This window comes from Papaver somniferum, chromosome 7, assembly GCF_003573695.1.
Source record: "Papaver somniferum cultivar HN1 chromosome 7, ASM357369v1, whole genome shotgun sequence".
NCBI classification, from domain to species: domain Eukaryota; kingdom Viridiplantae; phylum Streptophyta; class Magnoliopsida; order Ranunculales; family Papaveraceae; genus Papaver; species Papaver somniferum.
In genome coordinates this window covers 85,089,175-85,161,263 of record NC_039364.1, presented here as the reverse complement: position 1 = coordinate 85,161,263, position 72,089 = coordinate 85,089,175, and the positions used below count along the sequence as shown (strand labels likewise).

Genomic DNA, 72,089 nt, shown 5'->3' with positions numbered 1-72,089 from the left:
ATTGGAGTTTGTTTAGTTAGATTACCGAACGAAATATTGGGTGTGGTTGTTAGACCCCCGCTTTTTCAAGACCAATGGACCCGGACATGAGGAAGTTGTCGATGCTCTTTTATAATAACACGAGATCCCACTACTTGTATATAACTAACTTCAAATAATCCTTCCTTGTCAGTCGAAGGAAATATAGTCTACGGTAAAAGGTCTTGTTCTACCTTCTTCTTCAATTGAGACACATAAAATACATGATAGATTTTAGAAGAATAAGGTAAATCGTAGTTTGTATGTTATTCCATTTATCCTCTCTAACACCTGGTAAGGACCAAAAAAATTCGCGGTGAGCTTCAAATTTTTCCATAAATAGACAGATGGTTGTCGATATGGTTGTGAACTTAAATTAATATACTGAAACCCTCTCCATGAATGATATCTCTAGTCTCATTGTGTCCGCTTACTGCTTGATATGATGATGAGCCTCCAACAGATTGTGCTTCAAAACCTCTGTCATAACTCCTCTTTATTGAATATAGTCTTTAGCAACAGAATTGCTGATAATTTTTGAAGTGTGTAACCCAAATTATGGGGCGCATAACCATATAATGCATGAAAAGGTATTATCTTTAAAATAGTATGATATGTGGTGCGCAACCACTACTCTGCTAGGGATGACTATGAAATCTATTTCACAGCACAGTGGCTACACATACAACGCAAGTACGACCCCAAACAAGCATTAACATGTGATGTCTGACCATCAGTTTGCGGATGGTAAGACTACTTAAATGGAAAAAAAATTCTTATGGTTTTGAATAATTCACAATTCAAATTCTCACAGTTTTGAATAATTCACGATTCAATCCACTATAGAATAATATATATACATGTCAAAAACAATGGTAGCTAGGACACCATGTAGCTTAAGAATGGTGTTAATGAAAATTTTTGCTACAAAGTGAGCTGTATAGGGGTTGTTTAAGACGGAGAACTGTTTATACTTGGTAAAACAATTTATAACAATAAAACTAAATCACCTTTTTACCCTTTGATCTAGGTAAACCAGTAATAAAATCGATACTCACATGTTTCCAAGCTTGATCAGGAATGAGGAGTGGTTGGAGTATCCCTGATGGTGATGTATGTCACACATTGTATTGCTAACAAATGTCACAATTCCTAATAAAGTCCTTTAGATACCTTTTTATACCATGGCAATAAAAGTAAGACTTGGCTCGTTGATAACTTGCTTGTTGTTTGTACCCTATTAAAATAGTGTACGTGCGTGCCGCACAAGCTATTAAATAGCGTCAACCCGTGGGTTTATTGAGGAAACCCACAAGGCTTATTGAGGAAGCCCAGACCAGACTTATTGAGGAAGTCCGGAGGTTTATTGAGGAAACCAACCCGTGGGTTTATTGAGGAAACCAACCCGTGGGTTTATTGAGGAAACCCACAGGGCTTATTGAGGAATCCCAGACCGGACTTATTGAGGAAGTCCGGAGGTTTATTGAGGAAACCAACCCGTGGGTTTATTGAGGAAACCCACAGGGCTTATTGAAGAACCCCAGATCGGACTTATTGAGGAACTCCGGAGCTTTATTGAGGAAACCAACTCGTGGGTTTATTGAGGAAACCCACAGGGCTTATTGAGGAAGCCCAGATCGGACTTATTGAGGCAGCCCGGAGGTTTATTGAGGAAACCAACCCGTGGGTTTATTGAGGAAACCCACAGGGCTTATTGAGGAATCCCAAACCGGACTTATTGAGGAAGTCCAGAGGTTTATTGAGGAAACAAACCTGTGGGTTTATTGAGGAAACCCACGGGGCTTATTGAGGAATCCCGGACCGGACTTATTGAGGAAGTCCGGAGGTTTATTGAGGAAACCAACCCGTGGATTTATTGAGGAAACCCACAGGGCTTATTGAGGAAGCTCAGACCGGACTTATTGAGGAAGTCCGGTGGTTTATTGAGGAAACCAACCCGTGGGTTTATTGAGGAAATCCACAGGGCTTATTAAGGAAGCCCAGACCGGACTTATTGATGAAGTCCGGAGGTTTATTGAGGAAACCAACTCGTGGGTTTATTGAGGAAAACCACAGGTCTTATTGAGGAAGCCCAATACGGTTTATTGTGGAAACCAGTGGGTTTATTGAGGAAACCCACATGGCTTATATAGAAGTCCAAAAGATTTATTTGGAAATCATTTTGGGATAGACACAAATCTTGGGAAAGATTTATTTGGAAATCATTTTGAGATAGACACAAATCTTGGGAGATAGATAAAAATCTTCCAAGATAGATACAAATCTTATGAAGATATACAAAGATCTTTCAAGATAAACTCAAATCATGTGAAGATATACAAGAATCTCTCAAGATAGACATGGATCTTCAAGGATAGACACAAATAAGGATAAGTACAAATCCAGGTGGTTATTTTGGATAACTACAAATCCAGGGTTATTATGGAACCAGATTAGGGTTTTTTGCTTATAAATAGAAGCCAAAATCCAACTCCAAAGGGAGGGAATTCTGGGTTAGCTAACCATACCACAACTATTGTAATCTCATATCAATACAATATTTCTCCCTACGGGGATTCATTCGTGGACATAGGCATCAATGGCCGAACTACGTTAAATTCTTTGTGTCTATTATCTTTTATGTGTTTTTAGCCCTAATTTCACATCAAATCATCATCACAATCGTGTTTTGTGCCTAGAATTTATTTTGGGTACGAACATTGGCGCCGACTAAGGGGACGTGAGCAGCAATCGTGTTCCTCCATTGAGAATTGTTTTTCAAGCGTTTTTGAAAATTAGGGTTTTAGAAATGTTGTGAAGAAAAGTTGCAGAAAGTCTCCAAAACATTACGAAGAAACAGTTGCAGAAAGTCTCAAAAACGTTATGAATAAAAGGTTGCAGAAAATCTCAGAAAAGTCGCGATCTAAAATTGAAGAAAGTCTCGGAAACGTCGTGATCCAGAGTTGAGTAAACGGCAACAAAGGTGCAACGTCGTGATCCAGAGTTGAGTAAACGGCAACAAAGATGCCTGCGCAAGATCGAAATAGCTGGGCAATTTATGTGCCTAGTTAGGAACAGGAGCTACCTGCATTCGAATTAGGTAATTCTCTGAAATCAAAGTCTAGTTATTATTAACTTAATTCAGACATTAGAGTTTCATGAGAAGGATGGAAAAGTGATTAGAAGGTTTTTCACTTAAAGTGGAAAACAAATAAATATGAAAAAATAAAGTGACAGTTGGGCACCAACTCCAAAATCCGATCGAACAGTGCCAACAAGGAGCACATCTGCAAAAGAAAACATTAACAGTGCAACGAAGAGCACATTTACCAAAGCATGAAAGTGGGACATCAAGATCCTAAAGAAGCCTACAGAGAATGGAGAAATAATTTCTAAAATATTAACTACTTGTCACGATCCTTTGGTTCTTCATCTCCAGAAGGGTCGTATGGTTCCTCATCACTGCAAGAATCATTGGCATGCCCTCCATACCCATGAGCTCGAGCGCGTCTGAGACGAGTACGAATACGATCACGCTGTCCGTGCATGACCTCCAGAGCTTCATCAACCTCAACATTTTTAATCTCGAGAGCACCAAGATGATCTTTAAGCCTTGCGTTGTCATATTGATAATTCTACAATGCAAGCTCCTGGATCCTTTCCCGGTTGGCTATGGACTCTGAACAAAGTTGTTCAGTTCGTTGAAGGAGGGAAAACCCCTGAAAATAACAAGGAGTCGTAGGATTGATTGTCAGCAGGCGACATATGCCCGATTTGACGATTCCACGAGCAACATCAACATCGGGATCACTCACGGCAGAGTCCCTATAATGATAACAGAGCTGCTTGGCTTATATACATTATAGGAAGAAAGGAGCCATCGGTGCTAGGGAGACGAGGAAGGGGTGACGGCATGCGGGGTGAAGTTGCTAGAGTATATTGAGGTGAACGAAGGATTTCTTCAAATTTATCATCACTTCTAACGACAGTAAGAGGAACTTTCATCTCAGGTGATGCTTTTGCAATGGAAGAATTGAAAACGTTCGTAGTTGTTGCACTTAAAATATTAGAGAAGGCCTCCCACCCATGCGCATTCCAGGAATACGTCGCAAAGGACCAACGTTGTTGGAAGCACCTGTAAGATATTATTCAAATCAAAGCAAAAATATGATATCGTCTGCGTGCGCCGTAAACAGGACACAATTGCAAGTTAAGTATTCTGACAAGTAAAGGCTAGATTTCTTTCTAAAAGAATGAATATATGGATATATCTAGTAAAGGGATATATATGTATATGCTAGGAACCAGGGAATTACTAAAGCTATGGTTTTTGTGTTGTCTGACAACTTCCAATGAGGAGAAGATGGAAACAACTAATTAATCAAGATGAGGATTAAAGAGAATCCATTAGGCTCGTGAAAGTTTTCTTACCCTGGAAAGAAAAATAATATAGATTAAGAGTTTGATAAGATGTAGAACTTGGAGTCTCAGAGGGTGCCAACTTCTTATTTTCATAAGGAGCCGAATTCCTAGTTTCATAAGGATTCGAATTCTTACCCAGCATTGCGGTTGTCGCTGACTGAACACGGTAGGACCTCATAGCCGCGATGAAAGTGAGACATATCATCAAAATGCTGGCATCAAACCAAGCTAGTCATTTATGGAGGATAAGACATAAGACCCACATTGGGTTCATGAAAAAGCGTGTCTTTTGTATAGGCAGTATCGTAAGAGATTAGCACATGGGCTTATGACTGGAAGTGTTATAATGACTAACACGTGGGACATTAGTCAAGATGGTTCAATGCATGTTTGATACTACGGATTATTAAGCCAAGCTTGAGAGACATCCATACGACAGGCTGGCCAAGGCCACGAAAGGTTGTTAAACAGTCCGGGGGCGAAATAGAACGAGCCGCGATGATTAATTTTTTATTTATTTATTTTCTTTCTTGAGGGCATCCAGCAAGAGAAATCATGATGGACCCGAAAACTGAGCCCAAAACCATCTAGAAAGTGAGGATTGGATATACTGGATCCATTTCCCGCCTAACATAGGGACGTCTTTACAATTTGGACATCTCTACAGATAATAAGGGCGGCTAAAGTGTGGCCAAGCAAGCATTCAAAACCAACTTGTTTAAAGAAGTCAAACAATAGAAGACATCTTTTTCAGTAGCATGGCAAGTAATGGGGGCGGCTAAAGTTGAAGGAACAATGGCCTGGGGAGGTAAGTCTTCACCGAAGTAGCTGGGCAATTAACGTTCCTGGTTAGCTACTGGTGGTACATGCATTCGAACAACTGGAAAACAGATAAATAAAATGCTATTCTATGAAAGAGAAACAACAAAGTGGCTGGTCACCAACTCCATGTCAAAACAAGAAAGTGCTAACAGAGAGCACATCTACACGTCAAGCCTCACATGCCGGTACGTGCGTAAATTTATATAAGAAATTTTTTAGTACATTATTGGTACTTCAAACGTGTTTCCAGTGTGCTAGGTACTTGCAGTATGAGGGTACATGGAAATTTTAAGTATAATTGTTATACTTAGAAATGTTGACATAAATCCGGGCGCATTCTGAAAAGTTAGCAAAGCTAAATTCGCGGCAAGATGATCAGAAAAGTAACGGGATCATCGTAGGCACACTGCGACGGACAGTCGGGATTATACTCTTCTTAATTATTCAACAAGTTGAGAATTAAGAGGGGGCGATGTTTGTACCCTATTAAAATAGTGTACGTGCGTGCCGCACAAGCTATTTAATAGCGTCAACCCGTGGGTTTATTGAGGAAACCCACAAGGCTTATTGAGGAAGCCCAAAAGACTTATTTGGAAGTCATTTTGGGATAGACACAAATCTTTAGAGATAGATAAGAATCTTCCAAGATAGATACAAATCTTATGAAGATATACAAAAATCTTTCAAGATAAACTCAAATTATGTGAAGATATACAAGAATCTCTCAAGATAGACATGGATCTTCAAGGATAGGCACAAATAAGGATAAGTAAAAATCCAGGTGGTTATTTTGGATAACTACAAATCGAGGGTTATTATGGAACCAAATTGGGTTTTTTGCTTATAAATAGAAGCCAAAATCCAACTCAAAGGGGAGGGAATTCTGGGTTAGCTAACCATACCACAACTATTGTAATCTCATATCAGTACAATATTTCTCCCTACGGGGATTCATCCGTGGACGTAGGCATCAATGGCCGAACCACGTTAAATTCTTTGTGTCTATTTATCTTTTATGTGTTTTTAGGCCTAATTTCACATCAAATCATCATCACAATCGTGTTTTGTGCCTAGAATTTATTTTGGGTACGAACACTTGCATTCCATAACAGCCACCAACAAACGAAGAATTAATGTATCGTTATAAGAATCGTCTGCCTAACATCAACAGACTTTCCTATGTAAATCTTGCCATGAAACTTGAGAATATCACTGTTCGAGTTATCACTTGAAACTAGAAATTTGGAAATCCAGTTATGTGCCAACGCATCTCCTTCATAACTAGCTTGAACTTTTGTCGACCAAGTCGGTTTTGTTGCTGATAATGTGGAACATGAAACTCTGGGAAAGGCATCAACAACAAGTGACTTTCAGATCCTTTCTTGTAGTGCAGTGTGTTGTGATAACCCACTAATTTCGTCAGCCATTTTTATTGGGGTATGCAATCTATGTTCCATAAAACATTTAATACTGAAGTTCGTAAAGTTCTTAGAATAGCTTCCAAGCAAGTAAGATCTCCATTTAATGACAACCATCACTATTGCCTGTAATTCTTTCTCGTATGTGGATAAGGACTTAAACCACAAACCCATCACCTTACTAAAGAAAGCAATGGGACTAGCTTCTTACATTAAAATTGCTCTTACTCCACCCTCACTAGCATCAATTTCTACTTTGAATTCGTTTGGGAAGTTAGACTTAAGAAAATGGGCATTTATTGAAAATATTTTTACATGAAAGAGTTTATTATCGACAAATATATTCACTTGTGATGAATGGCAAAATTGTTAGTATATATGTTCTTTTTACGGAAATAAATATATTTTTTCTTTGGAATTGTCACCGAAAGTATGGATGACAACAAAAACTTGTCGTCATTTCTTCTGTGGCCAATGATTTGTTCAGCGAGAATTTTTCTAGTCATGAATTTTACTTATACTAACGATGGTAAATACCTGTCGCAAAAATAATAATTTGCAACCACTATTTTGTTTTCTCGTTAAATGTATATAAGGTGACCGTATGCAACATGCGTTAAATTTTTTTAACTGCTACGAGACGAGACTTTGTCGCCATAGTGTTTTGGCATCTAAAATACTTCGCCACAATATAACTTCAGGCGAGAAATAAAATGTTAATGCTAGCGTGATTTTTTTGCCACAAACAAGACTAGTCGCTGGAAAGAATACTTATAGTGATCAAATTTTGGAGACAACAAAAGTTTTCCAATGACAAAATAACTTGTTTTAGGATTACTTATATGTTAGAGACAAAAAATAGTTATCAGTGAAAAATAGATTTACAATGACAAAAATTTTAGCCTTTAAAAAGATAAAAGATGCGTGATAAATAAAATTTTATGAATCTAATTGTATTTTCACCTCCAAAGATCATATATATATATATATATATTAAAGAATATGTCGGGGATCTATAAACGGATCAACCTTTAAATATTTACAGATTGTATGATAACTTATACACATGAATTTCCAAAGAATTTATATATTTATAAACCACATGAACTAAAAAACAAAATCTTAAAAATAATTTAATCAAACTATTAATAACCAAAAGTCGTAAATTACTTATTTGGTTAGAGCATTAGAATGAATATGTAAAATAACAATGAATATTTGGTTTTAAGTGAAATAGTCGTAACGAATTATTATTCTATATCCGAGTCATCTTCCACTGACACAATCTCCTCAGGCTCATCCACTACTATATCATTGTTAAACAATGTATCGTCTGCAATTTTGAGCTATCATTCTAAAACCCAAACATTTTGCAATCTCTGACCCAATTGGGAAAACAAGAAAGTATTATATTTTCCGGATTTAACCTGGAATCTAAAGAGGAATAGATATCATTGCATCAGAATACTACCAGAATTCCAATGTGCCGAGACTACCAATGCCAATGCTAGCAGAATTCCATCAGACTCTCTACGTCTATGGTATACAAAGCATTACTATGTGTCTCATTAGACACTTTATGCTTCATTCACCAAAGTAACGAGTCTTATGAGGCATGCTGAAATAATCACCGAGAAACATGCTAAACTCATCAATATGTTAAGAATAACAGTGTAACTAGGTCAACAATTGACCAAATAAATATACATCTATACAATAGACTTCATCATGATCTAGACGTCAATTGTAACACCCCGAGTTCAGGACCAGGGTCAAACCCACATGGAGATCCAAACTCGAAGCGTTACGGGTCAGAAAGAGGCTAGAAAGTTTTTATTTATTTTTATAATTATTTCACTAAGCATAAATAATTATTTTTATACATGATTATAATTAATTATAATAATACATTAACAACATTCTCAACAAAATATTAAAATCAAATTACATATCAAATGATAATAAAAACAACTCGGTCAACAATCTCATAGGAAATAAGAGTCTAAAATCTATTAGCCTCAAAAAGGTGTATTTATACACATATGTCAAAAGTTAATTATTACCCTTTTTAATGTCATTAATAAAAATAAATTATCTTTTTAAGTCCATGCATATATTCAAGTCTCCGATAAGAAGTTTCTAGTACACAACACGAAGGAATGGAAGGACTTCTCAATTTCCATTCTATGTAAATTAATTAATATATTAAAATAGTAATCATTATTATTTATTTATTTCACAAGCATTATCTCTATTAAATGTTCAAAAACAACATTATTAGAGCTTCTCCAATGGTGAATGTAAATATTTTACATGTGACATCACTTCTAAGACATCCTTTGAGTATAAAATCCTAATATTAGGAAAATAAAGTTTTATCTCCAACCCATAAAGTTTTCTATTATTTGTTTACTTATTTGTAGGCATACAATTAGTTCAAATCCTTTCCATTTTTATTTTTCAATGATTTTTATTAACAAAATTGTGACTAGGATGGGAAGACATCCTTTAAGTGAATGTGTAAGGAAGTTCCTTTATATACCTCTGAAAATACTAACGGTACCCCCATTAGTTAGTTATGGAAGTTAAAATTGGGTTAATATGAAAATTATAAAATTATTTGAAAATTTTGATATCAATACCCCTCCTAAAATAAAAGAAAGAGAAACAAAATCTTGTCATGTTCTTAAGCATTAAACTCTAAATCATGATATTAATCTTCTTCCTCTTTGTCATGTTCTTCAATTGTTGGTACGAAAAAAAAGAAATCAAATTCATGCTAAGATCCGGGAAACGTTCATTTAACAATCACAAAGAAGCAACATTTCACTCTGTCATTTCTTCAAACACCATTATTACCTTAAAATTCCAAATGAACAAAGAAACCTTGGACAGAAAATCCAGCTAACAAAAGGAACCCAAAATTTGATCTGCACCCTAGATTCATAAAATAATAATAAAAAAATATACCCTAATACGGTTATCATGACTCAAACTAGTTCTATTCAAACTAAAAAGAACCATCGACTCCAACTAATAGATAGGTTTGTTGATATCTAGAGGTCAACAGTAGATGATGGAACTTTGATATAACCAACACCAGTGATTGAACATAGTGCATTCGAAGTAAAACATCGTATGGTAACAATGTTGTTCTTCCTAAGATATTATTAAAAGAACATAGCATTTCCTTCCTGATCTTCCAATTTAAGGGGTATAAGAATTTCTGATGAGTTAGATAGATAAATGGTGGGGGTACATAGATAAAGGAGTATCAATAGTAGTTTTAGGGGGCATATAAAGGAACTCCCATGTCTAAAACTAGAGGCTCATCTAGAGGATGTCTAACTTTTTTTTACCACATCATCTTCACATCAATGGGTTGGAGATGATTTTTTATAAATATGGTCGTGGATCCTACGTGGATTAAGACTTTTTCCTTCACACATATTCCATTGGAGAGGCTCTCAGACTCCATGCATTTTCTTGACAAGTGCATGCATTAATATTAAAAGAAATAAGTACATACTTTAAATGTCATTCATGTTTGTTTTAAATTTCCTTACGTTAAAAATTGAAACGTTTCTTTTTCTTCTTTTTATTTCCTAAAACAAATCCAAAACCCTTTCTAATAAATTCATTTCATACTATAATTAGTCATCATGTGCCTATTAGAAAGGGTCTTGGATTTGTTTTAGGAAATAAAAAAAAGAAAAAGAACATACTAATTGTTGAATTATTGGAAATTTTTGATACGAATACCCCCATCTAAGAAATTGGTTAAATTAGTGAGTTATTCGTTTTATCATTGTCTTCGTAGATCGGTAGAGAAGAACATACTGGAAAAGCCTAATTATTTTGACCTTCAAAGATTCCTTCAACCCCGAAAACAACAACAAATACCCCCAGCATTCCACCGCAATTCTTTCATTCTTTATTACCATGTCCCATAAATATATTATTATTCTAATGACAAATATATTTTGACTATTTAATACATTTTTATTCGGGGAATTTTTTTTCTAGCCCAAATTTATTTTTTTAATATTAAAAACCCGTCATTAAAAATCTATATATAAGGAACCCATAATTATCTACAATAGGACTTATATTACAAAATTAACCTCTTACCCTACCAAAATTAATTCTATTTATTCAAAAAAAAATGGTTACGAAAAAAATGGTGATAATCCCTAGATTAACTCATTTGACTAAAACAACTCCCGTATTTAGGTTAATCTCAAAATTAACTCCTTTAACCTTCCTGTAATAACTCTCCTTTGACTTCCCTACAATAACTCCTTTAACTAACTCGTCTAACTCTCAAAATTTTCACTTTCTTATTTACCATGACTAACTACCAAATGAAAATTTTAACTTTCACTAATAAATGAAAATTTCAATTTTTACTCATAACAACATGAGGTGAAAATTATATCTTTCACCAATAAGTGAAAATTCAATTTTCACTCATAATAACGTGAGGTGAAAATTATTGTAAAATAGAGAAAGAGAGAAGGAGACACAAAGTAGAGGGGAAGAAGAATAGATAAATTCTATTCATCAGTATGAAATACAAAGGTTTAAGACTTTATTTATAGATTTTACATACTTGGTTCCCAAGTAATAGGGTTCCACTAAAGTGGGCATCTATATTATAAACTGTCGTTTATAACACTCCCCTATATGACCATTGTTTCTAAGCTAATTGCATCGTTAAAACCTTTGTCAGGAAAATCCAAAAGGGACAAAACCTGATCGAAGGGAAAAGAGTACAATTGTGAGAAAACTTAGAACAGAGTTGGATATGTATATGTTGCCTCGTTAAAACCTTGGAAAGGAAAAACCCAGTGGGATAAAACCTTGACGAAGGAAAAAGAGTACAACGTGATAGTCCAATTAAATACCTTTTATTACGATGCTCCCCTGATAAGTACTTCAGTTAGATCTTGGCTTGCAGATCTTCGAGTCGAGACTTCCCAATTTTGATCATCGAGTTTCTTGAATGTAGAAGATTGTTGTTCATTAGTGAAGAAAATTGCTCGTTCGTGAAGTCTTCTTTTGTGTTAGTCTTCTAATAGTAGTGTTCTCGAGTCTTCATGCTTCTTTAAATAGTTTGAGGACTTTTGTCTTGGATTGTTAGCTTCTCGGAGATGATTTGCAGAAGTAGTTGATGTAGTCTCTTCAACAAAGTGCCAAGATATGAATATCTTATCATACGTGAACAAAAATCGTATTTGTGAGAAGGAAATCCAATTTTTTAGGAGATGATTAAGTTGATTTGGTTTAATCAAATGTGGGCATCCACTAAACAACCAAAATTGATACAACTCCCCCTTGGATGACCATCATGTTGAATTAAATTGTCTCACTAAAACCTTGCCAATAAAACCCAATTGGACAAAATCTGGAAAAAGACCTCGGATGCCCTAAATCCCTTTTGTTGAAGATGAACTCAAAGCTATGCCGTGTTGAATCTCCGATGTTCTCGAATCTAGAATAACAAGCCATGAAACAACCAACAAAGATTGAACAAATCACCATCAAAATGAAGAAATAATCGCTCTCAACGCGAAGAAAAATCGCCCAAAAAGCGAAGACAAAATCACCCAAATGGTGAAGAAATGTGTCAAAAGACACCATAAATTAAAAAACAACATCTTATTTTATTAGAAAATCTATTAAAACTAAAGAAAAACAATAATCCTTGCTCATATCTAGTCCAAAAGGACCAAATCTGAGCAAGATGAAGCTGAAGATTTTTTTTTTTTTTTTGAGAGAGAGAGAGAGAAAGAGGATAATGCAGCACATGAGGGATGATTTGTTTGCATTTATTTACTTAGACAATTTGAGTTTTGGTCATGTTATTTTGTTAAAAGAACAGTTAATAATTCAGCACATGTAGCTGCAAAGTTCTCTATAGAGTTACGAGCAGTGCTGTCCCGCGCAGCTGCGCGGGACGGCTTAATAAGCAAACAGTTTGTAGGCCGTTGGATCATTTCACAAGTCATTGGATTATGACTAATTTAGTTTCCCAGTCAAAATACAGCTGTCAAATCTTCGTTATTAAAACCAGGCCTTTAGAGCATCTCCAATGTTAGAGGTCAAGGTCATCCTATGTGGAGATGTTATTTATACCTTTTGTTTGTGGGTCATTCACTACATGACAAAAAAAAAAAAAAATAACACTCTCTACCTAATTTTCATCTCCAATCTACAAGGTACTATCTTACACTTATTAATTAAATTAAGAGACAAAAGATGATGTGGACTTAAGACCTAGGGTCATGAAGAAAGTCTTATTTCCACCTTGTCCTTTACCCCCAATAAGCCATGTCATCTTTTTCTATGACCCCCACCCTTGCATTGGAGATAAAACTTTGGTGCAAAAAGTCTTAAATCTTAGGTGTCATACTAATTTAAGACCTTTACCCCTTGCATTGGAGATGCTCTTAAAATATATAATCATTTTGTGTTGTATCCTCTTCTTACTTCTTAGTTAAGAATCATGTGATCTTCTATTAAGTTCTATAAACCCCAACTTTTCTGTTCTCAAACATTTCATCAACTGTATACAATTAACATTGGTCTTTACCATATTGCACCCCCACTTCAATACAAATGATGAAGAAACTCACTGGGAAAACTAGTTGGTGTTGTTATATGGGGTTGGTTAAATCAGCGTTACAGACAAGATTACAATCCTTGTCTCTAAGATTTCTAGTGGTTCATTCTCTAAACAAAATTTACGGACATTTATAAACCGTTCAATGTGCTATTCCATAGTTGTTACGCAAATCCCTCTATTCTCAATTTCCAGATTAATTGCTAACAAATGTTCATAATCCCAGCACATGAAATTAGTGAATATTTTGGATTCAAATAAACTAGAAGGCTAGAATCTACTGGTAATTATGTCTGTCAAATTAAAATTAAACTTGTGGCGGCTCCTCGTTTTGTTCTGGCAAGTCATACCCTTGACGACGTTAGTTGGGTATATGCCAACCAAATCGATTATTAGCATACGACAGAAGCTAGAATTTTTCTTAGTGAAATCTTCACCAGACTAACGGCGTTATGATCATGTTATGACTTACACAAAGCTTGGTTTTGTTGGCACAAAGAGCAAGGGAAAAAGGTTCTTGATGACGGAATTCAGGCTTGCGCTGAAATCATAAATAGACATAAGGGCAAGCTGCTAATAAAGGCAAGCCATTCTAAGTGTTAAACTTGATTCTGTGTTCGTATAAACAAGTCTCTGTCGCAGCAAAAAACTAACTGGCTTATAGGAGCAAAAGTCCCAGAACTTAGCTGCACATATACAAAGAATCCAAAATACCGAATATGAAGACAGTTTCGGAATTTTCTTTTCTTAAGTTCACAAAACCAAATATGATTTAGACACATCTGTCTTACGAAACCAACCAAGATATACGCAACTGCATAACTTGGATGCTCCAAAATCTAAACAAGACATGAACTGCATAATTTTGTTTTTAGTTCTTCTTTATAATTCTAACAACATACATTTTCCTTTTGTCCTCGGCAACAAATATGGGTTTGGATGGAAGCATATCAATAATACCAGCATCGACATTCTTCAAGAACTTAGGCTCCTCTCTCAAAGGAACCTTAAATATATTCGAACACGTGAATCCAGTAGCCGAAAAAAATGGACTGGCCTATAATCCTCTTTATTTTATAGTAGGACTAAAAGCATAATAATAATCTGATAAGAAAATCAAAATTAATCGAATGAAACCACTGGATGTAAGAAGGTTTCCTTGAACTATACCTTCCTTTGCAAATGATTCTTCCTAATTATTATGAGCATTCCACTCACTAAAATCAAAATTATTTAGTAAACTACGATCAAACTCGTTTTAGCAAATTTTGTCGAGGAGTCAATTCTACAAATCCATAAAACATAAGAGATCAGAAGAAGGTGGGTTTTTAATCAAAGAAAGAAGGTGAGTTTTCTCATAAGAAATGTTTGCTCTTAGCAGTATAATTAATAATAGTAGATATTGATGAAACTGTGCAGAGATGGTTCTTAGTTTAATTTATAAATTAAAAGGATTTGTCTCTAATAACGAAAATTTGACAGCTGTATATTTAATTGGGAAACTAAATTAACTTTAATCCAATGGTTCGTGAAATGATCCAACGCCCTACAAACTGTTTGCTTATTAAGCTGTCCCGGTGCAGCTGCGTGGGACAGCACTACTCATAGAGTTACCTGTCAAAACAGATTGGAACAACTCATATCCTACGGGTATTGAGGACTGTATTCAAGCAGATAAAACTGCTATTTAATCATCAATGCAACCCACTTTCGTATTAAAAAAATGATTTTGTGATATTTATTTACTATAATTATTGTGTGTTGTTATATTTTTCTCATAAATTTTGTTATATTAATTTGTAACGTCTGTATTATTAGAAAAATGAATATTATAATGAAACGTTTTTTAGCTTCATAAAAATGAATCAATGTTAATTAATATACAATTTGAACTAATTAATTGATTAATGTTAATTAATAATATACATGGTAATTAAAAAATGTAATAATAATATAGTTAATTGATAATATACATGTTAATGATATATAAAAAATAGAAAAATAATTACAAGGAAATACTAAATAAAGCTTTTGGATGTTAATTAAAAATGAAAATAAATAAATTAATTAATTAATGGTAACTAATGTATAATATTTATAATTACCTTCCACTCATAAATAAGAGTAATAAAATATTTTCATGCATTCATGCAAAGTCAAATATAGAGATAAATATTTAGTTTCCACAAATACATTCATGCACATGCAAATAAAATAAAAATAAAAATAATTAAAATATATTCATGCATTCATGCAAGTCAATTTAGTTTCCACAAATACATTCATGCACATGCAAATACAATTAAAATAAAAATAATTAAAATATATTCATGCATTCATGCAATGTCAATATAGAGATAAATTTTAGTTTCCACAAATACTTTCATGTACATATACAATTAGAATAATAATTATAATTATTTCGTATAAATATCACACTTATTTAAAAATTGTGTCATTTAATTGTTTGTTTTATTTCCTATGAAACCAAAACATTAAACTGCACTATTGCCTTTTTAAATGGGCATGTAACTCTCAATGGGCCTTGAACACGTTATGACCTTAACGAGTTAACACTACTAACTGCATCATCGTAATTTGGCCGTTAACTGGGTTATGGTTTTCATTTAGTAATGTCTTTTCCAGTTGGACCCAACTCGACTCAAAAATGACATTTTGGACTCAGAAGTACTTGAGCATCATTATTGTGCATTTGAGGTGGAAATCATTTCTTTGAAAAAGAAAAAGGAATTTATTCCTTCATACAACTTTATGTCAATGACAACGCACTGTCTAAAAGGTAGAGCTACATATTCCCTTGTGTTTCCAAATACATGCATCCCAATTTTTGTGGAAGAACTCACAAAAAGTGATATGAGTCAGATTTTTTTTTCCCCTCTTCCATTTTTTCTACTTTATCAAAACTAATGAACCAGTATATGTTAAAGTATCAACAAGAGATTCACTATATTTAGTAAGCTATTCAACCTAAAGTAAATGTTTGACATTCAAAATGAGATTCTCTCGGCCTATTGTGATAAAGAAATTTCTCAAATTAAGCTAAATGTAGCAAAATAGAAAATGGAAAGAACCCCGAAGTAATGAGGGTTAGATGTACTAACTCATGTGAAGCATGTGAAAATGGACATATATATATTATGAGACAAAGATGTATTTTTGTACCCGGTAGTAATGACACCAAAGTACAGGTATCAACCGAACATTGGATTAAGCTAAGATGTAATTCTAGCTTGCATAAAAATGAAAGAGTTGGGAATGAATCTTTTTACTGGTATTGATACAAGCAATGTAATGCAGGTACCATAGTAACAATAGATTCCATAGGAATACTTTAGTCGTCAACTTTATTGGCAAGAAGAACTTTGCCTAGCTATTTGATTTCAGTTGAACTAGACCCATTTTTAGCACTTATTAAAAGTACATAATTATATATCACGAGACGAAAAATTCTTTAAAGCACTTGAGATATATCTGGATGAAAAATATATTATCCCCCTGAAACATAACATATATTCACTCTAAATTACTTGAGTTGAATCCCATTTTTGTTACGTAATAAGGCCACACCACTTATTATATCTCTCAAGACTTACTGATAGTGGTTTTTCTCCCACTATTTCCTTATAATGTAACTACGAGAATTGGATCATCGAGCGAAGCACTGTTCAAAATTTTGTTTTCAAGATAGAACAAATATGTCACATAATCTCTACATGTACCGAGAGATAATCACACCTTGTTAAATTCCAAACAAACCCATGTAAATGGATATCATGTGGAACCTCATAGTGGTGAGAATGTAATTTCATCTTTTATAGTATCTAATATATTTGGAAGGAAATATATTTTAGAGAAACTAATGAGTCAACTAGTAAATTGTAAATCACTATAGTATTTGGATTTGAATCCATATTGATTCCGACGATGAAATGTTGGGAATTGACTCATGCAGGCTTTGACATAACCATAAAGGAACTTTGGTTGTGACATGATGTTTCATTTTGAAAGGACTCATACGTACATCACTGTGTTTGAGTGGATGAGACAACGGGAAAAATATTAACAGTTTGCGAAGTAATGGCATATCTCTCAATAAAATAAGTGTTTTTTAAAGTACTAGATGCACAACCCCCCCTTCCCATTATACTTTTAAGTAAGAAAGCATGTCACTCATTTTACAAGTCTTCAGTAAAACAGGATCGAGACCATCCTAAGATGCAAATGGTAAACAATTCAAACAAAACGAGGTGATATTTAGAAAAATATCCATGCAAAATGCGGACCATTAAAGTGACTTATGGCTCTCGTGGATTTCTGACATTTTGGACTAGTTATAGTTCCCAAGTAATGTTGCATTTGAAAAACTACTAGCACATATTATACATGTAAGGACTCACCACCCCTTGTAAATGCTAGAGAATATATATCAAAAGGAATTGATGGTTATTGCATGTTTAATAGGATCAATGTAGAGAATCCTATACCCCATGGTCTCGCAAAGGCTATCATCAAAGGTTACAGATGGTGCCTAAGGTATGGTTATGCGTACAAACCTACCTTTAACTGCTTGGGAAATATGCAATATTACACGCATCTTCACTTATTCGTTTTAGACCCACAATTGGTCAACCATTCTTTGCATACCAGTTGGTAACTGGATATAAGCCTGACATTTTGTGTTCTTACGCATTTTTGGTTGCACTATATATGTGCCATTACGAGTCCACATCGTACTATGATGGTCCACGAAAACGATTAAGTAGTTATGTTGGATATTTACTCTTAACAATTATCCGCGTTTTAAAACCTTTGGCAGGAGATGTCATACCGCTAGATTTGCGAGTTATCACTTTAATGAGACAGGAATCGTCGTGGTGTGTTCCCACTGTATCTCATATTGATTCTTGTACTCCACAAATGTAAATGTGAAGTGTCAAAGAATAATCGATTTTCAGAATGTACATTGATGTCGCTAAAGTGATGAGATCACACATACCAGCTACAAACCTAACTGCAAGGTGTTGATGGTGGATTTTCAACAAAGGAAAAAACCGTAAAATCATGATACTGCATGTTTCTGAGTTGGCTTCAGGCATGTGACGATTCATATTTTACGAATCCATGATGAATATGTTTCCTGAAAGGCCTCCACTAGCTGAGCGTTCGGTGCCACGTGGTAGGCCCCGGAAAGTCCTAAAAATTATCCCCGGCAGCGGCGCCAAAAACTTGGCAGGTCAGGAAATGTGTATAAAAATGAAGCGATGAAACGGGCCTACAGTAATACCGCAAGTGCACGGTCGTCAGTTGTAGCTCGTGCAAGTACGGGTCGATCCACAGAGATCGGGTGTGTTTCGGAAGTGTTTTAGCTAATTGGTTCCTAGATTTGCTTTGGGCTTAGAAGCCTTTTGGCTTAGATTGGGCTTTGAGTTCTAATGGGTTTGAATGCCCTTTGAATGAATTGGGCTTAGTGGTTTGTTAAACATAAAATGAACTGAGCTTGGGCTCAGTTATATTTAAAGTGCAAATGGGCTTTGGTTCTAGAAACTGGATTGAGCTTTGGGCTCAACAGTTCAACTATGACTTGGGCTTAACATTTCACTAGGCTTTGGCCTTGGTCTTACAGTTGGGCTCAAATTGTTCTCTGGGTTTTTGGAAGTGAACTGTGAGTTGGGCTCAGATGGTTGGGCTTAGTAAATGGAGAGCAAAGCAAGCAGCAGGAGCAAGAGCTGCAGCAGTTTGGCAGCAGCAGCTGCAGAAAGGCAGCAGCAACAGAAGAATTGGCTTGGCTGCAGGAGAAGAAGGGGCAGCAGCAGCACTTTGGCAGAGCAGCAGGCAAAGAAGTGGCAAAACAGCACAAGGCCAAGAAGAGGGAAAAACAGTGCAGCAGCACAAGTACTGCAGCAGCAGTTGCAGCAATAGAAGAAATGCAGCAGGGAAAGCAAGTAAGCAGTGAAAATGCAAAACAGAAAATGCAGGTAAACCAAACAAGTGGAAGGAAACAAGACTAACAGTTGAAAATGGATTTATGGATGGGAACTAGGGGTTGAATTCACTCTAATTTTTACTGTGTATTTTCCTATAGGAAGTTAAACACAACTATGGTATTATTTCCAAAGCACTAATTGTCTTTCTACAGCACAACTAGTCAAGGGATTATGACTTCAGCTTGAGTTGCAGCTTATCAGCAGCTCATGAACCTAACTACAAAGCATACTTGGCATACATTGTGAAAGTGAGGTGATGATGAGCTAAGTTCAGTATTGTCCTAAACTTGTTTAGCCTTCTAGAACAATGTGATCAATGTACTACACAATAAGACAATAGAGCTTCATCTAGTCCCTAGCAAGGTGATTTAGAACATGACAAATATTATACTAAACATAGCATTCACAGTGACACAACAATGAGTCTAACTAACAACAGGAGCATCACACATTAACATTAACAGTGCATTAACAAGAACACATTTAACAGTAACAAGAGAGTCTAACATGAACACACACAAACAAACATTTAACAATGGCAAACTAACATGACAACAAATGCAACTAAGGGTGAAAATGCAACTAACAGTTGAAACTGAAATTTAACAGGACAATTAACAGTGCAAGAACAATTGAAATTAGGCTAACCCAAATTGGGTGGAAACTTGGCTAGTCCAAGAACAGTTTTTACATCTCACATCACTTCCCTTTTATAGCTTACAAAATATCCAAATTTTCAGAAACCCTAAATTGGAAACCCTAATTTTTAAATTGGAAATTAAACTCACTCTCTGATGCAAATAGCCTCGACCCATGCTTGTACTTCTCCTCCTCTGCTAATCCTTTACTCGAACGCTGCTCCAATTTCCTTCTTCTCTCCACTGTGAAACCCTAGCTATGTTTGTCTTCTTGGTAGCATCAAAAATTAATGCTAAGAACAAGACAGACACGACTAGGGAAGAGGTAGGTGATGGTGGTGGCGTCCTTGTGGTCGTGGTGGAGATGGAGACGGCGGAGCAGACATGGCAGGGTCTGCCATGGTCGGGGGAAGAGAAGAAATTTGGGGGAAATGAGTTTTGGGGAAGAAGAAGGTGGGTGTTTGTTTTGGGTCGATGGGTTTGATGCTTAGGGTGTTGAGCGGGTTCATCAAACTTTGATGTTTGGCGAGCTGAGATGTTGGATCATTGGATCTGAGTGGAATCGAACGGATAGATGGAAGGATGTGTGAAGCGACCGTCGGATTCTGAGGTGCAACGAAGTTAACGGCACCAGATGGAGTTAGGTACTGTAGTGTAAGGCGGAATCATCGGGAGTTGATGCACAGGCATAGGACGACCGTTGGATTCAACTACCATCTAATCTGAAGGCTTGGAATTTCAGCGCTGTGGTGCTTGGCAGAGACTTCCGATTTTGATGATCTATGAAGGAGCGACCGTCGGATGCTCCTGAGAACTGATCTGATGGCTGAGAACGGAGGCGCTTTTGTGTGTAGAAAATGAGGTTGTGCGCACCATTCTTCGCGGCTTCCTTGCGTAATTTCTCCCGGCTTTTCACTACTTTTCTGCTCTTTTCGCTCCGCGACTCATCCGAACTTTATTTATTACCTAAAAATGCAAAATTAATTAATAAAAATATTTATTCTTGAAAACAATGAAAATACAGAATATGGGATAAAATGTAGAATTAATGCGCAAAAGATGAGTTAAATGCCAACAAAAAGGGATAAATATATACAATATTTGGCACTCATCAAATACCCCCAAACCTGAATTTTACTTGTCCTCAAGTAAAACAAAACTAAGGAAATCCTAACTATACCACTGTCGCTGGTCTCTCGAATGCATTTAGCGTATGCACTAAGCCTTTTAAACCACTAAGTGTCCCTAGTGGACGAGTTGAAGTCTCGTGAAGGTTTACCAGAGGTGTGCCTACAAAACCTAAGGACAAAATAAGCTCATATTCCATCAAACGTGACATGTGCAAAACAGTTTAAGCTCACAGCAAAATGGAGATGTCAATCTAGCTATCGAAGGCACAATCCTAGCACTGATAACAAATAAGGACATGTGATAAGAGTGTAAAGTGTATCTACACATGTGTAAAGAAAGATCTGAAGTTATGACTACTAATCACCAAGAGATAGTTTCTCAGGCTAAGAACTGAGGTCGAAATCTAGCTAGCTGTCCGGACTTTACGAGAATTGTGAATGAGTTGGAGGTATTTCACAATTACTCGCGTTGTACATCAATGGCATACACCCTCCTTGCTTATTACAAAAAACAACAAAAACTCTTTACATGACTCTTATTTACATTGACTATTCTCTTTTATTTTTGGAACAAGAGATGATGGAATTGATAAATACTTGATTTTTTTTTTTTTTTTTTTTTTTTTTTTTTTTTGATTTTTTTTTTCTGAATATATACATCGTTTTTTTTTTTTTTTTTTTTTTTTTTTTTTTTTTTTTTTTTTTTTTTTTTTGAACAAGGAAACACTTTTGATACATAACAAGAAGAAACAAAATTACATGACACTTTGCAAGAGGTAGCCCTTTTTGATGCACCCAGTTAAATTCGATGGTTGTCTTTCTTAATGTAACCTCCACCTTCTATCCCAACCAACCAAAGAACAAGCTAGTCAAGTTTCGTTCAGTATTCTAAAGTGATTGGCAATCGTAACTTCCTATCCAACACCTTGAAGATCGAGGCCATACATGTATTGGTAGATCGTGCGCGTGCAAATTTCTTATCACTATGTGAATTGTGCTAGAATCAGGGTGCCTAAATATCTAGACTAAGACTCCTAATAATACATATTTGCACAAGAGTCAACATTTCAAGGTAAATGAGCTCCATTTTTTATGATTTTTCATTTCATTTTTTAATTTTTTTTGAATTTTTGAATTTTTTCAAAAAGAGGAGTTTGTTTTCAATTATAGCAAATTATCATGGCATCTACTCTATACCCCCAAACCTAAACTAAACATTGTCCTCAATGTTTCAAAATATGGAAAGAATTAAAATGCAACATATGGAAAGGGACATGCTGAGTAGAGTAAAAGGAGAGAGAATACCCGATTTCGGCGAAAGCAGAATTAAAACTCCGTTATTCAAGGCAAAAATCCAACATATTTCAGCCGAGATCATATTGGATTAGAAAATATATACAAAAGGAACAAAATGGTTTTTAAAATTTATCTACTGGATTATATACAAAAATATTCACCATACACTAACAATCTAAAGAGTTGAGGATCAACCCAAAAGACGAAGTGTAGACATTTCAACAGCTTCACACAATAATAATAGGAAAGAAACGCAAGTGAAACTGTGAAACAAAATGAGCTACCCCCAAACCTGGATTTTACAGAAGATATAGTTTTGAAAACAAAATCGCGCAGTTTCGGGGGTTCATCATGCAAAAGGTCTAGCTCGAAATGAACTGTGCTAGGGACGGGCACATGCTAATTCCAACTGTGGTTCCTCAAATGTATTATATTTGGAAGCAAAATAGTCCAAGAGGACTTGGGAAGCACACAGTTCCAAACCTAGGTTAGGAATTTCAGAAAAATTGGTTTTACAATATTGGTACAAACCAAATCTAGGTTGGGTGGAAGGCCATCAGATTGTGACTTAGGTAGAAGAATAGGCATATCATTATCAATCAAATCAAAATCTTCTAACTCATCTACACATGTCACATCATGCTCACAATCATCATCACATTGGCAGTTCACACTTAGAATCATCAACATCATCAACAATTATTCTCATGCATCGGCAAATCAGGAGAAATATCACAATGTGACCTAGGTAGAGAATCAGACACATCAAATATATTTTCATGCATATTAGTGTCTACAGAAGATTCAACTATTCCTATGTCATGCTCATCTTCACAGAATAATTGTACGAATCCCATGTCAATATCAAAATCATATGAATTACCATGAGTATCAGAAAAAACAACATTCATGAAGGTCGAGGGCGAGAAGCCATATGTTATTGAACCAACAGGTTCCACAATATTTTCATGTTCTTCTAACACATCATCATAATCATCATAATCATCATCATGGTAGCATGCATATTGGTCCTCATTAAACAGTGGTGGTGTCGTTAGTCAATTCATGTTCCTCTAAATTAGGTTCATATTCAACATCATTTACATGAATGGGACTAGACACTTCATTAGGGACAACATACATTTCCTCATGAATTTCCTCCTTTTGTAGGTGAAGCAAAATCTGATCTAAATATGCCTGAATTCGTGATGTAGATCTATCGAAGTTTTGCTCACTAAGTCTAAAGCTTCTGTGGTGGAGTCTAAATTCATGGGAGTACAAAATTCTTCATGTTCAAATTGTGGTGAATGGTACATGTATGCATGGTCATTAGGGTCTACAAAATATTGATCGCAACCCTCAAAGGATTGATTATGGTCCCAATGACTACCATTCTCACAATTCATGGGCATTTCATACATTGGATTTTTCTTGATTGCCTAAAATTATGCAAAATATGACAATGCTCAACAGGGTGGTCTAAACTACCACATGCGGGACATGCATAGATTTCAGGTTGCCTAAGAAAATTAGATGTGACAGATTCCTCATGTGATTGCATTTCTAAAGCTGCGATTCGAGCTTCTAATTGATCCACAAGAGATGATTGTGTGAGTGAGGCATTAGCAAAATGTTCATTTTCACGTTGTGGCAAACGATGCATGTGTGAATAGTCATTAGGGTTCATGTATTGAGGCTCGGGACTTTGAAAATGTCCATAATAATTCCTATGACTATTGACATCATGGTCTATGGGAGGTGCATAACGTGAAGTTTGTCCACACGCAAGTTCTCTAAGGGATTTGTTGTATTCCCCAACTGTAGAAAAAGATCTATACATGATTGGGCTCAAAGCTCAAAATTTGGTTTTTAAGGGATTGGACTTTTTGGAAAAATTTTGGTTTTGGTGGGATATATTTGAAAATTTGGTTTAAAATGGGAGTAAAAATAAAAATTTGGTTTAAGATGGGAGCAAGTAAAAATTTGGTTTTAAAATTGGGACAAAGTAGAAATTTTTTTTTTTTTTTTTTTTTTTTTTTTTAAAGAAAAATAAAATTAAAAAAATAAAATTTGGTTTTTGAATGGGAGCAAGCCCACTGTGCAAGCCTCTAATGAAATGGAAGGAAGGCTGCGGCCCACAATCGGTTATCAGCTGGGTTTAAACCCAGAGTCCAAAATACAAGTCCAATGGAAAAATTTAAACAAGCCCACACAAAATAAATACAAGCCCACAAATTAAACAACAAGCCCACACATAAATTATTACAAACCCAAAATAGAAAAATAAAAAGCCCAAAAAATTGGGTTAATTATTACAAGCCCACAATTAAAAAAATTGGAAGCCCACAGGTTGGGTTCTCTCAATTGAATGGGTTTAGGCTTACCTTTTTAGCACAGCCCAGCTGCTCTGATATTGTTGCAAAAACCCAGTTGGGTTTTGGTTCTTTTCCTTAGTGGCGTCCCAGCAGAGGAAGAACAGGTTCAGAACAGCAGGTCCAACAGCAAATGAAGTGAAGCAGATGCAGATGCAAATGCTATGCAGTGAAATGCAAAATAGCTAAAAAACACAGATAAAACACAGCACCAATCCCCGGCAGCGGCGCCAAAAACTTGGTAGGCCCCGGAAAGTCCTAAAAATTATCCCCGGCAGCGGCGCCAAAAACTTGGCAGGTCAGGAAATGTGTATAAAAATGAAGCGATGAAACGGGCCTACAGTAATACCGCAAGTGCACGGTCGTCAGTTGTAGCTCGTGCAAGTACGGGTCGATCCACAGAGATCGGGTGTGTTTCGGAAGTGTTTTAGCTAATTGGTTCCTAGATTTGCTTTGGGCTTAGAAGCCTTTTGGCTTAGATTGGGCTTTGAGTTCTAATGGGTTTGAATGCCCTTTGAATGAATTGGGCTTAGTGGTTTGTTAAACATAAAATGAACTGAGCTTGGGCTCAGTTATATTTAAAGTGCAAATGGGCTTTGGTTCTAGAAACTGGATTGAGCTTTGGGCTCAACAGTTCAACTATGACTTGGGCTTAACATTTCACTAGGCTTTGGCCTTGGTCTTACAGTTGGGCTCAAATTGTTCTCTGGGTTTTTGGAAGTGAACTGTGAGTTGGGCTCAGATGGTTGGGCTTAGTAAATGGAGAGCAAAGCAAGCAGCAGGAGCAAGAGCTGCAGCAGTTTGGCAGCAGCAGCTGCAGAAAGGCAGCAGCAACAGAAGAATTGGCTTGGCTGCAGGAGAAGAAGGGGCAGCAGCAGCACTTTGGCAGAGCAGCAGGCAAAGAAGTGGCAAAACAGCACAAGGCCAAGAAGAGGGAAAAACAGTGCAGCAGCACAAGTACTGCAGCAGCAGTTGCAGCAATAGAAGAAATGCAGCAGGGAAAGCAAGTAAGCAGTGAAAATGCAAAACAGAAAATGCAGGTAAACCAAACAAGTGGAGGGAAACAAGACTAACAGTTGAAAATGGATTTATGGATGGGAACTAGGGGTTGAATTCACTCTAATTTTTACTGTGTATTTTCCTATAGGAAGTTAAACACAACTATGGTATTATTTCCAAAGCACTAATTGTCTTTCTACAGCACAACTAGTCAAGGGATTATGACTTCAGCTTGAGTTGCAGCTTATCAGCAGCTCATGAACCTAACTACAAAGCATACTTGGCATACATTGTGAAAGTGAGGTGATGATGAGCTAAGTTCAGTATTGTCCTAAACTTGTTTAGCCTTCTAGAACAATGTGATCAATGTACTACACAATAAGACAATAGAGCTTCATCTAGTCCCTAGCAAGGTGATTTAGAACATGACAAATATTATACTAAACATAGCATTCACAGTGACACAACAATGAGTCTAACTAACAACAGGAGCATCACACATTAACATTAACAGTGCATTAACAAGAACACATTTAACAGTAACAAGAGAGTCTAACATGAACACACACAAACAAACATTTAACAATGGCAAACTAACATGACAACAAATGCAACTAAGGGTGAAAATGCAACTAACAGTTGAAACTGAAATTTAACAGGACAATTAACAGTGCAAGAACAATTGAAATTAGGCTAACCCAAATTGGGTGGAAACTTGGCTAGTCCAAGAACAGTTTTTACATCTCACATCACTTCCCTTTTATAGCTTACAAAATATCCAAATTTTCAGAAACCCTAAATTGGAAACCCTAATTTTTAAATTTGAAATTAAACTCACTCTCTGATGCAAATAGCCTCGACCCATGCTTGTACTTCTCCTCCTCTGCTAATCCTTTACTCGAACGCTGCTCCAATTTCCTTCTTCTCTCCACTGTGAAACCCTAGCTATGTTTGTCTTCTTGGTAGCATCAAAAATTAATGCTAAGAACAAGACAGACACGACTAGGGAAGAGGTAGGTGATGGTGGTGGCGTCCTTGTGGTCGTGGTGGAGATGGAGACGGCGGAGCAGACATGGCAGGGTCTGCCATGGTCGGGGGAAGAGAAGAAATTTGGGGGAAATGAGTTTTGGGGAAGAAGAAGGTGGGTGTTTGTTTTGGGTCGATGGGTTTGATGCTTAGGGTGTTGAGCGGGTTCATCAAACTTTGATGTTTGGCGAGCTGAGATGTTGGATCATTGGATCTGAGTGGAATCGAACGGATAGATGGAAGGATGTGTGAAGCGACCGTCGGATTCTGAGGTGCAACGAAGTTAACGGCACCAGATGGAGTTAGGTACTGTAGTGTAAGGAGGAATCATCGGGAGTTGATGCACAGGCATAGGATCGACCGTTGGATTCAACTACCATCTAATCTGAAGGCTTGGAATTTCAGCGCTGTGGTGCTTGGCAGAGACTTCCGATTTTGATGATCTATGAAGGAGCGACCGTCGGATGCTCCTGAGAACTGATCTGATGGCTGAGAACGGAGGCGCTTTTGTGTGTAGAAAATGAGGTTGTGCGCACCATTCTTCGCGGCTTCCTTGCGTAATTTCTCCCGGCTTTTCACTACTTTTCTGCTCTTTTCGCTCCGCGACTCATCCGAACTTTATTTATTACCTAAAAATGCAAAATTAATTAATAAAAATATTTATTCTTGAAAACAATGAAAATACAGAATATGGGATAAAATGTAGAATTAATGCGCAAAAGATGAGTTAAATGCCAACAAAAAGGGATAAATATATACAATATTTGGCACTCATCACCACGCATTTCATTATGTCCTCTATGTAGAATAACGTAATTGGGCGGTTCTCCGTAAGATTGAGAGCAACAACGCCTTCAGGACGTCGGTGACATTCACTGTTCCCTGACTACATGAGAGAGACTCACCTCTACATAGAAGAACGATTGGGCGGTGCTTCGTAGATTGAGAGCAACAACGCCTTCAGGAAGTCGGTGACACTCACTGTTCCCTGACTATGTAGAGAGACCGTGTATAGATCCAGGCAGTTCTTCGTAGATTGAGAGCAACAACGTCTTCAGGACTTCGAAAACTCGTTGTCTTCAGACTATACACCTTCCGAATGGGTATGACGCTTTAACTGGCTAATATCCCTTCTGTAATAGATTAATTCTGCCGTGACGTTTACCACTGAATTCCCAGAATGATCTATTATTGCTCATATTCCATGGTCGAATCCACGGCCTGATCCCATGGAATGGCAATAACTATTGCTCTTATTCCATGGTCGAATCCACGGCCTGATCCCATGGAATGGAAATAACAATTGATCCTATTCTATGGTCGAATCCACGGCCTGATCCTATGGAATGACAATAAATATTGCTCATATTCCATAGTCGAATCCACGACCTGATCCCATGGAATGGCAATAAACAATTGTATCATCTCATTATTCCGAATTCATGGTTGAATACACGGCTGATCTTATGGATTGATAATAAACAACTACTCACTTTTATTACTCTGTTTCATGAATCATTCTCCACTGAATTTCATAAATTAGTAATAAATGCTCAACAATCGGGAATCTGGATCATCACCGAGTAAGCCCCACAAAATGGTGCAAGTGTACTCGACAATGATGCACGACTGAGCACCCGGATGCATAAATGAGCATTCAAAAATATGGACAGATGAGGAATCCTACGCAAAACAGGAGAAAACAACAAATAATAATAAAAGCATAAGAGGCACCCAGGGGCCGGGCCCACCGGCCGGCCGGCCGTTCCCTGGCCGTGGCCAGTCCCATGCTTCTTCTATTATTTTTCCCTATTTTGTTATTTTCATGAACTCATGAAAACTCCTTGATTTTAGCAACTTTCCTTGTTTGAGCAAAACTCATGAATTCTCCATAACTTCATGGATTCGTGAAAAATAATATTATAAAATAGGAAAAGGTGTGCGGGATCGGGCAACCTAGCCGGCCGGCCATGCCCAAGCCGTGGCCGGTCCCATACCTCACAATCCCTAGATTTTTATAATTATTATTCCCTAAACTCATGAAACTTCTATGTTTCAACGAAAACTCATGGATTCTCCATAATATCACGGTTTCATGAAAAAAATAATAATATAAGATTAGGGAAAGGCGTGCCGGACCGGGTAACATAGCTGGCCGGCCATGCCCTAGATGTGGCCGGCCCCACACCTTGAAATCCCTAGTCTTTTATAATTATTATTTTCCTCAATTCATGAAGCTCCTTGGTTTGAGCAAAATTCATAATTCCTTCATATTTTCTCAAATTTTACTCGAATCATGAAAAACTAAAAGCCAACATGGTCACATGACCGGCTAGCCTCTCACGGCAATTTTAAATGTTAAAATACTCTTATCTTAATATTTACAAAATGTTGATCAATTGAGCATACATGCTCATTCCAACAAAAATCAAGAATTTCAGTCAAGATGAAACTCTTCTGAAAATTCACAATGTTGCTCGAACGCACATCAGAAAATGTTGAAACTCTCAGTACGGAGACATGGACACCACGGAAACACGTGCATGCCTTCATGACCGATCAGAGTCATCCCTAGGGCTTGCACAAAGCCGGTCCCACAGGTTTTCATAATTCTGACCTAATTTGCTCAATTGCTCATATTGGGCCCAAACCTTGTCCAACCAACCTGGGGATTGCTCAAACGACCAACAACTGGTCCTGTGGCCTTCAAGAGCCGGTCTCATGCTCTCTTGGTCGGTCCCCATCTTTCATACCTAGGTTTTATCACCTAATGTTGAACCCAGCAATATTTCAGTAAATGATGAAATCAGCATTTAATCATCATTCTTTTGCCAACTGGTCGACTCAAGACCATGGTGCACGCTCACTCGAGCATTCGGGAACCACATGGTCGTCCATCATCCCATGTGGTTGGTCCCTCTTCGACCAATTTTCAGCAATTCGTCAAATTGATGAAGGAGTGATCGAAAATTAGGGTTTCGAACAAACGCTCCACGAAATCATCATTTTTGAGCAAGTTCAAATACTAATAAATTTATGTTGATCCAGCAATCAACATCTAAATTAATTATATAATATTCGATAATCTACCAATATTTTTGATTAATATTTTATTGGGTCGCGTCACCAATAAATAATTCGTCGAATTGATCAATACTTGCTCAGTTGCTCAAATATTGATCCAGCTATCAATATTTAGTAATTTATCAGTAATTCGTTGAATTGAGAAATACTTGCTAAGTTGCTCAAATATGATCCAACTATCAATATTTAGTAATTTATCAGTAATTCGTCGAATTGAGCAATACTTTCCCAGTTGCTCAAATATTGATCCAGCTATCAATATTCAGTAATTCATCAGTAATTTGTCGAATTGAGAAATACTTGCTCAGTTGCAGTCAAATTATCAATAATCATTGATTTGTCGAATTGAGCAATACTTGCTCAGTTGCACGTCAAATTATCAATAATCAGTAATTTGTCGAATTGGGCAGTACTTGCTCAGTTGCTCGTCAAACTCTCAATATTCAGTAATTCGCCGAATTGAGCAATACTTGCTCTCGCTCAAATACTGGTCAGTAATTCATCACTGAATCTACAATATTGACATCATTTCAGAGAACTACATGTTCGATCCATGATTCACTGAGCATTCATCACTCATGCTCGATTCAACAAAACCTAGGCTCAATGTCTAATCAGTCAACAACTGACTAATTAATACACGTCTGTCATGCATACTCCACGATTCTTGAGACATCAATCACGTCAAATTGGGGGATATCAATTAGGGTTTTGGTCTGGCGGTCTACAACACGTGGATTCATCCACAACGAGAAATGTGAGTAAGTCGTGTCAACGGTTGAAGGAGTTAGCAAAGTAGTGGGTAAATGACCAACCAAGTTTCCCACAATCTGGAACTGGTTCCACCACGATCTCCCACTTTACCACTCTTTCACTCAAGAAACTGTCACACTTACATGGATCAAGGTGTTCACGACTCTGACAATATAAATAAGTATCTGAATCCATGATTGAGATAACGAATGATCACTAACTATCAGAAATTGTCGAATTTCTCGAGTAACTACTCTCAAGAATTCATCAATCTATCAGAACTTATTCGAACTCATCAGTTCACCAAAAATTGCAGAAACCTTCAACACATCCACAATCCTTGATCATCGCGGATCCCACATAATTCTCAGCTTCCCTCCTACAGATCAACCCATCTCCCTCTTTGCGACCGAATTGATTCTGGAACGGCCATTGACTTGGTTTAGGCCGGAGTCCTACAGATTGATCTCTCGAATCTAAGCACTCCCTTTGCAGTGCATCTGTGTGAGGTTAAGCAGTCTGCTCGGTTGAGGAGTCTCGACAACACGCTTGTCTCTTCACTTCCCTAAAAAACCAGCGACTCGTATTTCCCCATCTACATAAGGTTACAAATCCTCAATAAGGGATATACACCATAGACTAAGGTGTTGCAACTACACTCAATGGAAGTGTGGTCAAGGTCGTGGCTCCATAAAGGAAGTTGGAGAGACCACTTGGTTCGATCAGTCCTCACCTAGAAAGGAAATAGGTGAGTAAGGCACAAATTATTTATATCATCAGAAATCATCTCATAAGATTGTCTCTGACTATGTCCATAAATCAAACTGGAGGACGCTCCGAAGTTTAATGATTCCAGAGAACAATGACATCCCAAGTGGATTATGAGAATGCGCACGAGTCAATGGAAAGATCATGCGAGCATATTGATGATTAATTTCTTATACACTTCCTTAAGGAAATAAAGCAAGATGAGATCGAACCAAGCTCCTTGTTGCTTAATTTCAACGAAGAGCATATTTGGCCTATACAATCCTGGTAGAACTTGGTTCTTTGACAAATATAGAGGTATTTGGTGTGGTAGTGCTAACCAACCAAGTGTAAAACCTATTGGACATACATGATTAATTTGTCACAAAGCATAATGAGAAGAAAGAAGCCTTAAAGTAAAAGGACTCGCTTTGTGACGCGAGGTTTCTCACAAAGCCCTGGAGTTGTTCTCTTGTAATGAACGTTATAGTTCCGCTACTTAGTTAGCTTGGTAATTCCAAAAGGACTTGAAATGCATCATATGTATGTGGTTGTTACGTATCTCTGAAAGAATCAAGAGATAGAAGATATTTACAAAAGTATTTGATAACCTTTTGTTGCCCAAATCAAATGACGCTAAGCCACATAGTACGTTTACAGTTAGATAGAACGCTCACTTATAGATTCAAGCAATCAGGTGGATGTGGTATACCCATCTAAGTGGCTATTTGATTTGGGGGGGATAGACAAATAAGTTATTTTTCCTTGCGTATTCATAAGAAAGTTCTTGATTTGGAATTGTAGTTATTTATGTTGATGGTACATACATGATGTGTACTCTTGATGTAATAAGAGACCTTATAATCTATTTAAAATCCGAATTTGAGATGAAAAATCTAGGGAAAGCTCGACCGAATACTGAGCTTGTGGTATATTATTCCACCAGTTTGCATATGTCTAAAGTTGTCAGGCAATTTAACAAAGACATGCATCCTAATAGAACTCCCATGATTAGTCGAGGTTCAAATGTAAGTAAGTAACCATTTCGTCCAAAGGAATAATGACGAAAATGTGTTGGGAGATGAAATTCCCATATCTAAGTACAATAGACACGTTGTTGTACTTAGTATAATAATGTACTCGATTATCCCCAGGGAACTTGTTAGCTAGATATAGGTCCGCGCCAACACAACGTCATTGGGATGGTATAGTGAATGTAATCATGTACTTAAAGTAACCATTGACATAAATTTGTTTTATCCCTGCAAATACATAAAAAGGAATGCTAATGAAAGTGCAATCTAAAAGTTGTTGATTATGAAGGAACAATAATCTCTTCTCCCACGAAAGTAATCAGGGGGAGATATGGTAGACTATTTTCTAATTCATTACCAATATTAAGTTTCGAAAAATACATGACTAAAGGAACTGTCTGGAACAACTCTGAAAGTAATCAGGGGGAGATGCCGACATCAGGGGGAAGATCCAAGGATATGATGTCGACATATTTTACTTCGAAATTGAAGTTGTGTTGTACTCTTTTTCCCTTCGATCGAGAATAGTTTTTCCCAAATGGTTTTGTTACTCGACAAGGTTTTTAGCGAGACAACACTAAAACATAAAGTATGTTGAACGTTGAAGACATAAAGATCGCGTTGATATTACTGAAAATATTTGAATCAAAGATATGAAACGCGATAGTCTGTTAAGCAACGTAACTTCCAGAATCAACAACATGGTCTTATAAGTTTTCAAGTCACCAAGGTACTTTATGATAAACTCCTTTTGACTACATTAGACTAATGAAAATTGTCTGACATCAGGGGGAGCATCTAATGGTGTGTTGAACTATTTTCCTTCACCGAGGTTACTTTTTCCCACAAGGTTTTGTTACTCGGCAAGGTTTTTAATGAGACAACAACAAACACCGGGAATGTAATTTCCCATCTAAGACTATTGTCTTTCCTACAAGGATTTTCTTCCTTAGGAGTTGTGAAGCAACTAGTCAACTTCGACGGAGCCAAGTGATCATCTGCAACGAATCACCTTTACTTTCATACGTCACGTTGTACTCTTTTCCCTTCGTCAATGTTATCCCACTAGGTTTTCCTTTTCAAGGTTTTAATGAGGAAACATATACGCATCCAATTATGTTCTAAGTTTACTTAATGTTGTACTCTTTTTCTTTATTTCGGATATTGTCCCTCTGGGTTAGCCTGTCGAAGTTTTAACGAGACAACTAACTAAGACTCGACGATCTTTGAAGATCGTATTACATGTGATGCACTACATGTAAAATACGAGGCAACATGTGAAGTACCACATGTGAAGAGATATACCAAGGTTTTGTCCCACCGGGTTTTTCCTTGTCACAGTTTTAATGAAGCAATTGTCTTAAACACAATAGTCGTCAAGGAGAGAACTACATTTGAAGACCTACATCCGAAGCACTATATGTGAAGTACTGCATATGGAGTTCTATTGGACCGCACAATGGGGAGTGTTGTAGGGCTTTAGCCCACGGGGGTGCAGCCCAATATAGTAGCTAGAGTTCTATTCCTATTATATATAAAGAATTATCTATGTAACACACTAAGTCTAATGAATAAAATATCTTTCTTTCTATGCCTCTTTATCTTTCCCTGTTATTTAATGCAAAAAATGAATCTTTCTTAATAATTAATCAGATCCATTCCAATTTTCCAACTTTAGCTAGTCTTCCAAAATATCATCTCCAACCCAAGTATTTATTAGCTAAATTCAACATTTGCCAATAAAAAGTCTTCCTAGGATTACGGAAAACCTAATCGAATTTCCACTAGCAAAAATAATACAGTATCTTCTTCGACTATATAAAAGAAATCAATCATTTAACCTGATTTTAAAAACTCTGTTTATCATTAATTCGCTACATTATTTGTATAATGAAATGAGGAACAGAATTTAGGAACAACATGGATACATGGAAATCCTTAACAAATTTTCTCTGTATATATACTCGATTAGACTTTTAGGAACAACATGGATATAGAAATCCATACAAGAAAAAGGAGGCGGAGAAAAGCAGCTGTTGAGGAAGGAGACTTTTAGGCAGTGAAACATTGAAATATTTTAATTGGGAAAGAGTTAGACGAGAGTTTAATTAGGGGACGTTAAAATTAAAATTCAACTTCCCTCAAATAACGGCCATAAAAAACGCCTACATTGACCATAATCCAAATCAATAAATTTTTAGTTAAATTATTTTTTTAAGATATTTTTTTAAGAAGTCGTAATTTTTAAGAAGTCGTAATTTGTAAAAGGGTAATTTAGTCTCACATAAAATATGAAAACCTAAATTCAATATAAAACTTGTAATCTCGACCGTACATCTTGTATTTTGGGCTATACATATATACTATCTTATTGGTGGGTTTCTAAAAGAGAGAGGAACCAAACATGGGTTCCTCAGAAATTCCCACATTTTTATTCTATGAAAAAAACATAAAATATCTAACATTATTTTTAAATGTAACAATAAAGATTTTATGGGCTAACTATTTGATTATAAATATGCGTTGGGCTTCTATATTCATCATATACCGAATGGGTCAAAACTATAGGCCTAGACCCGGACAAAAAAATACTGGGTAGTACATCAATCATGTCACATGAGGGGATATTTATTAGGGTTTGGGTCTGGCGGCCTACTGCGCCGCACAATGAGAAAGTAAGTAAGTCGTGTTGGCAGTTGAAGAAGTAAATGGAGTAGTGGTCTTACAACCATCAAGTCTCCCTAACGAAGCGGAACTGGTTTCACCACGATTTCCACTTTCCTACTCTTCCACTTCTCTGCAACTACCACCACTTACGAGAGATCAATGCGTTAACTACCATTTCTATAAATAGGTTCTTCAACCTATCATAATAATATGACATCCATATCCTAGAAACACCATACAGAAGTTTTATCTCACTAACACAGAGAAATCATCTTTATAACAATAAAACACATCCCATCACTGACACCCAATTTTATTGATCTCAACACCTTCTCAGCTTCCCTCCCTACAGATCGACCCTTTTCCTCATATTGTGACCGGATCAAGACTGGAACGATCATTTATTGGTTTAGGCCAGATCGTACAGATTGGTCCCTCGAACTCAAATTACTTCCATACCGTTTGTTTTAGGGTTTAGACGATTTTATCTTGCTAGCATATGCATACTCCACTATTTTACCTTTCTCCCAGTAAACGTTTTTACCCCAAAAAAGATGGATAATAATGTTTTAAACCATGATTGAATCTTTTTTATTATCTGGTTAATTTGGAAATACAAAAATGTTGTTATCTTCAATGAAATCATGCCTGACCCAAATAAGCTTGTTGATACAATTAAATTCAAGTTTTTAGATTCAACTATTGCTAGACCTAGACATATAAAGGAAAAGAACCATTCTTACAAGAATGGAAAAAACTCTTTTGTGTGGCTTATATATTTTGACGCATCATTCATAGAACTTGACTTCAAAATGGGATATGTAATCATTGTTAGGGTGCAACATGTCAATGGAGAAACTGCAAAGCAAGGTGTGGATGGGATTATATTCCCTTGGATGCTGAAGTTAAATATTTTCTGGAGGCTCTAAGTTAGGCAAAGGAACTGAATCTAAAAAATTGTTGCATCATCGACGATTGTCAAAATTTAGTGAATACTGTTAATGGTTCTCAAATTCCTGATACTCAACCATGAAGGGCTCAACTGAACATCAAAAATTGTTAATATATGTTTAAATTTGTATCCTTTAAGTTGTAGTTTAAAAGTAGAAACAGTCTAGGTTTAGAAGACAAGTAAGCAAAGGAAGCTAGAGTTAAGGATCTCAAGTTTTGTACTATTGAATCTACGTCAATATAGAGAAACTTATATTTTTTTTGAAAAAGGTTAGTCTCGGATTAATACCTTTAATCCTCACTGTAAGCTTTCCTTAATTAATACTCACTCCGTTCTTTTTTAATAGACTGGTTTCTATAAATAAATGTTTCAAAAAAATAGGCTGGTTTCCTAATTGGGAAAGTCAAATGTTACTTTAATTTTCTGGGACCACTTTTCTCTTAACTTCTTTTGATGACAACTGTCATGGGGACCATTTCACTTTATTTCTTTTGCTGAAAAGTGTCATGGGGACCATTTCACTTCACTTCTTTTATTGACAAGTGTCATGAGGACCACTTTCAATGATTAGTTCTCTTAATTTCCTTAAATTTCTCTAAAAACAAAACCAGCCTATTAAAAAAGAACGGAGGGAGTAAATAAAAGTTTGTTTATCAAGAAAATGAAAGCGCTAATTTAATTACAATTTTGGTTGTTGGAGCTACACAAATACAAAGATAGCCAAATAAAAACACCACGATAATCGGATAAAACTGAGGAGCATTATACGTTGTATGCATCCGTGACTATTGTTGTTGCTAGATCTACACAAATAGAAACATAGAAAAATAAGAACACCACCATAATCAGGTTGAACAATGGACCATTGTATGCATCTGTGGTAACTTTTTTTAAAGGTAGAATAGTTGTTCCTAGAATACATCCAAACACCCTTCCTAATCCTTACATTAGGAGGGAGAGAGCATGAGAACCATCAGATAGTCATAGGATACTTTAATATGATTTTTGAACAATCTGAAAAACTAGGGGGTTTGCCATTTAGGAGGGCCGACAGTGAATAATTCCATAATATCCTTGAAAATGCTGACATGTATGACCAGGATACTCAGGATATGATTACACTTGGAATAACCAAAGGAAAGACATAAAGAATATTTAGGAAAGGCTTGATAGAGATGTCATTAATTCTTATCACATCTAGAAGCCATAGGTTGAGATCATTTCCCCATCCTTTTTACTTTGGACTTACCTTATATGAGGAAAGAATGGATTTTTAAATTTTATGATACATGGTTAAATAGTGATTCTTGCACACAAGTGATCCAAAGAACCTGGAAACAATTGGATGAAGGAAACCCATCAAATGCTCTGGTATCGAACCTTAAAACCCTAGGAATAAATTTTGTAGATTGGAAGAAAAATGTTTTTGGCCAACCAAATAAGAAAATATCTAAAGTTATTAAAGAAATTGACAGGATTAAATAAAGAGGATTTTCTGAATTTTCTGAAAACTTGCTGAAACAAAAACTGGATCAATTAGAATCTCTTTATGACACTCAATAAGCAATAACTAAGAAAGAATATAGAGACAATATCATTAACTTAGGAGAACAAAACACTAAATACTTCCACACTATTACTTTGAGAAGTAGGAAATGAAATAACATTGAGTCCATAACCAATAAGCAAAAGACAGTCACTCATAACAAAACCGAAATAGGAAAGATTCTCACTGACTATTTTCAAACTCTTTTCACATAAAAAACTATTTGATCACTCTTTACATGACAAAATTCTGGAAAATATACATGCCTGTATTTCTAATTGTGAAAACCTTTCCATCTCTTCTATCCCCTAAGAAGAGGAAATTTTTGCTGTCATTAATGACATGAAACCTAATAAGTATCCTGGTCCTTATGTCTTCTCAGTTAGTTTCTTTAAAAATAATTGGGAAACTGTTGGCAACCAAGTAGTTCTAACAATACAAGATTTCTTCCGAACTAGAAAATTTAACCCTAAACTTAATAAAGCCCATCTTTTTCTCATCCCGAAAGTAAAACATCCCAAAGATCCTGGAAAACTTAAACACATTGGTCTATATAACACTATATACAAGGTCAAATTTTTTAGCTAACAGAATGAAACCCTTACTTGAAAAGATTATCTCTCATTATCAATATGTTTTACTCTCTTTTAGACAAATCTATGATAATATCATAATAGCCTAAAAAATTATTCATTCTTTTAAGAAGAAAAAAGCTAAAACTGGTGGCTTAGGAGTTAAAATTGACATGTCTAAAGCCGTTGACAGAGTCAATTGGCAATTTCTATTTAAAACTCTAAAAACCTTTGGTTTCAGACCAGAGGTTTGTGCTCTCACTGAACAATGTATCTCAACTTCCTCAATAGTTGTCTTGCTGAATGGTTCACCAGGAGAATTCTTCAAACCTACCAGGGGTATAAGACAAGGAGATCCCCTATCTCCATACCTCTTTAACATTTGTATGGAAATATTCTCAAGACTTTTGCTAGCCCAAGAAGATAAAAAAATCCTTCATGAAGTCAAAATAACTCCAAAACATTCTCATATCTCTCATCTTATTTTCGCTGATGATTGTCTTCTTTTTGTCAAGGATGATTTAATAGAATGCAAAAATCTTCTGAACACTATCAATCTTTTCAGCCAGGCCTCAGGTCAACTGATAAATTTTGATAAATCATGAGTTTTCTTTAGTAAGAAAGTCCATCCCGAGCACCAGAGAATGATGTCCAAATTATTAAAAATCAAACAAATCAACTTAATGGACTCTTATCTAGGTGCACCTCTGTTCATAGGTAATTTTCAGATTAAAACTTTTGAATTTATCCTAGAAAAGATAAAACATAAATCTCAAGGTTAGAAAAGCAAGGTATTATCCTGAACCAGTAAAATGGTTTTTTAACAAATATGTCTTATCTAGAATGGCTTCCTATAAGATGAGATGTTTTATACTACCAAAGAAGATATCTAACAAAATAAATGCCATACAGAGATATTTCTGGTGGGGTGTGGAACCAAATGTTAAAGGTTTTTACCCAATAGATTGGCCAAGTATGTATAAACCTATGTGCAAGGGAGGATTAGGATTTAAGGATGCACACAGATTCAACCTAATTCTAGTTGCTAAAGTAGCATGGAGATTATTGAAATAACCAAATGCCCTTTGGGCTAAGGCTCTTGGTGTTAAATACTTTAATTATAAATAAGTCTCCTTTAAGAGCAAAACCACTAGACAGATGCTCCTGAACTTGCAAATGTATCTGCACAGGTATATCTCTAATAACTCAAAACAGTATCTGGGAAGTAGGGGATGGTATTAATATAAACATATGGGAAGACAACTGGATACTAGGCTTAAAAACAAACCTTCTCTATCTTAAATACACATCTAATGTTTCCTTGTCTCTAGTTGCTGATCTAATAGACATATCCACAAACAACTGGAACAAAGACTTGATTTTCTCCTGTTTCCCTGATAATATAGCTGATTTTTTTTGTAAGATGAATCTCTTTCAATGTACAATAAATTTTGTGAAAAGAATTTAAATTCTTCCAACCTAAATCTAGATGACAATGTCTGGAAATCGATTTGGAACTTAGGAGTTTCACCTAGAATCAAACTCTTTCTTTGGAAATGTTTACATAATTCTTTGTCAACTAACTCTAAATTATCAGGCATAATGAAAGACATCAACCCTAATTGTAACTTCTGTAGGGAGAAGGAAGAGACAATTGAGCACCTACTGCTTCATTGTCCTTTCGCAAAAGAAGTTTGGGAGTTAGCACCAAATCCTGTTTACATAAAATTGAATGATCCTATGAAAATAATAGATATCTGTAAAGATTGGTTATAATCCTCAAATTCTATGATTTCTTTCGAAATAATGGCTACAAAAATGTGGTTCATACGGAAAACAAGATGTAATAAAACTTTTCAAGAGAAGAATCAAACACCCCAACAACTAGCTAAAGAAATTCAAAGGCACTTAGATTTCTGGAAAAAAAAGGAGAACCCTTTAAGTAGGTTGAAGAAAAATAAGAACAAAAACAATAATACCCCATGGGCTCCTCCTATTAAAGATACAAAAAAAGATAAATGTTATTGCTTCGTGGATTTCAGAAAACTTTCCTTTTAGTTTTGCTTTAATTTTGAGAGGTGATGCAGGAATTTTCGAAGGAGGAAGAATAGGACCCTCAGACTGCTCAGATCCACAAGAGGCGGAATTTGTAGGACTTCTACAAGCAGCTACCTGGGCAGAGGAGAAGCAACTAGCAAATTTCAACATTGAAAGTGACAGTGAAGCTCTACTCAAAAGTTTGAATGGTTACACTACTGACATCTCTTGGATCAGCAAAGCTATTTGGAGGAAGCAGTTAAAAAAACTTATAATTGTACCAACTTATTTTTTAGGTTTTTATTTTGTTCGTAGAACAAGAAATGTTGTAGCAGATATCCTAGCGAAGGGAACAAGACATTTTCATAACATTATTGATTGAGATGAGACTCCCCCTTCTTGTATTGAATTTAAATTTCAACTAGATAAATCAAATATCGGAAATTTAAACATCCCGATATTGGATGGCTCTGCAGATATAATCTTGGCCTCGGCCTCGACTAAGTTTTATGAGATAGATTGAGCTGCTAGATTAGCAGAAAAGTGTTGCAGTTCAAAAAGAAAGTGTGGTCTATTTGTTACCACTAGTTCTCTCTCCTAATATGTGCTCGCAGTTGAACTAGAAGCGAGATTGAAGCGCTGAATGGTTCAGCGCTAAAAAAGCTACCTTTTCGCCGAATGGTTCAGCGTCGGGCAATTTATTTTTTGATTTTGACGGCTGAGATTTAAAACGTTGAACCAAACAACGTTGGGCTGACATGGACTGCTAATCTAACTGCTAGATTAGCACTCCCATAGGACTTAGAAGGTAGTCGTAGTTGACATGGACCGCTAATCTAGCGGCTAGATTAGCAACCATATAGGACTAGGCCTGGAAAAGAAAAAAGAAGTCCATCGGTCGAAATTGTTTTTTGGAAGGCAACTGTCAGAAACAAACAGGCAAAATTTGCTGCACGAGAAATTTCGCTGCGCCTACTATTGTCTCTGATTCATTCAACAACCCGTCAACATTTCTCTTCTCTCTCTACATTCTACATGCAAAAGCAAAACCCTAGGCAGGGTTCATAAAAAACAACCACAATCTGCAATTCACGAGTACACTAGGAAGAGCTTCATCATCTCTTTTGGAACAAATTTTCAATCTGGGTATGTGAAAACTAATTCAACTTGCTTCTCCAATTTTTGATCTTTATGATTGATTTCATTATTTAAGGGAAAAATTCATTCCAATTTGGGTTTTAATTAATTCCTCGAACAAACTTGATTTTTTTATAGCATAGACTCAATATTGAGGTTTAAATTCGGGCATCTGTATGTTAGATAGTTTAAGGAATATGATCATTGTGTTCTTCTATTGTGGAGGTAATTTGGCATGAAAAGTGATGATCGAGTTTTGTGGAATTCCCCTCTTAGAAGTTAGAATATTTGATTAACATTAGAACATTCAATTTGGACTCACCTGCTGGTTTTTGTACATAGTTAGGGCAATTCTGGTATTAGCAACACTGCAGCAACTCTGGGTGTCGACATAAGTTTTGACCTGATTCCAATCGAAAATTTGAATTGGAAGATATTGTAGTGAAATTGGGTGAGTTGTAGTTACGTACATCTTTCTCAGCGGACACTTTTTTGTGACTAGCAGGAATCACTTTTCATCACCACAAAAGGGCCTCCTGCGATGGCCGATTAGGATGGATGAGATGTGCAGTTACTGACTAGCAGGTGTGATGATAGTTTCCTTGCTTTTACTGGCAATTTACATGGAACCCAAATGCTATGATCCATTATTGATTAGTTGAAGATACTTATCTCTTCAGAGGAACTATGGCTAGTAATTACATTCGAAATTGTGTCTTAGCTAATACTGTTTTTAATATTAACTTGCAGTTTAAGGTGTGATTACAGAGGATTTTATATGGGGTTGTCATCCACAATGCCTGTCAGTGAGGGCGTTCGGTTTTGCATTTTTGATTTGAAAAGGGGACAACATGAAGGGCAGGAGCTTGACAAGATTTTATTCTTCTATCCTACTGATTGCCCGTTTACGACACAACTTTCTGTTATAGGGCTCAGCGAAGGACTTATTACATTTACAAGGTAAGCAAAGTTACATTTCCGTTCTAATTACATATTGTATGCAACTATTGATAAGAACAAGAGTGTCTTGCAGCGTCCTTTCGTTTACTTTCTGGAAAACGTGTGCTCCCCCTTAAACTATTTTTTATAGATGTACCAACAACTTAGATAATCTCGATATGTTATTGGTCTTGATACTCGCATACCTTCATGGTGAGTCAAGAAAAAAAAAGACAATTTGAGGCAGTTCTGCATTACAATTCCTTTACAGATGTTACACTCAATGAACAAAATTAGAGTATCTTTTGGGCATACTATAATTGCGGTCCTTACTAATCTTAATTATTATGCACTGGGTTGTTGAATGAGATTCAGATGAGGGTTACAGATTGGTTTGAAAGCTATATACAAACTAACTCGGACACTTCGCAATTCTGGATCTGCCACATCAGCACATTTAACACAGTCACAGGGGCACTCTTGTCCTGTCTGACACTTCTGAAAATTTCAGTCTCAGTGGTAAAATTCATCGAAGCTGCTACATACCCCCCACAATCATCCCCCATGACGACGTGGCACCCAATCTAAGGCCTTCATCTGGAAACGGTGAACCCTTTAAGGCCCCATGGTGGGTCTTGGCTAAAGACTCGTCGTGGGGAAAACTTTTGTGCGGTATCTAGCATTTTCGAAGTTTTTAGTGGATATTAGGTACTTGCTCACTATCATTTGCACGTATTTTTTCTTCTGAAACAATTGTCTTGTGTGTAACCTATCGAGTATTATTCCTACAGGTATAAGTATGACCAAAAATATATTCGCGTTGTACCAAATAAAAATTTACACTTCTTTTTAACATCTTGTTTGACGCTCTATACTGGTGTCCTACATGGAAACACGTGGAAATATTACAGTATCAGCATTACATAATTTGAAAGGATAACCTCAACAAACTGCTTGACAGTCCATGCATATATCTTGCATGATGCTAGTAGCATGGTAGTTGGCGTTTAGACATTAGGTACACAATCCAGTGATACATTCTAGGCAAGTCTTTGTCTTTGTCTTTCCCTTTTCTTTTTGATTAGTTTGGAACTGAAAGGTTGCAACTCTTATGATTATAGAGAATATTATGGCGCAGCAATAGTGTTGATTCGCACAGAATGTAGATAACGAAAAGTTCTCATCATAATCTCAACTGAAAATGGAAATATGATAATAATAAAAACTGCCTACAAAGAATTTCATAAACCTATTTATATTAGAATTTCCTGTCTAAGAATTCAAATAAAGATACTTTAAATTCTAGCACTTAATCTATAAGAAAGTCCCATACGTATTAGCGGTCAAATAACTCAAATTTGAAAAAAAAGCATTTTAACTAATTATGCTTCTGCATCAGAATTTTTGTTTGTGGTATACTGTTTCGTTCTGTTAGTAATTATTTTCTGCTTCGATTATCGGTTTTGCCATTATTTTCAAGTTATACCAATACTGTTAATCATTACATTGATAAAATAATCATCTTTATTCCTTTTCCCGTTTCCTCCCTTTTTGTAGAATTTTTTCCCCAGAAGCTGCTTGTGAGGTCATAGAAGCAGAGAGGCATTCCCATGTTTTCCACGAAGCAGAGGCAGATATCTGGATGGTGATGGTACGTGCTTATTTGTTGTAGTTTTCCTAGTAATTTTGTAGTAATCACTGAGGTCTGTAATGCGTGTTGCTGCATGTAAGTGCTACTGCATTTAAAGAGTTGTCTAACTGGTATGTGAGAGTCGGGAATTATGTCGCTCATGATTTTAGGATAGTATTTTTATCTTTCTGTTGTATTCATTCATTCTTTAGATTATCATCTTTAAACTTGTAAAAAGATTCAAAAACTGAAGGGTACAGTTGCTTATCCTAGCAGCTGAACTAGGTAATATATAGTATCATATAAAGTGTGCCTTACAATGGGTTAACTTCTAAGTAAGGAGGAGTGCATTCATTAGGAGGCTTCTAGGTGGGTACTAACAGTACCTGATTGTGCATATCTCACTCTAAGTCTTGCTAGCCACTTATATGTTATTTGACGTTTCACAGCTTAAGCAATTTTTAAGTAAGGAATTGACGGTCCTAGGCCATTGTCAGAGTCAAGTTAATGACTAGTCTGGACTGAAGCTAATGTGCAAACACTGGACGAGGCATCGAAAGCTCTTTTTGACGACACACCAAAAAAAAAAATCCAGAACTTATTAGCTCTTGTTAATAATGAAATTCTGACGGTTTTAACAGATGATACACTTTAAGTGGGTAGTAGTGAAAATAAGGAGGTGAAAGAAATTCAACTGATTGATGCACTTGAAGAGTTGGTAACAGATGCTTTACTTAAATTGCAGGTAGTAGAAAAAAATAAGGAGGCAGAAGCGATTTGGCGGATTGATGCATTGCAAAGAGTTCTTAAGGAAGTACATTCTCTTTTCGTGATGTTTCATGGATCTGTTAGATCATTACTTGAAAAAGAACCTAGTGGTGGGCTTGTCCGTAGTCATCTATATTTTTTTATTACGGATTATTTAACAGGTAAGATGTCAATCCATTATTTAAGTACATTCCAGCTGCAGTGACCCTTAAGAAGTTCGTCTACTCATCATTCTCTTCTCTAGTTGATCTGTAGTTAGGGTTGTTAACAAATGTAAAAACATTCGCTGGGTTGTAGTTTTAGACTAAGCCACTGCTGAAGTTTGTGAGACTCCAATGTTATTGTTAAAATATTTTTTCTCTCAAGCAGATTTTCTTTCTGGGAAGAAACTCCAACTACCATTCTTCCGTGATTGTTTAAAGGAGCGTGGAACTGTTCAGATGCTGACTGTAGGAAGGGATGCTGCCATTGACGTTGAGGTCAGCTTCATCCATGGTTCAGCTGTTTTACAGCATACACCATTGCAGTGTCTTAAAATTTTATGACTTCTGGTTTGCGGCCTTGAGTAGCCTCCTATCTTGAACTGGATTTATGTGTTCAGTTTCAATTTTAACTTCCATTAGTTTGTTTCCTGCTACATTAGTTTGTTATGAAAAGTTCGTATACCTAATGCAATGTTCGTTCTTTAGATAAGACCAGCTGCATTTCATATTCGACTGTAAGCAAATAAATAGATATTGAAAAATACGGTGAAAATCTGGTTTTGGCATAAGGGACCGTTTTCCATTCATTGTAGCCAACATAATCTATTTGTCTATCAATAGAGTTTTCAATAACTCTTTTGGTTTCTCAATTTATATCCTTTTCTTTGTTAATGTATGATTTAATGTACGTTTTTCAAATGCAAAGAAGGCTTGAATGTTATGCATTTGGGCACAATTGTAGAAGTCTAACAAGACGTTGATATCCTTATTTATTAATGCGCTATGTTCTTTAGGCAGAAGTAACAGTCTGGAGGCACAAATTTAAGTTTCTACCTAAAATAAGAATTAACTGTTCTATGTACTAAACTACTACATGTTCTTGCAGTCACTAGTTAAAGTGCTGGAATCTTCATGTCCAGGGAGCAGCTCATGCAATTCACTTATAATGTTTCAGGACTTACTAGTGTCCACAACTCTCTCTCCTGTACGGTTGGATCTAGCCCTAAATGCCTATTCATCTTGATGTGTCTCTTCTTATTCAATGCCTTTCTATTCATCTGAATTAAGTAGGTAAAATAAGCTGCATCTGAGAAGCATGATATAAAGAGAGATACATCAAGAGTTATTTACATGCCTTTATATCTATAATATATTAATATCTGTATATAAGGTTTTCCAGGGGTGCTTATCATTATGTTCCTAATTTATTGCAGGATGACACACTAAATCTATTTACATATGCTGTTCTGAGGTTGACCCCACGCGTTTTAAATGCTGGAACAAATTCTTGGTCTTATCTGCGCAAGTCAAACGATGCTTCACATGTTACAGGATCTATTTTAGGAAATTTCAACTATCCTGTGGAAGATATTTATGGCTCCCGTGATATTTCCCCTGTGGGAAATGGTCAGAGATACCACGTTCCAAGGCCATTACAAAGGGGCAAATGGTCTAAAGGGAAGGATGGCTTCCTAGTGGCCGACATTTGGGGTACAGAAATGGGTCAAGTGAGTCCTGCCACTGCAAACGTGTGGCTGCAGCAGATGGAAGAGAGGATGTACCTTTGTATCTATCAGCATAAGAATCTTACGGTAATCCTACTAATTCCATATAGCTCTATGATGAATGGAGACCAAGGGTTATCGATTGTAAGGCAGCAAATTCTTGAAAATGTGAGTATCTTATCCCTATCTTGAATTACTGCTCAAGTATTTTTTTTTTGGACCTCCTTTTGTAGAAAGGTTAAGACCGATTAAACAGTGTAAAGCAAATAATGCTGCAAATTATAACATAAATTAAGATCTTGGTGCGGAGTCCCATCTGTAGAAGAAGTCAGCTACATCATATTCCTCGAACAAGTCCAAGGATGACTCCTGGAAAACACAATCATTGTTGTGGTTTTTTTGGCTATTAGATTCCTTCTGATTCAGTAATTAAACCATTGCCATAAAACTTTTTACACAGTGGCTTTTTTATTTATATCATTTCAGTGTTGTCTTTGCACTGCATTTATCAGGTTTGGGTTTGTGGTGGATAGTATGATTATTCTTTTCTGATATAGGTGTTTTTTTTCTTTTTGAAGTCTTCTATTTTTCTGGCGTAAATATTAGCCTGTTGCATCCAAGAGATTTCCTTTTAGGTATGTCATTTTCGTTACTTGTTAAATCTCACAGGCAGCAGTGAAGATTATTAAAGTCGAAGAGAAATTGACAAGGGGATGGGGTGGTGAAAATGCGTATCATGTTGCTGGGTATCGCTACCTATTGTTTGACCGTGACAGAAACATATCAAGGGCTTCTCCACCAGTAAAAGTTATAACCTTAATGAAGGTAGGATTTGTAAATCTCAAACTTTAAACATTATTTGTTTGCAGTTGATAAAAAAAAAAGTAAAAAACTATGTACTGTGCCGTTTAAACTTGGAAGTCATGACTAATCATATGTTTCAGCTTTTAGGCGTCAGTGACAAGTTTTACTCATTTCCTGAGTATTTCTTCATGTGGTTTTTCTTCGTTCTTTGGATGAATTATACATCATCTTACAACCATGTTTGAGGCAACCCTTAAAGAATTTAAACTAGAAATGATGTATGTTGTTAAAAGTGTTCACTCGCTTGGTGAGAAAGGATTTTTAGCTGTGGGGTTTTGCTTTTGAAAGGAAACTCTTCTTTGTGAATTCGTAACCGTCTTAGTCTGGCTTGAAACTTTCATATGTCTTTCCTCTTATCTTGTTTATTGAAAGCATTTGCTTGCATATTTCATAAACCTAGTAATCTTTGTTTTTGATTGATTTTTTATGAATTCTAGATTCGTAGTGATTGGAAGGGACGCTCATTCTCTTTGGGTTACATGTTTCCATGTTAAGGAATAGTGAAACTGTCCAACTGACTATCTTGTGATGGTTGTATATTTTCTGACAAAATTTTGTCAATTATTGTGGCACTTTGTTTCAGGACTCTTTACTTGCCCTCAGTAAGCTTAGAGAGGAAGTTGACCTAGAAAAACATAGAGCAAAACAAGATGCACCAGGTCGCGAGAATGATTTGGAAATTTGCATAAGAGCAAAAAATAATGCATGGGTTATTGCACGGGTTACAAGAGGGAAGGAGTTATACATGGTCTTAGAGAAAGCCAATGAAACACTTCTTTACGCTACAGATGCTGTTGACAAGTTCAGCAACAGGTAGCAAGGCTTAAGCTTTCGTCACTCTTTAAAACTTCTTACCTATTATGATTGTTTTATTCACATTTTTAAGGTGCACAATGACCGAAAATACATTAAATATACGTTACTATGATTGTTTACCGTAGCGAGTATATGTTTGTCCATGAAGAAACTTCAAATAAATAGCCGTACAATTTTATATAAAAAACTTGATACTAGACGGGAATTATCACACATCCACCCCTCTCTAATTTGGTACTATGGAAGATGTTGCAAAAGTGAAGCAGTTCATACTGGTTAATGTTAGATATCCAGGTATCAAATTTGGTAGTTATTGAAGTAGTGATTCTGCAGATGGTTAGTTTATATCCACAGTGTACGAAATAAGAATTATTAACTTTTGTAGTTAAACATTTCTCAAGTAATTTGAAAGGAGCCTGCCTTAAGGTTTCAAATAATATGACTTTTCGACTGTGCAGGTACTGTGATGGAGCCCTATCTCTGGACTGAGGCATGCCTAAAAGTTCTAAGAAATGCACGGAAAGAGGGCAAACCTATTGATTTGAGTTGCGTGTGTGAGCAGAGAACACATGATTCTTGATTTACATGCTTTGTAAGCCCTTGATTCCTTACACTTGCTTATGAAGTCGAAATATTTTAGCTGTAAAGAAGCTTTCTTGTGTTCTGCTGTGGATTAGTAAAGTAGAGAGAAAGAAAAGTTAGTGCAGGTAGAATCAAAATTGATATAATTGATAAGTCAAACATTTATGTCTTTTAAAAGAAACGACGAGGGGAAGAAGTAAGATCGTGAAGGTAGACATTCACTGTTGTGCACTCTACTGCATACCATATACCTACCAGATGAAGGCCACAAAGGCTAATTTCTCTGTAGACATGTAAGGCCTAGTTGGAATGATATCAGGAGACGACTTTCTGTGGAGATCTCAAACCCTCCTGCTGATCGTCGTACTAGGAAATTGGCTCATTCTTAATGCTTGTAAGCGTATCTTGTATCTGCAATTATGTTGTATTTGAATCAATTGATTGACAAAGAGTAAAAATTGAAGGTTAAACTGTGTATCAGTGAGGATAATCTGCACCATATCTTAAAAACTGTCAGCTTTTGATCCATTTCAAGTGTGTTTCATGGTCTCGGATAACTCTTACGTTTTAAATTTTGAAGCACTGTGATGTAGACGAGCACACCATAAGCCTATTTGGAGGCAAATGATCCAACTGTTGTGGAACAGCCTAATGGGTGTTTATTTGGATGGGAAACGACCCAATGATCAAGACGCAGGATCTTTAACCAAACTCCTTTATCTAGGGTTCATTGTTGCCATTTTAAGAAAGTATCCTTTTGTTTATAATTTGCTTATTAGGAGTCCGTTTGGATCGTTGTTTGCGGCGTGGAGTTCCTTTTTAAAAGTGCTTTATTTAGGGAAAAGAACCATGAGATTCAAAATGACAATTCAAATTGAGCGCGCTCGCCCGATCTTCCAAAACTCATCCCAAAGCTGCTGGTTGAAATTTAGGCCTCAAAGGTACCCGAACAACCAAACCAAGCACTATTACATCGGTTTCCTGAATTACCATTTTATGCAAAATTATGCATGTGATTATCATTTTATACATTCACGAGGATCAAAACCACAATCTGGTCCACGAATGATAACAAATTTCTTCAAAATTTTCAACGCCCAATCAAAATCTTTGCTCAAATCCATTTGTGTCTTGTTAAAATACCTCATTTGAATGATCTACTTCGTCAATTTATTTTATTTTATATTTATGAAAACAAAAATATTTTATTAACTAGAAATGACAGAAATGAATGGTTTTCCAAACACTATTAAAATGAGATTTTTTTGGCTAACTTAGCTAAAGTATCATCGGCCATACTAAAAGGTTGGTTAACATATGTACATATACTCATATACGATTAACAAAAGAAGAAAATCCGTCTTTATAGTTTTCATTCACAACATTGACCAAAGAAAAATTGTTAGAAACAAATAGGATTATGTTCATTTGCAGTTCTTGTGCATATTTATTTGTTGCTAACAATGTCTTCGTTATGCCTCTATTATTGAAGTTGTTCATACACCTTCTAAATAATACCTATGAGTGTAGTGATCTCGTAGATTGTGAAATTTGCTTCGAGACAAATTCCATACTTTAGGTCTTCAAAGGGGGAAAAAAGGCCTTCAAACAAATGCGATTTGTGCAAACATTTATATTATTTTGTGAACTCGGAAGACCAAAAAAAGTATGCCATATCCAAGAATCATAAGTAGCAGCAACTTCCAAAGTAACATTTGATTTTGAGTAATGAACATCATATTGACCAGCTCAAAAGGTAGGGGATGATTGCTACACCCAATGCATGCAATCAAGACTACCTAGCTTTCTTGGAAAGCCCATATCATCGTTTTTCAGTAGTATTTTTCATATTTGCCGAGATTGGTTTTCGTAAAAACATTGGACCAAAACGATATATTATTATTTCCCAAAACATCGAAAATACTTGTATGCAGTTTCCCATACGAATGTACTCATCGTCAAAATCCGCCGGACATACATAACCTAGAATCATCATGGCCGCAATAACCTTTTGTTCAAGACTATGACCTCTAATATTTTGTGCATCATACTGATAGTTAAATAAAGGTTGTACCTGATAAAGTTGATCAATAATCTTTGTTAGAGCACTGCTCGGTCGAACTCACAAGTTTTTGTATCTCAAGCTTGTTGTCATGTTAGATGCACAAAACTATATATTGATTTCACGTCTACTTAAGTCAAGTCTCGGATTAGGATTAGAGTGTGGTAGTTGAGTATCAGACATCACTGAATAACCCTCGAAGATTGAAGACTGAAGATCAAACAAACACATTTGGAGAACTTCATCAACAAAGAGGTATGTGAAGACTGGACCATTCTATTTACTCACAAGTAGAACCATTCTATCTAATGAGACTATATTGTATGATTTCTAGTAGATAGAAGAAGTTTCTAGTCAAGCTTGTCTTGTCTTGTTAAACATCTAATGAGACTATATCGTATGACTTTTAGTAGATAAAAGAAGTTTCTAGTCAAGCTTGTCTTGTTTTGTTAAACATCTAATGAGACTATATCATATGACTTCTAGTAGATAGAAGAAGTTTTCAGTCAAGCTTGTATTGTTAAACATCCTGAAATATAATTCAAGCAAAAGTAATTCATATACTTGGCAAACTTAGTTAAGAACCAATTTATTGTTCATGAACTATTTTGATTCAAGTTATTTATTTGAAAATTTCCCAAGCAATGATGTTCAATATCTATGGAAATTCGGAAAGTTTCAAATTGATTAAAGATAGTTTTCAGAACTACTGAAATTCTTGACAGATGAAGGTAGATGTACCATCGTTATCTGAGTTCTGGTACGCGTACCCAGTACGCATACCCCTGAGTTATGAGTTCATGTAAATGGGTGAGGTACGCGTACCCAGTACGCATACCTCAAGGGACTGAGTTTTGTGAACTGCCTTAGGGTATGCATTCCCGGTACGCGTATCTTGGCCATATGAACTCACAAACTGGTCCTTATGAATGCATGGATACCTAGTACGAACTAAAGCAGATGCATTCAGACTTTTTCCAAAATATGTTTGACATTGGTATGAATTCCATAAACACCTCTAAGACATCTTTGGTCACTAAGACACCTTGTGTATGTGCATCATGATTCAAGTCTTAAGTGTTGAATGAACACGACTTTGCTTATTAGTTTTCAAGGAATATTCGCCATGAACTATCATTATACACGGTTCCGGTGCCCATACGATAATGTATATTCTTGTATGTAATTTTAAGATAAATCTTTCCAAAGTGGTTTTCTTCAGTGACTGTCTTCAAGTAGTAGACTTTGTAAATAAAGGCAGCGCTAGTATCGAGTGGACATGCATGGATATTTTGGTGGACTGCTGATCTCTTCTCTTAAGTAGAAATAATTTTAAGGTTGTGTATATTAATCGTTCTAAAAACAAACTAACAGACCGGCTTGCACGTCGAGCTAGGAAGTATTGTACTAAAGATGTTTGGGTCTCTTTTTCTTCTTTTTTGGACAATTTGGTGAAGAGAGAACCTCTGTCGAATGTTTGTAATGCTTTTCTAAGTTAATATAGTTAGGGTGTTTTCTTAGCAAAAAAAAAGTATGTAATTTCAAGAAAAACTTCTGACATGCTTACATAAACTCCTAACAAGAGTTTCATATAAATAGAGAGAGTGTTTGCTTGAATCTCAAGTTATCTTAGCTTGAATTCTAAGCAACCCTAGTCTTGAAAGTCTATAAATAGAAAGACTCAAACAACCAGGAAATTCAATCTCAAACACTTTTGTATCCTAGTTATTTGCTAGAGTCGTCCTCTATGAACCTAGGTCTCATCTAAGAAACATAATTAGTTTACGACTTAAAGATTTTACTTAGGGATTCGTGAAACCAGGTCCGACTATCTTTACCGTGATACTTCGTGTATCCTAATCTTGTTCATTTTTTTATCGAGGCTTTAGTAATGTTTTTAAGGAACGAGATAGATATAAATCACAAAGTTCTCTTCATCCATACTTTATGATTCCTCAAGATAGATATATAAAACTCTTATTAATTGATCGGTTTAAGATTGTTCTTGAGAGGTGGTTAATAATCCAGGCTTATCGGCTAACTAAGTGTAAGTGTTCCATATTTGTGAGGTTTGCTAGCTTTGTCTATTGCAAACAAATTTTCAAGCCTTGATCTATAAAGGGAAATTAATTAGAGGCAGATTGGTATCAAAAGTCTTCACTTAGGCTGAAGCAACTCTTAGGGTGTAAATGACGCCAGCTAAGGGAATCAATTGCATAGATCCTTTCGAGGTTCATGGGATATAAGGGGCACGACTGCAGCTGAATTGCTTAGAGGGTGAATTCGGTCTCAACTACATTCCAGTCCGAAGTATGATAGTAGGCTAGTGTATGTAGTGGATTAATACAATTTGATGTTAAAATCTGGACAACGTCCAAAGGGTTTTCTGCAGTTGCAGATTTCCTCGTGTTGATGGTGGTTTTTAGTTCAGGGCTAAAAATATAAAACCATGTATTTAATGCGCCACCATTATGCAAAGAAGATTGATCCATTTAAAAGTAATGAGTGCCCAGGCCTCTTTACTTACATATGTATTGAGCAATTCAGTATATTTATATGAAATTTATCCATAATGGTGCGTGTAGCAACAATCCCAAATATTCTATAAATTTCTGAGTATTTATTCTATGCCATGTTCCCCAGTTGAACTCTTAATACTGATATGATATGGCGACTAATGCTCGCTCCCAGCCGAGTAGCATGAATCTCCCGAAGTGTCAGGATTAAGATGCGTGTGGAAGTACTCAATCACAGGCACGCAAAGTTATGCTGCCCTTTGATATTAAATTAGTGATTTTTTGTATCAGTATGCAAAACTCACTAAAAATTGATTGATTTTGCGGCAACCCGCAAAATTCAGCTCTTTAACCTAATTTTATCAATTTGCAAAAATTAGGTTTTTTGCGCCCTGCGCGATATTTCGAACCCTATTGGTCGAAACTAATCCTAAATACACTAGGAAATTGATCCAACATGGAACTAGGAGGATCAAGATCCTACCAAAATCAGAAAACAAGAAATAATGAGGAACTGCGGCAAGTAAATGCAGCAACAAAGGGAGACGTGGCCACGCCACTTGACCGACCGATCTTCTCCAACAGGCGTCGCCCGTGGCCGATCGACCAATCAGATCGCTTTAAATGCGCCACAAGAACTTTTAAATAAAGTTGGAAGTTGGTTGGTCGACACACCTAATTCTTTAAGGAATTTAATATAGGCTGCCCATGTTAGTCTTAAAACGATCACGACCGCACGTTTTGGCTAGTCGATTTATCAAACCTAGTCGCCTCCTAATATGGTCGGACAAGCGCCATCGTGTACACCGGCGATCCTACTAACGCCTAGGCCGATCGGCATTTCTCCGACTCGTAAGCGGATCCACTAAACGTTCACCAAAACAGTTGTCCACACGAGTTACAAAACCCTAACTTCTATTAAGCGGCATTACATTACTGCCGCAAAACGATCTTGGCCGCCCAACTTCGCCAGCCGAATTGACCGGCCTAGGTTTAATCTCAATTAACGGGCAAGGTGCGGATACGTTCACCCGCGGCCCAACTATTGTGTTGGTCGGTCGAACAACTCCCAGCGCGCGGCTAACACCAAAAACCGTTAGCCAAAAATAGGTTGGCCGCACGGCTTTTTTTGAAACCTAAATAAATCAACGACAAACATTAACTGCCGCAAATCATCTCGACCACCAAACTTCGCCAGACGAATCGGCTGGCCAAACTCCTATTTTAAGCGTTCAACAAAATTTCGCCGTGACCATTGGCCGCTCCCCTTCCATAAGGAACAATTGGCCGCGCTGCGGCCTACCCATGTGTCGCCTAAAAGGTTGCCCGAGGATGGCTGGCCGCGCTTCTTATAAAAGTCTTAAATAAATTAGCGTCGACCAATAACTGCCGCATATCATCTCAGCCATCCAATTTGGATAGCCTATTTAACCGGTCTAGATTTAACTTGGACCGACCAATAGGATGTCAAAATGGCTACCATCCATCACTCTCCTATAGGGATTGACGGGCCTACCTTTGGCATGCATAAATAGCTTCCAACAGTTCCCTGAAAGTGGCCGGTCACGCTCCTTTTAAGACGCTAGGTTCCGCGACCAACCAAGAAAGGTTCTATACAATGATGCTTCACATGCATCGATTATTTTGAGGTGCTTACTTAAAAGCGATGCTTTACATGCATCGAGTACATACGATATTTAATGAGTATCGGTTTCACAAATAACTCAGTTATTTAACATAATAGCGCCATATGCTATTCTTTGCGGCAAGTCTCATTACTTGGCTCGCCACATATGACCATCCGCCACCTAGCTTGCGCGTGATTGGTCAGAATAACTAGGTCCTACAAATAAGACCCATTCAGCAGTCTGCTGCATATTTCCACGAAAATACTCGAGACATCAAACATGTCACAAATTGGGGGATGTTCATCAGGGTATTGGTCTGGCGGTTTACAAAGTGCGGCGTGCAACATGCCCATTATGAGAAAGTGTCAGGAAAGCGGGCAGTTTGTGGCAGCAGAGAAGTAGTGGATGCAAACCGACCTGTCTCCCCTTGTACTAGAGACGTGGTTTTCAACAATCCCACTTTTCCATCACTCCACTATTTCTACTTCCTATGAGATCAGGGTGCGTTCAACTATGACTGGTATAAATAGGTTTCAACCTATTTCAACCAACGACAGAGTTTTGGTTATTAACACAGTATCCAGAAAAACACTAAGAACTGATAGCTTACATTCCGCAAGCCAGTTCCATATTCTGATATAAGTCATAAAACAACCACACCTTCAGAGTTAACCATTTTGATCTCAACATATTCTTCGCTTCCCTCCCTAAGATCAACCATTCTCCTTCATTTTGTGACTGAAGCAAGACTGGAACGAACATTTCTTGGTTTAGGCCAGGATTGTACAGATTGATCTCTCGAATCTAAAGTACTCCCGTGCAGTGTATTTGTTTAGGGTTTGAATTCGTTTCTCATCAACACACCCAAATTTACCAAAACCAGTAGAATCAGTTTTTACCCCAAAACAACTGGCGAGCGGTGGGAGATTGATCTCTCGGTTCCAAAGTTAATTTATCGATTTTCATTTCAATCTTCCCAATTTCAAGATGGTGGATCTTAGGTCTGGATCAGCAACAAATCCCGATGTTATTGGCGTTGATAACACCCTTGGTGTCAACATTCCTGCTGGTGATACCAATGTACCGCCTACCAGCACGATCAACGCATTTCGTGGCAATACATCCTCTAACACCAACACCAGCGGTGCAAGAAACATTCCCTTCGGCGTGACATCTCCTATCACCAGAGCCAGAGCCGCTGCCGCCATGGCCAATGTTTCTTCGAGTGTAACATCCCCAACCATTACCAGAGCTCCTGCCGCTCCTCCATCGGGACGAGAGGCTGGAGGAGCCAGAGGAGGCCAACCTCCTATTATCATTGTTGATTTGATGGAAAGACAAGAAGTTCTCGCTAACGGAATGAGGTACTTACTTTCCTCAAGACACTAACGGAATGGATACCACAAGAACCATGCCAACCCCAAATGGAGCCAATAAGGAGTACTTTTAATACTCCCGGCGCAAGCACCTCAGCAGGGCGCGCCTTCGTAGAGGAAGAGGCTCGTTTTTCTCCTGAACGTTCATTGGAAATAAATCAGCCATCCATTTTCATCACACGTGAGGATCTGGAACGACTTATCCAAAATTGAAGCAAAGAAAACTCGGTGGACATGCATCAGCATCAACCTCCCGATGTGCAAAGGGTTCATCTCCCGAGAGGATACTCTTCTCCTCAATTTTCCCTTTATGATGGTACTGTCAACGCTCGTGACACATCTCTCGTTTTATGGAATCTTTGAGAGAGAACGAATACAATCATGTCCTTCGCCTGAAAGAATTTTCAAAGTCACTTACCGGAAGAGCGTACACCTGGTACAACAACATCGCACCAAACAACATATCCAACTGGTGTGGGATGGTAACCGCTTTCTACAAGAAATATTTCTTCGTGTCTGAGTAAATCACCTTTTAAGACTTGGGAAGAATGTTTCAACAAAACAATGAGCATCCAAATAATTATGTCAAGAGATTCAGGATTCATGCACTGGATTGTCATGATCCAAATGTGACTGAACAACAGTGGGTGGAGTCGCGCATTAATAGCATGATACTCGTCTATCGCTCTTTACTGGAAAACTTGCGCTTCCATAAATTCTCTGAACTTCATGAAGCTGCTAAGCGGTCGGCCACAACAGCACCAGCCTTGCTGGAAAGAACCAGTCCCGCCAGGAATGGAGATGCACGTGAGACTCGAGGGAATAGACGTCTCATCAACAAACAATACAACACTCAACCCTATGTAAGTGTGGTGAGTGAAGGAGGAAAGAGAAAATCCCCAGCGACAGAATAACAACCCAAACGTGCGGCACCAGCACAACAAACAGCTCAAACCCGCAAAGATGCGACTAAGATGCCTGCACAGCAAAAAGAAGCCGAAGAGGCTGCTCTAACCTTCCCTTTTCCAATTGAAGAGGTAACTGAACTCCTAGAAGCATGGATTCAAGATGACGCCATCAAGCTACCGCCTCTCAGACGTCCACCAACCGAGGAAGAAATGGCAAATCCTAAATATTGTCGTTATCATAGGTTCGTCAATCACCCAACCAGTGACTGCAATACATTGAAGCAAATTTTAAAGGAGAAGGTAGATACAAGAGAACTTCAATTAAGCACCGAAGGAGTTCACAGAGACCCTCTTCCCGTTAGGAGCTGCATGATTTCTGGGGACTCCGTCCACAAAACCTTACAGTCTATAATGGAGCATTTATGTGAAATTATGTACTTCTCCAAGGCGCAACGTCAAGACATATTTGCATCCCTCAACCGTGTTGTATCAGGAAAAAGGATGTTTCCATCCAAGGAAGCCGTTCCCAAACCCAAACCTCTCCTGGAAAGAACGACTGATAGATGCAACTAGGGACTCCTAACCACTGCTCACTTGAAGGATGTCGAGTTTGACAGCACACTGATTGACGCGGCCTCGGACTTCAACATTGTAACCGTCAAGACTCTGAGAGCCGCAGGAATTTCAAAGAAGGAAGTTGTGCACTTCCCAACTGTGATCAAAAACCCAGAAGGAGAATCAAAAAATGTTTACGGGTACATTAATCTCGAAATCAAGGTGGGAGATGCTCTAACGCATGCCAAATTTCATATTGTTAAGGAATGCCCAAATTATAATATGGTTCTGAGGCACTCATGGGTGCATAGCAACAAAGCAAAGCTAGGAGTATGTCCTTTGCCAGTGTCTAAACCTGAAAGGATTTCCAACAAGCCATCCAACCCTGAAGATTATTTGTTTCCATATCAACAACTTGCCAATGTGACCCAATTACCTGGAGAGAGCCCGGCGAAATTTGTTTGCAGATTCCGAACACAAGTAAGTCTCATTGAACAACCCTTTTTGCAACCAGTCACTCCTACCTTCGTCAAAGCCTGGGGACTCGAGCCAGTTATCAACCCAGTTGTCACTAGGAGGTGTGAATGGGATGCTGGTCCTTTCAAATATTTTATCAAATGTTTAGAAGTTGTCTCGCTCAAAGATGATGAGTCTAAGAGCCAAGTTACTGAGCAACGCCCGAACCCATTCCAAGTTGGAGATATGATTGTAAGGATTGCTGCTCAACCTCCACCCGATTCCGCAGAAGGAAAAGATGAGCCGTACCTAGTGGAAGAAGTTATCTTAAGAGGTTACTGCAAGCTCATCAATACCCACAAACTAGAAGGCTGGTAATGCACTCACTATGGCTCAAGCCTTTCAATGCCTAAGATGTCGTGCCACCCTTTTCCTCCAGCATTCTCTTTAGCATTTCCTTTAGCAATTTACCTTTTGATGCAATATTTGTAATTCCTCCAAAATGATTGCACTGCTTGCGTTCACAATTAGGGTTTCGATTTGTCAGTTAATCAAGTATCATTTCCCTTTTGTAAATCTCTTTACTCCTGAATCATCTCAAGGAAAAGTCTCGAGTAAACCTAAACCCTCACAAAATCATTACCCATTAATTCGAAACCAAAAAAAAATCAAACCATGCAAGAGAAACTGTTAATTAAAAGCATGAACAAGGAGAAACAGTTACCATTTGAAGCAAAAGAGTTAAGGAAAGATATTATCGTGTTGCATAAGCATGGGTTACCTACCAAGAAGTGCTAAGTTTAATGTCTTCATCCAGACTAAGAAAGAATTAATCACCTCGAATCATATAGCAATAATCAAAACAATTGTGGATCATCTGCATCAAAAATTGTTATCACAGACAAAAGGAAACTGCAACAAACCAAGAAATGGAATAAACATAGCACACCCTTGCCTAGTTTCCTGTTTAAAACAACTACATCTAGTTGTGGTTCAGGTTCAGGTTCTATAAAGGGGTCTAAATAAAATCTTTTCATGGTTTGCACCTCCTCATAAATAAGATCCGAAATATCAGGTTCTAAGGTGTGGAAAAATTTAGAAGCACACAATAATAACCTGAATAATTGAGGATCCTTTAAGTCAATTAGATTTGACTCACACAATTGACCATAATGAGATTGGTGGTCATTCTTAAGCAAAAGTGTCAATTTTAATTTCCTAAAGTACTTAGGCTTAGTCTCAAAACTTAATATTCGACACATTTGAAAATCATACATTCCCACATTTGGAAGAAAAATATTTGGTGGGAAAACAAAGTCAATCTGGGTATCATAGACTGAGTCAACCACATCAAACAGAGGATGGGTTTCTAATAACTGAACTTCCTTATGGACATCACTATGTTCAGGAAAACGTGTATGAAGATAATCTTGTAAAATGGATGAGGCACATATGTCAAGTCCCAAGTGAGGGATCTCTGTAAGAGCTAAAGCTAAGGTACATTGATAATCACCCCAAACTTAGAGGTTTTAGTGTCTCTAGATAAACTAGTCACAATCTTCCTAATTTCAAGGTCATCAGATTCCTGAAAATGGTCAATTGATTCTTCTAAGTTATAATCGGAAGGTGCATCCTCAATCATCGTATTTGAAAGCTCTACGAGTTCATCTTCTTTTTCTAAGAATAATATTTCTAAATCGCTAGACTATCATCGACTTCGAATATCCTCACTCATCATTATCTGAGAACCTATGATAACAATATTCTCAGAATGAACTCGTTCCTCAAAACTATCATCGACTTCGTAAAAAGAAAATTCTACATTGTCTAAAACAGTATCTCTAGTCAAATCCTCGTCCTTTTGAATAGGTGAATAATTATTAAAATTACTTGGATTTGAACTAAAAACATTATCATTATTAAGCTCAATTGGAGTAACAAATTCTTGATCACTATACCTACTTATTTCAAATTCTTCATCAACACTATCCTCATCATAATCATCATTATAATAAAATGAAAATGGTTGAACCTCATATAAACAAGTAGTGTTATCAATTTTATCCTCGTCATCTTGATTAATTATTTTCGCTCTGAAGATCTAGATATCTGTCCCGAATGTAAGTGTAGCATAATGGTTGTCAGTTGGTTATCCTTATATGGCAAAGAACAAGCAATATAGGTGCTCGAAATCAAATGCCACAAACTATTATTCAATTTGTTGAGGTTTTTGATGTATGGGGAATTGATTTTATGGGCCCTTTTGTCAATTCTAGTGGGAATTATTATATCTTGCTTTCTGTTGATTATGTATCGAAATGGGTGGAAGCTAAGGCCACCCCAACTAATGATTCTAAAGTGGTTTCAGATTTTGTGCAAGCAAACATTTTTGCAAGGTTTGGAATTCCAAGAGCCATAATTAGCGATGGGGGTTCACACTTCAAAAACAGGTTCTTGCAAGGCTTGTTAAGGAAGTACAATGTGTCACATAGGATTGCAACACCTTATCATCCCCAAACAAATGGACAAGCCGAGGTTTCTAACCGGGAGGTGAAATCCATTCTTGAGAAGACGGTGAATCCAACAAGGAAAGATTGAAGCATGCGACTTAATGATGCTTTGTGGGCTTATAGAACCGCATACAAGACACCTATCGGGATGTCTCCCTTTAGACTTGTGTATGATAAACCTTGTCACTTACCCGTGGAAATTGAGCATAAAGTGTTTTGGGCTATTAAGCAATGCAATATGGAGTTGGATGGTGCTAGAACGCAAAGGAAGTTGCAACTCCAAGAGCTAGAAGAGATTCACAATGATGCATTTGAAAGTTCACGTATTTACAAGGAAAAGTCAAAGGTATTTCATGATAGTATGATCACAAAGAAACAATTTTCTATTCGTCAGAAAGTGCTTTTGTTTAATTCCCGTTTGCAATTATTTCCGGGTAAATTAAGGTCACGTTGGATTGGACCTTTTATCGTGACTAATGTGTTTTCTCATGGTGCAGTGGAAATTCGTAGCTTATCTACAGGAAATGAGCTTAAAGTAAATGGGAACCGGTTGAAACCATATTATGAGAACTTCTGTTCAGAAGTCGTGGAAGGAGTTAACCTTGTGTAAGTAATCCCTCTGGAGGAGCCTTAGCATGCAAGGAGATAGTCGGGCTGACGACTTTAAACCAAGCGCTAAGTGGGAGGCAACCCATCGGTTTTGTATCTTTATCTTTCCCTTTTAATTTTTAAGAATTTTATCTTTGTTTTTGCATATCATTTGCGGAATTTCCCACCTTGAACTTTACTTTGAATGACTAAATTTTACATTGAGGACAATGTAAAGTTTAAGTGTGGGGAGCATTTATATGCTTGTATAGTTAGTTGATTTGATGCCTTTAGTGAAAAATAAAATAAAATAGAAAAATAAGAAAAAGAAAAAATTGCTTTATAAACTCCGAAATCTAGCAACTTGTGCCTTGCACTAATGAAAACATAGGAGTTGAGGAACCCATTAGTAGAGTCTATTCATATGAAATCGAACAAAATATAAAAATAAATAACATGTTAGTTGTCACCATATCACGTTCTATTTTTATTTTTCCATATTTATCTATTGTTTCTCTAAGTGATTTGGTGGGGCACCATCATCGAATTGTTATCATTGCTAGGATGAAATTGAGTGATTGAGTTACTATAAAAAAAAAAAAAAAAAAAAGACCCGACTAATTTGACCAAACGGTGTACATAAAAAAAATTGACACTTGGATAGCAATATGTGTGTGTTCTCCCTGTCTTCGTCGCCTAAACAAGCTTGGAATGCAGGATCCATGGGAATTACCATGTAATCTGCTGACGAGAATCATGCGCTTGGATTCAAAAAGATCCAATCATGTTGTCGATTTGAAAAAAAAAAGAAAAAAAACTGGAAAAAAAAAGAAGGAAAAAAATTATTATTATTATGTTGAATAAAATCGATCATTGGTTCCCTTGTATATTCCAGTGAATTGATCTAGAATTAAGTTTGTCGACCGCTGGTTCCCTTATATATGCCAGCTGTGTTGATATTATAATTCAGACCAGTAGCTCAATCCAATAGGATTTTTAGGTTTGTTTTGGCAGTGACCTTCAGACAGATATGCGAAACACCGTTCACCTTGTCAACAGTTCAGCACCAACTACTTTCTATATCCATCTTCTTAATCTTTTCATGTGATTATGGTTGATTTGATTCCGAGTATTGTGGTTGTGTTTAACTTTGTGATAAAGTTATATTACTAATTTATGAATTGGATTTGAAAGTGGGTACTTCCTCCTGTAATCACTGATAGTACGCCAATTACAAAATGTTTAGTGTCATTTTTAGACTTTTCACAGGTAGATGGATTTTGGAAGTAAAGGTTTTGTAGGTACACCTCTTGTAAACCTTCACGAGACTAAAGCTCGTCCACTAGGGACACCTAGAGCTAAGAGTAACTGTAGCCTCGACGAGACGGAGTTGTTTGTATGTTTTAGAATTATTTTGTTTGATTTGCTCGAGGACTAGCAAAGTCTAAGTGTGGGGGAATTTGATAGGTGTCTAAAACACCTTAATAGTTATCTATTGTTTATGCTTTCTTTGCTAAGTTTTCTTGTAAATTATGTATCTTATGTTTGCTTTTGAGTGTTTAGGTACTTTGGAGTCATTTGGAACAAAAGAAGAAGAAACGGGCAACAAGGTGCAACTGCAGTTGGAGGCGGATTATTTCTCATTATTTTCTTTTATTTCTTAATTTCTGTCTAAAAAACATGTCAGCTTTAGTGATGCAATTATCTGTCTGAAAAGCACGAATGCTTTAGTGATGAAGAGAAATTGAAGAGAACAAGTGAGTCTGAGATGTAATAGGCGGCTGCTGTTAGTGGAAGATTTCGAAAAAAACGCGAAAGCGTCGGCTCGTATGCAAGCACGATGGGGAGCTCGGCGATTACGGGACAACCTGTTGAGTTGTGTTTATTGGTTGTCACTGTTGGTGGCTTGAATCTGATTGCTGTGTGCCTACACTTTGGGGTTCTCAGAGCTGGGGTGGTTAAATCCAGTTTCAATTCCTACAAAAGACCTAAATTACAGAGAAAAATCATTTCTCTCATCATTGGCTCTTCTTTCTTTCACTCTACCTGAAGCCAAGAGAGACGCGGCAGCAAGATCGTGAAGTTGAGACATCGAGAGATTGATGGGGTTCTTGAGGATTTCTGAATCTGTTATCATATTGACAGGGAAGAATAATGGTTGTTGTTGGTAATTTGAAGTCAAGAAGAAATCAGAAGATTAGGGTTACTGTTGTTGCTGTTCTTCATGGGTGTGAGGAGATTGAGAGGGTTTGGCTGCGATTTGAAGTCAAGAAGGAAACGCAAGTTAGGGTTGGAGTTAGTTTCGAATTTGCAGTGGTAATTCAATTGAATTTATGGGTTGTCTTAGGTTCAGGGTTACATCGAGAATCAGTTGGTGTTACTCTGAAATGGAGGAATGGATTTCGTAATCAGATGGAGATTTTGATAAGGAACTGAAGCTGTTGCAGCTGGGTAAGCAATCACAGGGAGAAAAATGGTGTCCTGAGCAGATGGAGTTGCAGTTCAGATGGCTTGAGCTCATTACAGGGAAGTGTGTTGGTGTTTTTGATGGATTTTGGGGTTTCTGCTGATGTTATTAACAAGTTGGATATGGAGGAGAAATTGGTTGTTATTATTGAGTTGAACTGAAGTGCACGGAAAAGTGGAGCACTGGTAGTGGTCTGGTACTGAAATTCAAGATGGAGGTATTGTTTGTGCAGTGATGGACTTGAGCAGAAAGGCTGGTGTGTGCATTACAGAAGCTACAAAGGGTCAATATGAGTTGCTGGTAGAGATTGTGATGGAAATGAGTATGAGAAGTGGCTGTAAGCAATGATATTTGAGAATGTGCTATTGTTATGATGCTGGAAATTGCAGGGAGTAATGAATGGTGAACTGTAATGGAAGCATGTGAAGCTGATGGTGGTCATTACAGCTGAAATGGAGCAAGGAATGACGCTGATGGGTTTCTGAAGCTGGGTATATTGTTGGTACTGGTGTTGCAGGTGCAGGAGAATGAATGCAAGGGTCAGTGATGAGCTGAGAAGATTCAGAAATGGTATTGAATTTGAGTTGCAGAATGAGTGGTTGTGCCTGAAGTAGATGAATGTCAAGGACAAGTACAAATTACAGCATCAGATGGCAAGTACTGAGCTTGTTAATGGAAATGAAGTGCAGGTACTGGTGACAGTGAAGCTGCAGTTCAGTGAGGTGGTCATGGGTTCAACCAGTTGCAGCTGCAAATTTGTAAGAAGAGTGAGGGATTATAGGTTATAATGATTGCAGTTGCAGTTGACTGAGCTTGAGATGAAGCATTGCAGGCATTTGAGCATTGCAGGAAAGGGTTGTTGGATCTGTTGATTGCAGCATGTTGCTGCTAATGCTGAGGAGTTGCTGGAGCTACAGGTGCAGCGAAGGTTGCTTACAAGAAGGGTTTATGGTGCTGATAATGGAGGCCAGGGGTTCAGGTAGAGGAGCTTGTTGGTCGGTATGAACTGCAGGAAGAACTATAGTGGTGATTAAAGTTGCATGTAGGTGTTGGATGTTACTGTGATAGGGGTCATAAACACCTAGATTTATTATCTATTGATTAATGCTTTCTTTGCTATGTTTCGTGTGAATTATGTATTTTATGTTTGTTTTGAGCTTTTAGGCGTTTTGGAGTCGTACGGAGCAAAAAAAGGAGCAAAAAGAAGAAGAAATTACACAATTTGAACAAGAAGGGCATAATTTTCATTTCTGGGCAAACACTATCTGGAGCCCAGCCAAGGTTGAGGGGCTACTATTGGGTGGTCACATCCCAGCTCAGTGGGTGCAAATAGTTGTCCCACTTTTATAACCCTAAAATGAGTTTCTCCCATTCATTCGTTCCTACATCTGATAATTGAGGAAAAAAAGGAGAATGAAGAGCAGCAGCGACAGCAGTTAAAATCGAGATCGAAATGATATTCATAATAGAAGAGCTTCAGGAGGAATTGAAGTTGGAGATTGATGCAGACATGAACTATTGGTCGAAAGCCAAGAACAAAGAAGAAATTGATGAGGGTTAAGATCGAGAAGGGATTGCTGTGAAGATCTCAGAGAATGATTGATTGAAGAATTCAAGCTAATGGGTCTGCGGATGATTAGGGTTTCGATTTGTATTTGCAGCTAATGGGTCTTATGGTGGTTAATCGATTGTCGCTGTGAATGACGCAAACGGAAAATCAAGACAGGGAAGAAGAAGTTGTTGCTGAGGAGAGAATCAGATCGAATTGAGGGTTTTCAATCGAGAAGAGGAGATAACAAGATGATTTTGGTGTTAACAGCAAGGAATTGGAGGTGGGTTTGTGCCAAATTTGATAGTGAAGCAGAAATATGTGTTGATTTCCTCAGGAAAGGGCAGATGAACAATTAGGGTTTCAGTTGAGAAGAAACTAGGTTCAGCAAATGGGGATCTGTAATGGATGAAGTCTGAACTGGAGATGAGAATTGATTCTTGAGAAGTGGTGGCTGAGCTAGATTGAGTCTGAGATGCAATGGATGCAGCTGAGATGTTCCTGCAACAATTGATTGTGAGCTGAAATTGCAGGGAAGAGTATGAGGCAACTGAAGCTGAGATGAAACTGGGAGCTATAGAAGATGCAGTCAAGCCATGGTGTTGGTTAGTTGTTGCAGGAATTGAATGCGTGGGTGTTACTGAAAACACAGAGATGGAGCTTATGATTGTTTTGGTGCTGTGGCAATGAATTCAGAGTTTGCAGCTGTGCTTTGGTGGTATTGCAGTGTTGCAGGGGTGTGTAGCTATGACAGTGGAATGTGGTAAGAGCTCAAAGAGGTGATAGCAGTTGTGGTCCTGAGATGATGCAGTGAGAATGCAGGAGTAGTCAGCTGGTCTTGCTGCTACTGTTGGTGCCAATCGCAGTGACCAGCATATGGAGTTGAGCCTTGAGTAGAATGCCAAATGATACAGGGAAGTGATGCTTGTCTGTGTGCAATGAGCAAATCTGGAAATCGCAGGTGCAGTTTTGGTGGAGTTATCAAGCAATGGAGAAATGGGTATTGGTGTTGTTGAAGCGGCGACTGAGATGGAATTGGATTGGTCTGAGGTGGTTGTGAATTTGAATGGACTGCAACGTGTGAAGTGATGCTGATTGCCAAGGGTTATGGATGTATGAGCTACAGTGAATGCAGTGGATGATGCAGATTGAGGCTAGTTAGGTGATGGTTTTGCAGTTGGAAGTGGACTTGTTGGTACAGTGCTGATGTTGAGCAGATATGTGCCAGGTGATGTTGTTGGTGGTTCTTTGTTGAGGTGTAGCTGCAGTTGGTAACGGGATGGTGATTGTTGAGCAGTGTAGCAGTGCTGCACAACGGTTGTGCAGTAGAAGAGGAGCCATTATGCACAATGATTGTGCAGCAGTGGTATGGCTGGACTGAGCTGTGTGATGCACCATCATTGTGCAACACACAGTTCTGGCTTGGGCAAGACTCTGGCCTGACAAGTCAGTTCAGTTAGACTCTGACTCAGCTGAGTTATTTGAGTCAGCTTCTGAATCGGTCTGACTTTGACCGATTTGACCGTGACCGGGCGGACTTTGCCGGTCACCTGAGACACTATTCCGACGACTTTTCCGGCAAGTTCCGGCGACGTTTTTTGGGCAGAGTTTCTACATGGGTTTTTCTCACTTTTGGGCCCATGGATTTTCATCTAATGGACTTTGAGGATTAAACCTAATTTTGGAACAAGAGAAGCATATAAATAGAAAATTCTTTCTCTAAACCTAGATATCTCCATATTATTATCTTTTTCTCTACTACTTTTGTTCTAGGGTTTAGACATGAAAACTCTTCTCTTTATCCTTGTTATGAACTCCATTAACATGAGCTAGTTTTTATTATTGGTTAAGGAATAAGTTGAATTTCCAAACATGGGTTTTGTTCAATAAATTAGTTTTGTCTCACAATTATCGATTATGATTCATTAGAAATATCGCATGTATGATTGATTGTTAGTTTCATCAAGTTGCAAATTGGTAGAACTCGTAATCATATCTATTGCTAGTTTAGGGTTTATTATACGTAAACGTGATACACCTTGAATACGAGTAGCATAATTGTGATTATTGCTTGTAGTGATACATCCTACCGTCACATGTGAGTCATAATCTTTGTTAAATCGGATTAGTGCTTTTACACGTTCGATTGCTTTGATTGGCCTGATTTCATAAAACTTAGTGCATCTAGGGATTTAAACTTGATAGCGCTTTTACACGTTAGGTTGTTCTCTTAGGTAGAATTCATATTCGCATCTTTTAATGTGTTTGTTGATGATAAGAGGAAATTAGCGGGATATTCTTGCGATCAAGGTATCCTAGGGCCTTTGATAAAAATTGAGATTAAATATCAATTCTAGTTATTGTTGAAAAACATGTTTGTGGATGAAAACAGATCCTTAATCAATTTCTTTAGTCTTGATTTGCGTGTTTGCTTCGCTTTATTTATTTTGTTTGCTTTTATTTTACTTTTAGATTATAAAAATCAGAAAATTCCCCCTTGTTTATTTAAGAAACCGAAACAACTTGACAACCTAGATCCTCTCTGTGGGAACGATCCTTTCTTACCCTTGCTATATTTTATATTTTGAGTAGTGAGAAAGTAATTTATTTTTGATGCATACGACAGCGATCATACTGCAGGGAGTGATGTACAAGGACACAACAGAGCTGGGATACTTGAGTCTTGTGACTGGTAGAAGAGAGAAGTAATGGATCTGTGGGAATGAATGAATGACAGTGATTGAGAATGCTTTGTGTTTATGAGGAAAGTGTGGCTATCTGACTCGTAATGGCAGGAATTGGAGCTACAAAAGATATGGAGGCAGCTAAAGCAAGGGACTTGCTTGTAATCACTGAACCAGTTCCGCATGAAACAACGCGAAAACGTAGTGAGTATGGTGAGCTGGTGGTACTAGTTCCGGTTGTCGGATTTCGGAACTTGAAGCATGAATCATAATATTTCAGTGAATCATAATATTTCAGTGAATCATAAAGGTAGAACGTGTTGGATGCAAGAGTTAGCTGCATGATATATGAGTTCGGAGTCGCGCTTTTGGGTATGCTTTTGGCTTAAATGGTTCTTTTGTGAATGTATGGACTGAGTTGAGGTGCTGGAAGTATACAATTGCCTGGTGACAGTTTCTGATTATTCAGGTGGCCAGAGACAAATTTCCGGTGACAAATTCCGACAACATCAACCGGATTCCGGTCGGTGAGCCCAGTTTCCCGGCGACCAACTTTGGACAAAGATTTTCACATGGGTCTTTCTACATACGGGCTTGGTGGACTTCTATTTATTGGACTTTTGAAGACTTGACCTAAGAAGAGATACAAAAGGGAAGATTTCTACAACTTGGAGGAGCACGTATTTTCTTGGAGCTAAGGATAGAGCCGCTTTTGTTTACGCTACTAGGGTTTGCTTTGCTTTCATCTTCTTTATTTGATTATTGATTATGATGAAATCCATATCTATGAGTAGCTAAATCTTATATTATTGGTTAAGGATGCAGTCCTATATCCATAACTTGTGCTTGATTAATGCATTAGTTTTCTCTCTTGATTATCGTTCAAATCTCTACTATCTTTAATAATCACATGATTGATGTATTGTGATAGGATTAGATGTTTGTTTGTTTAAGTGGCCAATTAATTGAACTTGCATCCTTTTCCATAGCTATTTTAGGGTTTTTCATCGAGCGATAACCCCGAATATAAGTAGCATGATATGCTCACGGTTTGTAGTGATACACTCTTGTGATCATATGTAGAGTTTGACCATTGTCCGAATTGTCATACGCAATGTATGATAATTGAATTGATTAGCCTATTTCCAAAACTTAATGCTCCTAGGAATTGAACTTAATTAGCGCAAGGCATTAGGTTATTCTTTAGGTAAAATTCACATACGCAGCTCTAATGTGTGTGTTGATGAACTTAGAAAATTAATGAAATATCTTTCTCTCTTGATACTCTAGGCTTTTGATGATGAAGAGATTAAATTGTAATTCTAATCACGAATGCAATTACTTGTTTAAGATAGAAGATGAACTCCTTGACCAATATCTCTCTTTATTGATTATTTTCAATTATTTTCATTACTTTATTGCTTCGTTTATTTTGATGAAACAAAAATCCCCCATTGGTTACTAAGAAACTAGAATTTTTATAACAACAATTGCCTCTTTGTGGAAACGAACTCTTCCTTACCTTGTACTTCATTTATATTTTGTTGAGTAAGAAAGTGAATTATTTTTGACGCATACGACTGCGATCAATGGCCACATTGCTACAATGAGGATAATAACTTATGTTGTTCATCCTATGATTGAAATAGTTAATGACTTGTTGGAGACCCCCGATGTCGTACGGAACTTGGCTCTGAACAAAATTCCTTCTGGTTACTTCATGGATCTTGGAAAGCTCGTGACCACTTGTGAAAATCTTCGCTTTAACGTGAGATGGCTTCGAGAATGGCTCAACAATATCCAAGCTGAATTTGAAAAGTTGTTGCACTCTGGCCCTCGCTTTTCAAGAGATGCTCTTCATGGTGAGAATGAGTTCGCCCTTGGTAGTATGGAGATGAGGCGAGCTTCTATAATTTTAGAGGACTTTCAGAAAGAGATTTGGAGTGTAGAGACAACTGACCGGCATGAGGGTGATTTCCCGGGATCCATGTCTTGATTTCAAATGAGACACTTGCCGATGGATTTAATATCATGATAATTCTGAATGGTCTTGCTTCTGATGATCTCATAAACCTTGGAACTCGGCGACAACCTGTGAGAATATCTGCTTTCAATATGAGGTGGTTGTGAGAGTGGCTCGATTCTGTCAGGGTCCGTAGAGGTGAGTTGAGTTTAGGTCCTCGATTTTCAGAAATTTTCTTCATCTGGAGATGTGTATGGTATATGAAGAGTTGTAACATGCTAAGCAGGCAGCCCGAGATGCATAAGCCAAAGTAAAAAAACTGAACATGAAGCAAGAGATCTTCTCTAGGGAGCTTTGTCGGATGATTTTCTTCAGGGTTGATATTTTCTCTCTCTAAACCTTTTCCCTATGCGTCTAGTAAATGAAGCGGATCCTCATGAGTTCGAACTTGATGAAAAACCTAGATTTCTCCGTCGGGTATGCGAGTAGGTAAAAACCTTAAGTAAAATTCGTAATAGGAAGTTCTTCCTTGCGTGATCTTCACTCCGGAGGTTGTAGGAACTTCGTTTGACGTCTGATTTTGGTGGTTGATCCCAACTATCAAATAGAAAAGACATGCCTTTCATCTATTAGAGAAAAAATACGATTTGGAGATTATTTTCAGGTGATAAGTCCACGTGAAGTTGAACTCAGAAATATATGGTTTTTCAGCAGCTATATATTCCAGTGTTTTGATCATAACTCTTAGATTGTATTTCGGAACGTCCGGCCCTTTTATCACGCAGTAGTATGAACATACATTTTTCTTCGGGGGGCATCATCGAATTCTCTAATAAGTTTTCCATCTCGTCCAGTTAGATGGATGAAGTTTGAGCCACGTCTGAATAAGGTAGAAACTATAGACTTTTCGTTAACTTGATTGCGAACCCTAATTTGTCTCATGCGTGGATCCAGAGCAGAGGGAGGATTCAAACGCGTATTTTCTTTGGTACATGTATCCATTCGTGAAAACCTTTAAAAGGGGTTTGAAAAATCCCATCTTGCTTGATTATGGCAGAAAACCTAAATTAGGTGTGATGGGTGAGTTCTTCTCATCTTCGTCTTGCGAAAGCATTATGGCCTCTTTATTGTGGGATTGATTTCCAGTCCCCATAGGATAGCATCTTGTAAGTATAAATACGGTCACAAAGGTTGAATCACGTTGTCATAGGAGAAGGTTATTGTGCCCGAGGCTCGGTCTAGAGATCTGATTCTTACTCATATAGCTTTAGTGACAAGTAGCTGACTTGGGAAATTCCAAATTCTACCAATTTGTTAACGTGTTCCGGAATCTTCATGTCGACGGCGTAAGAGTTTGTCACATAGGAGTTGGATGTTTGGACAGTCTCATGTAAATCATACAGATGTATGATGCACGGTTCTTCGTTAATTCCCAGTATGATACAAAACCAGGGATTCTCATTGACTCGGGAGCTTGAAAAATAAAGTAGGACCCATGTAGCGTAGGAGATTGAGTCTTCAATGTGGGCAAGCGATACTCTGTGGGTTGGAGACGTCTGTGGAGAGTTGTGTAGAGTGTGCGGCCGCATGTGTCTTCCTGGACAAGATGAAGTTGTTGTTCCGCCTATACTAGGTGTCTTGACAGGGATCCATGTGAACTTGTTTTAGATAAATCATCTATCGAAATCTAACTCTCTTCTGGAAGATGGTAAACCAAAATTAATATAAGTAGACACGTCATAGGACCTATACAACAGTGAACGCATTATAGGACTAGTAATGCAAGAGACGTGCTTTAAGGACAATAGAAATCTGGTTTGCGTTAAGGTTGTTGATGATAGATTTCTTTGAAAGTCCCCACGGTTCATCCCAATTTGAGGAAATGTTATTTTTTGTTTGAGAAGCCATAAGTGGTCGTCGTGTCTTGTTCTTCGGTCGTCACGTCCAACTCTGACACATGGGCTATCTTATCGAACTGGTCTTTCTTAGAGAAGGGGCTTTGACTGAGGGAACTAGTATGCGTCTATATGAGTAGCGTGTGTCCTGGAGCAACGGTCACGGATCCTTCCCTTATTTACTTCAGTGATAGTAGTTGGTTGCGGTTGTATGACGAGTAATGAAGTTTTATCTGAATTATTGGCCTCACTTCAGATTTCTTTTCCCTTGATAAGTTCGGGTGGGTGCAAAGATAATCTCCTTCACCGTCTTGGGTGAACTAAG

General features: G+C 37.2%; 1 protein-coding gene and 1 long non-coding RNA gene across 4 annotated transcripts; both read left to right on the top strand.

Annotated features, from left to right (window-relative positions):
- Positions 1–41,074: 41,074 nt before the first annotated feature.
- On the top strand, positions 41,075–49,132 carry LOC113297797 (vacuolar fusion protein CCZ1 homolog B-like). 3 transcript variants are annotated; one of them, XM_026546372.1, is made up of 11 exons: positions 41,075–41,309; positions 41,806–41,885; positions 42,051–42,260; positions 43,797–43,890; positions 44,615–44,798; positions 45,007–45,116; positions 45,727–45,825; positions 46,055–46,513; positions 47,015–47,170; positions 47,793–48,022; positions 48,484–49,132. In XM_026546372.1, the coding sequence occupies exons 3-11, from the start codon at positions 42,079–42,081 to the stop codon at positions 48,512–48,514; spliced, it is 1,545 nt and encodes a 514-aa protein (XP_026402157.1). In that variant the 5' UTR covers positions 41,075–41,309; positions 41,806–41,885; positions 42,051–42,078; the 3' UTR covers positions 48,515–49,132. The 3 variants fall into 3 exon arrangements, with proteins under 3 accessions (XP_026402157.1, XP_026402158.1, XP_026402159.1); XM_026546373.1 differs by having other exon boundaries at positions 41,803–41,885; XM_026546374.1 differs by lacking the exon at positions 41,806–41,885.
- Positions 49,133–63,226: 14,094 nt separating this feature from the next.
- On the top strand, positions 63,227–66,946 carry LOC113297796. The gene is made up of 2 exons (XR_003333720.1): positions 63,227–64,715; positions 64,838–66,946. It is a non-coding gene; the product is annotated as an uncharacterized LOC113297796 (long non-coding RNA).
- Positions 66,947–72,089: the final 5,143 nt, after the last annotated feature.

What these genes read in the sequence shown, in the direction of transcription:
- LOC113297797 (XM_026546374.1), top strand. Translation starts at nt 42,079, where the DNA reads ATGGGGTTGTCATCCACAATGCCTGTCAGTGAGGGCGTTCGGTTTTGC. An exon ending in CAGATATCTGGATGGTGATG is followed by an intron (nt 43,891 to 44,614) that starts GTACGTGCTTAT and finishes CTTAAATTGCAG; the next exon opens with GTAGTAGAAAAAAATAAGGA. An exon ending in AAGTTATAACCTTAATGAAG is followed by an intron (nt 47,171 to 47,792) that starts GTAGGATTTGTA and finishes ACTTTGTTTCAG; the next exon opens with GACTCTTTACTTGCCCTCAG.